The following is a 72,089-nucleotide window of genomic DNA, read 5'->3' on the forward strand; positions in this document are numbered from 1 at the left end:
AACTAATTGCATTTGATAAGGAGGCCTAGAGCCGATGACAATCACACAGCAGTCTGGGTCTAGATTACAGCGAATGTATGCACACGGTTTAAAACACAGCACACTGTGTGAAAATGCATTTACAGCCTTAGAGTTGTGACTGGACTACCAAAAATCTCTCAAACCAGCACACCAGTCGCACCCGTAAGTTATGGACCGCACTAACCTTACTGGTGGCCTGCCTAAGGCCTACCCCCAAAGCTAACACTTGAGCAGGTTACACAAGTTATGAAATACTAAGGGCACAAACAGACAAATTGTCCGTTCGGGGTCCCTCCCGACCAAAAAAAGAAACAAAAGCAAGGCAGTGCGGGCTCCGCCAATTGTCACCGTAGATCTGGCAGAAAGTTCACCGGTTGCGGGGCTCCTAAGTTGAGTCGATCCCAAGCAGCCAGGACTTTGACAACAGGCGGGGCGTTGGCATGGGAATGGCCCGGAGTCCCCCGGTAGAGCTGGGGTCACTCTTGGGATTCCAGGAGGGGGATCGATCACTGTAGCTGACAGAACAAACAGACACAGTATGAGCATTCCCGTTTCATTGATAGGGCGGCCCACTCGCACAGAAACACTACAGGATTCCAGAAATTACAGTTCCTTGAGGAGGAGGAGGAGGAGGAGGAGGAGGAGGAGGAGGAGGAGGTCGTCCGGTCCGCTCCCCTGGCGGCTCGCAGGGAACTTGTCCTCCCAACAAGTTCCAATCGGCCTCTCTTATTTGCTGTCCATTACGGGGCAACCAATCGGTTGGCGTGCGCTGTTCTTGCCCATTAGCAACAGCGGCGTCTCGTTGCCATCAGCCGGGTCTTGCTGGTTAGCGCCTAAACATACGGAAAACAACTACCCACCAGCAAAAACATTGATCCCACTGTCCCAAATAGTCCATGAAGCACACCCTCATATTACCAGTCAACCTGCATAAATCAGCATACTAATATTAACAGTAAACCAATAAAACTACACAGGGCCCACATGACACATACTTTATTATTATTATTTTGGTTTTATTTGCAAATACAAGACCATGGCGGTCTCAATATCTATTCTAATGGGTGTATTGGTTGTGATTTTGTTTTTTGAAATTATTGTTCCATAAAAGAAGATTAATTGTGTATGTCCAAATCGTCTCTTCAGATTTTTTTGTCTACTAAAATTATATAGAAATTAATAGACAACGGGTTTCATTTCAAAAACTAAAAGCCGTAGTAGAACCAGTAGGAATCAGTTTCCACAATGGTGGTTTAATTTCAATGTTTAAACACCCATTTATATATAATTGTTGAAAGATAAAATTCACATGTCCTCATTTTGTAATTTTGTCTCAAGTAAAAAAAAAAACAACATACATCTGTATGTGAACCACTGCATTAGCAGTGTAAGGTCAAATTACATCAAAGTGAACCTCATCAGATCGCTGCTTCCTAAAGTCACATGAGAGCTCACAGTGAACAAAAGCACCATGGAGAACTGTGCTAATAATTTTGTGGAATTTGAATGGTTCAAATCTTGAATTATGTTTGTGTTGTGACTTAATTATTCCAAGTGGTCTGATGGAGTGCTGTTCGACAGGTGATCTGATGCAGAGCGGCGGTGGCATGGGAATCTTTGAAGATTGTCCATGGAGGATGTGGAGGGGTCACCCCCTAGGGCCGGGGAGGTCCGCCTCAAGGTATAGCTGATCAAATTGTGCTGGTTAAGGTGAACAGATGGGGGTGCATAGGCAAGGCAAGTTCATTTGCCGAAGTTAAGTAAGGTGTGGGCGTGGATACTCCATGCTGTTTCTACTGTAGATTTGGGTCATTCACGAACAATCCAATTATTTGAACAGCTCTTTTGTAGGAACCGGGTCTCACTGGGTGGTGACCCGTTTTTTTTTTTTGTTTTTTTTTCAAGTTTTACACTTTATCCTATGCCAGAAAAATACCATTTAAATTTGGGCTAATGCAGTGGTTCAAACTTGTTTTTTGAGGCCCCCCTTTGAAACATAAAAAAAATCCCAGCACCCCCAAAAGGAGCTAGTCTGTCAGCCTGTTTGATGCAGAGATGGGGGAGACTTCCAGTCTCCAGAACAATCCAGAACAGTCCGTTCAAGAGTCACAAAGTGTGTAATTATTCTCTCTTGTTGCAAGATTCTCTAAAAATAAACTACACATAAATACCAATAAAAACAGTACCTTATATTTGTAAACTGAACTTTACTATGACCCTGTTAATTTAAAATAAAAGCACTAAACCTGAGTGAGCTGTTTACGTACACTATTTTGTGTCTGCGTCAAAAAGTAATTGGTAGACTTTGAATTTCACATTTGACTTGTGCTGCAGATCAGTGTTGTACAACATATTCGAAAAAAAACAGCAAAACGCTGATCTCCCATCACTTCCACTGCATTTCCAGGGAACGCCCCTAGTGCCAAGCTAACAAAATCTCGGGGAAGATGCCGTCAGCCTCCAACTGGGACTCAGCAGCCAACTGGGACTCCTTCACCACTGAGAGAGAGATAGGGACTGCTCACCCCCGGACACGGACTCTGATGACGTGGATGCGGCGTACGCAGCATACTGCAAGATCCTTGTAGATGCGGCAAAAAAGTACATCCCTCATGGCTTCATCAAGACGTACATCCCGGGCTGGAACAATGAGTGCAGCCGCCTACTCCTGGACCACCAAAAGGCCACCACCCAAGAAGAGATAGATTTGTCTGCCACAGCCCTTCTCCAGAAGCTCGACGTGGTACGCAGAGTAACTCGCCGACAGAGAGTTGGACAGAAACAGTGGAGTTGGTAGACTTCACACACTCCAGTCGCAAAGCCTGGCAAACCATAAACCAGCTGACAGGGAGGACGTTGATGCGCTCCAGGTGCCCAATAACTGCAAATGCCATTGCAGCCCAGCTCCACGGAAATGGAAGGTTCCGGAATGCAGACAGAAACTTTGCATGCACAACACTGCGAGAAGGGTCTTCCCTCTCCAGGGCAGCCAGCATCGACTCCAACATCTCAGGTGACTTTACGGCACAAGAACTAGCTAGAGTGATCGACAACCTGAAGTCCGGAAAGTCACCAGGGCACGACAACACCCATCCGGAATTCATAAAATACCAAAGGCTGTCATCTTCCAGGTGGCTGTGCTCCTTCTTCTCCTCATGCCTCCGCAGGTGCAAGATCCCAAGGACCTGGCGTCGCGCTACCATCATTGCCCTCCCAAAGCCGAGCAAGCCCGCTGACGACGCAAAGTCATACAGACCAATCTCGCTCATCTGCAGACCATTCAAGATCATGGAATGGCTCATCCATAGCAGGATAACCAGAACCACGAGATAACCCGGTGGTGGATCCACAGCTTCCCAAGGAGCAAGCAGGCTTCTGCAAGGAAAATCAACGGTAGAACAGGTAGCACTACTCGCCCAAGACATTGAGGACAGCTCTCAAGCCAACGAGAAAGCTGGAGTGGTGCTCCTGGACCTAACTGCCGCCTACGACACAGTGTGACATTGTGGTCTCCACCTGAAGCTGCTGCAGATGATCTCTGACAAGCACATGGTGTGCTTCATCATGGAGCTTCTGGCGAAACGTAGCTTCATCCTCAATACCAGCGACGGCGAGCAGAGCAGGTTGCGAAGACTAAAGAACGGTGTGCCGCAGGGGTCAGTCCTTGCACCGATGCTATTTAACATCTACATCCACGACCTTCCAGTGACAAGTCAAAGACGTACAGCTATGCGGACAACCTGGCTATCTTGCTCCGAAACACCTTCATGGACTATGACTGAGGACGTGCTCAACCGAGACCCCCAAGCAGACTGGTCTCACGTCAGCCCTACAACCTGGCAGCGCAGAGGTTACTGCAAGCGGCTCCAGAGGGACAGTCAAGAAGGGCATGGCTCGCCTCGTCCTGGACGGTAGAGTGGAAGACTGCTGAGCCCACGTGACTCCACCGCAACATCTGGGACCCAGGTGGAGGAGCCAAGGGTGAGAACTGCCACGCTGACAATGGACAATACTAAACCAGCTGTGAACAGGTGCAGGTCGCTTCAAGTCCTCCATGAAAAAATGGGGTCTCTCTGACAGTGCTCCCTGCGAATGTGGGGAACCTGAGCAAACAGCGGACCACATTATCAATGGATGCGACTACCACAGTCTACTGTCTGAAGCTGGCCTCTTCAAACTGGACCTGGCCACGATGAAATGGCTATGCGATAGTGAACTGGACATATGATGTCATACGAAAGAAAGAGAAAGAAAATTGGCGGTGCACGACCTTGCACCGTGACGTCACACAGGTCCCCACACACCATGGCACCACCCCCTGGTGACGTAATTTGAATCACATGCTTTCTCGTGCCCCTGCGTGTGGGGCAAGTAATACCTAGCTTAACCTGACCCAACCCCCTACTCCAGTTTCAGAACACAGTAAAATGCACTTACACTGTGTTAATGCTTTGATTTTTCCTGGCGGAAATTTTTTTTTATAAAAATTTGGCTGTCATCAATGTCAATCACAGTCGATGGAGTCAATCACCGATTGACAATTGAATTGTAAATCTGCCCAAGACTAATAGAAACTCACAGCAAATCCATCCAACTTGTCCCAGAGTTTGAGAACCACTGGACGAATGTAATATACTGTAAGTACGTTGAACTATGTAATGTCTTACATTGCACAATTCATTTGATTTTTTTGTCTCAATGAGTACTGCGGCTCATGTTTTTCAGATTTGGCAACAGGTATCTGCCACACTGACTCCGACACCCTGAGCAGTTCTGATCCAGAGGGAGTTTTTCCAGTAATTTTGGGCCACGAGGGTGCTGCCATAAAGAAGAATCTTTAATTGTCACACAGCACACCACACAACAACACATGCACACATGCTTTGGATGGTGTCAGGGAAATGAGGCCTCTGCATTTAACCCATCCTTGGCTTGTCCTTCCTCCGGGGGGGCAGCCAGGAGCAGTGGGCAGCATTCGTCGACGTGCCCGGGTTTCGGCGACAAGTGTCCGTCGCTAGTTCAAGCATTTCCAACACTTGGATTGACAGAAAACTTGTTGGATCAGATGGGTCGTCACTACAAACAATAAGCGACTGGTTAACTCAAAAAAAGTAAGACATACACAAGAAGTAACCAGGACTGTAACACTTTTCTTTGTCGTTATTGGAAGGCTTAAATAAAAAAAAAAAAAATTGAGGTCCTATATAAACGCTTTTCCAACTTAGTGTGATTGGTCGAAAAATGCGTATGCGACGACTATGAAATGCAATAATATAAAATAATGGACAAAATTATATTGTATTATAGCATTTATTAAGTCTTATTACATTATTGCATCGATTAATTAAAGAACAAAATCACATTGGATATTTTGATATTGAATCGTGTTTTTATTAAATGGTGGATCCTCTCAATGGTTCCCTGTGGAGTAGCGGGAGGTAGACACTCGCTTTTGGAGGAATAAACAGATATGGCTTCCTTTTGAAAAAAAATGCGTTATTTTCCAGGGGAGAAATTTGTCGTTTCTGTGCGAAGTGTTGGGAGAAATTCTCCTGTGTGGTCGGTGAGGTTAATTTGCCCGCTACAAAGAAACAAAACTGAGAATATTAAAGATATTTATTCTGTAGAATATAGAGAAAGATACACTCATGCTTCAAAGCAGTGTTCGGATCAGTCTGTCTCTACTTGAAAAGGCCTTTATAGTCTGTGAAAGGTGTCACATTCTGAGACTAGACATGTGATTCGCTGTTGTCTTCAGTAACAGCTGAGAACATGATTTAACAAGGAAAGGCATTGAACACTCGGTGCAGAGAAAGCATACGTTGAGTGTTTACACAAATGATCCTTTTATGAGATAACGACAAACACTTGTGACAGTGGCATACAGGAATGTAAGATCTGCTGAAAAAGTTAGGCGTCACCAAACTAACATATGCCTCAGCATTTGGACATCACATGGTGGTAGAATTATATCATTCAGTAACATTGATCATTATTTTTCTCTCACACTCCCTCCTGTTGTTCCCAGTAGAACAATACAAAAGAAAAATGCAAGAATGCTAAATTTTCATATAATTGAGGCAAAGGGATCAGAAAATTATATGAAAATTGAATGCAATACAATTATTTACAGAGATATCCTATGAATTCTATCTTGTGTTTTCAACTGGGGAAAAAACCAAAAACAAAACAAAACAAGACATAAAGAAACCCCAAACCAACAACAATAGGTACATGTAAATGTATACCAAGAATAAAGCGGAAACAAATGCAATAAAATAAATGATCATTACACAAGAAATAAACAGTATGCCTAAAGATAACTATATGTATATGGTTAATTCTCTAACTATCCCTCCTTTTTGACAAATGATACTTACCATTTTGTCAAAAAAGTAAAACAATGAAAGAACTAGCAGGAGAGATGCAGCTCAGTACATACAGTACCAAGTGGCTCTGCCACCACACTAATTGAGTGCAGGACGCCTTTGTGTGAAGGAAAAGCAAGATTAGTGAGGAATTCTGTGTCCTCATCTGTGGAGGAGACAACCATCATTATTAGACAAAAGCAATCATCATAGTTTAACTTTTCAAGAACTTCAGTGGCAAGATCTGGGCAGGGCTATAATACATTTTAATGATGGAGCTCAATATGATGTATAGCGCTAAATTCAATCAAGGTCTCTGCATTTATCTACTTGCATGCATTTCATCTCAAAATTATTCCAATTGAGCCTATTAAATAATCGAATTAGCAAGTCATACAAATAGCAATAAGATCAATAATTTACAAGGACCTTTGAATGCTGGACATGTTATGGCCTTACTCAATTGTAGAGCAATTCTCTTTGATCAATCCTGTCAATCCAAGTCTTCCCAATCAGACGCAGTCAAATCTACACTGTCAAAACTGCGGAAATAAAACACTGAATAGATGGGTTGGTTAATCCATCAATAAGCGAACGTACACAATCCATTACCTCTCTAGTGTACAAAACAAAACAGTTATTCTCCTTTGTTCAACTACTTGCTAAGTTTTATACTGTATATCAACAGCTACCTTATTCAATGTCAAATCGACATTACATCTAAAGTAAAAATAAAAAATTATAATATTAACAATGCTTTTTGATTATACTTCAACAATTACCAGCCTTACTGAAAAAAATGTAACTGGTAAGGATTTGAAACACACAAACACTATTGTATATAACACCAAAATCACTCATGCAATATCAACAACATCAAACATCAAATTTATACTATTTAGTTATTTATCATATCCTTTAATTTAGGATTACCAATTGAATAATGCCTCATGCAATTATGCCAATCCGTTACTCCTGTAACACTGCAGACTACCCCTCTGTGGGATAGATAAAGGATTATCTTATCTCAACCAGCAGATCTCTTTGACACAGGAACACAAAAAGGGAAAAATAAAGTAAATCTAAAAATAATAACTGAACTTTATAAACCAAAAACAAATGCATTTCTTCTGCTACTATGCATCATGTCTGCACTCCACGATGTCTTAAAAATATATTTTGTAAGCAATTTTTCCCAATTCATATTGATCTATTTCGTTTTACCAATAAAATCTATTAACAAAGCACAAAGCATACTCCTCACCTTTACCAAAGTCGCATTAATGAACAAAAGACACTCTTCAGCAACTTAATTTCTACTACAACTGACCACACCACTAAGATCAACATCACAATCATCTCTCTAAACACTAATCCAACAGTTCAAACTTAATATCTACTCATACTACTTCAGCATAGACTACTGTTGTTAACTGGCACTTAAATTAAAGTTGATTTTAATTTTGTCTGCTAAACACCACTAGTTAACCCATAATCACATAGTGCACCATTTGACTATTACTTAAATCATTCAGTCCTGCAGCCTCCTCTGCTGAACCAATAGCCTACTAAAACGACTTTTACAACTCTCTTTGCTCCAAGTTCCATCGTAAACAAAGAATCAAAAATGCATCATGTGCAAACTTTCCCACTTTCATTGTCTTTCATATCAACTTCCCGAATCTTTTCAGTCTATCACTATCTTTACAGCTCTCTCTCGCCTTATCATTTTTACAGTATCCTTTCTAGCAATCCTACCAGATATTTTACACCAAGGTCTCATGTGTTAAACTAGTTTGACCATGTTATATACAGCAGCTTATCTCGCGTTTATACATTCGCTTGTTTCATCAAGATTTTTAGCAGCCAGGAGACTAAACACACCCCAAGACACTGATAGAATCTCTCCGAACTCATCTCATTCATACGTGTTCCAGAGTGATCTATCGGCCAGGCAGTCACACACCCCAGATACCAATTGGATCACACAGGATTCATGTGAAAGTATACGATACTGCAAATAGTCACACAACTGGCCCTTGAACTCCGTCCTCTCCCTAACTATTTAAGACTTACTGAAACAAGTTAGAAAGTAAGTCGCATAGCTGGATTATCAGTACCTCCAAGATCAAAGTAAAAAAAAAACAATAAACAAAACAATAAATAAAAAGTATATTAATAATTATTATTATTGTATTTATTTTTTATTTTATCCTCTTAAAAAAACAAAAAAGCCATTTATATATCTTTGTCTAAATCACATGAGTGATTTTATTTCCAAACTTGTGTCCCTTACACCGCACGACCAACAGGAATGGCTTTTTTATTTTTTAATGATCAATTGTACTTTAGTTTTAATTAATTTTATTGTATTTTTACAACACCAGAAGTTTCTCACCTACCCTCAACACTTTTGCTAGGAGCAAAAAAGAGAGAGAACCATTCTGACTTTATTCATTAATTAATCTAATGTAATCTTGACAATACAAGAAGTTCCTCACCAATCCTCAACGCTTTTGCTAGCAGCAAAAAAGAGAGAACTATTCTTCTTCTTACCCTCAATGCTTTTGCTAGAAGGGATCAAGAGTAATCTATAATAATTATGGATTCAATAATGTCGACTTATTATTGAATAACAAAAAATAAATAAAAGTAAAGATAAAAAAACAAAAACCAATATGGATTGGCCACTTCCACGGTCACCCAGACCGATCATCAACTGCCCGTTCCTAACCTAAGCTATTGGCAACACGTCTTTCTGAGGGGGGGGATTTCTGAGTTCAACAAAGCTTCATAGACGATCCACTAGATCCGTACAATATTTAGCTTACTCAGAGCTATTTCCTTCACAATAGCTTTTCCTTTAATCTTCCCTGATCGATACAACTGAAAGCTTTTCCAAATAAGTATAATATCTCATTAGTCCTCACCTTAATTTGTTCAGAATCTCGTGTATTTGTTCAGAATCTCGTGTTGGCTCTTCTGCATCTGCCATCATGTTCAGACAACTCCTTCTTGGATGTCTTACGGCCGGGTCTCTGACTGCCATTGTGCACACAACCTCGGCATGAAGAGGTCCAACAGAGCCAAGCAGAGAATCTCATCATCGTCGCCAGATTGTTGGAGAAATTCTCCTGCGTGGTCGGTGAGGTTAATCTGCCCGCTACAAAGAAACAAAACTGAGAATATTAAAGATATTTATTCTGCAGAATAAAGAGAAAACTACAGTCACGCTTCAAAGCAGTGTTCTGATGAGTCTATTTCTACTTTACTTGAAGAGGCCTTTTTAGTCTGAGAGGTTGTGTCCCATTCTGAGACTACACATGTTATTCACTGTTGTCTTCAGCAACAGCTGTGAACATGTTTTAACAAGGAAAGGCATTGAACACTTTCGGTGCAGAGAAAGCATACGTTGAGTGTTTACACAAATGGTCCTTTTACGAGATAACGACTAAAACACTTGTGACAGTGGAATACAGGAATGTAAGATCTGCTGAGAAAGAGTCAGGCGTCACCAAACAAACATATGCCTCAGCATTTAGACATCACATGGTGGTAGAATTATATCATTCATTAGCAATGATCATTATTTTTCTCTCACAGACATCACTGTGGAGTCCCTCAATAATAGTCTTCAACCTGGTATCAACGGGATCAAAAATAACCTTTTTTAAAATGTTTTCTTTTGGCATTAATCTCACATTTTGAGGATGACCACCATGTGTGAACACAGCATTAATGAGTTTTTCTGTTCAACTGTTCAGTTTTCCCCCAATCTGCTCTTCTCTATCTACTTCCGCAGGCTGGCGCAGGACAAAGGCCTGATGCCAGACGGGATATCCCGGTTCTCCTGCAAGGGCAAGAGCGTGTTACACTTCATGGGCTGCAGCACGTTCTCCGAGTACACTGTGGTGGCGGACAGCTCTCTCGCCAAAGTCAACGAAATGGCCCCCTTAGACAAGGTGTGCCTGCTATGCTGTGGCATCTCCACGGGCTATGGAGCTGCTCTCAACACTGCCCAAGTACGTTTTCGATTTCCTTGAGACCTTACACTGATGTTGCGTTAAGCCGATATATTGATTAGAATATGGATTATTTAAAAAAGAAAATGTTGTATTTGTAAATCGTACATTGATGGGCCTTACAAGTGTGTTAACAATTATTCAGAGAGATTTGGAAAAAATATGCATTAAACTGCCTCACTAAAGCCTGGCACACACAAGATTTCCCAAAGCTTAACAGATTTTGAAAATTTGAGAGACCCTACAAATAACAACATATTATAACTTAAACAGTTTTGTGCGTATAGTGTGTGGAGAACAACAATTTGCCAAAACAGCACACCACAGACTAACATTCCATTCAGTAACAAGCAGAGAACTAATGTTGCAAAGACACAAGATTTGACATGGACATGCAGCTATGCGAGATTACCAGTCCAGGAAATCTTGCGCGACTAAACGTGACTTTAGATTTAACAAACATAGCAGGCTATTTCTTGCAATTTTTTTTTTTTTAAGTAAAATCCTAAAATAAAAAACAATGGATGAAGTCATTGAGACGGCGTGAACATGGGCTGTTCAATACTTTGTGCTTCGCAGCATTCATGTTTGCTGCCATAGCTGCTGTTGTGTTTATGACTTGTGCCGTTTCAGTCAGCTTGGTTCCCAATTGTCTATCTGTCTTTCCCATGTGACAATCCACAAACAGCATCCATGGCCACCCTTGGGGTTCTGCCTGCACTTAAGGATATCGGATCGTAAATATTGAACATGTTTAACGTCTCCGTAAAGAAAAAAATAAATAAATAAATAAAATAAATGTGTTATCAGTTTCCCACCACATAAATGCTTTATTAACCACCCAACCAAATTTGAATGATTAAAAAAAAAAAATTGCCAAGTATCTCAAATTAGGTTTAGACGGCCACGGCCAATTGTGTTAATGGGGCAGCAGGCCCCCGATGCCCACAAAGGCCCCGCGCAAAGGCGAGGCTCGCCAAACCACAACCACCAGATGCCCCACAGGCTCCGAGCACCCACTCACATAGGTAAGTGTGCATAGCGCAGACACCCCAACGTCAGCCCCCCCCAAGCAACTCCTGCAGACAACCAAATATGTGGCCCTTCCAGCACTGCTGGCACCTGGGGCACCCGCCTTAGAGAAGCCACGCAGTGGGAACAAGGCCAACAGCCGCCTCCCGCACTGCAATCCACAAGAGCGAGCAGCCTCCAAGGAGACCTGTGGAGGCCCCCAATTTTAATGCAGTTAAAATTGCAGGGTGCGAGTCCTCCAGGCATGTCGAACCCAAGTCACTCAAGCCCCTCCTGCCTCACAGACCCTAGTCTGCTGCCCCACCCCACCATGGGCTGGACGGATGGCAGAACGGATTTCCGAGCAGATCGGGGGTAGAAATGAAAAAAAATTGGGACTCACGATTGTTGTAAGCGGGGCATCAGGCCCAAAATCTGCTTGCTAATCTTGTAGTGTGTACCTTGTTTGAAGAACAGATAATTCCAGAGAGAAAAATAACAGCCTTTCAAGAAAACAACTCACTCTTGATGCCTTCTGCTATAAAAGAGGCCATTTTCATTGTCTCGCATAATTTCTTTCGCTAGGTGGAGGTGGGTTCGACCTGCGTTGTTTTTGGCCTCGGAGCTTTGGGTCTCGCGGTGATCATGGGCTGCAAGGCGGCCGGAGCGGGGAGGATAATCGGCATCGACCTCAACCCAGACAAGTTTGGCATCTCTAAAGAGTTTGGAGCCACCGATGTTATAGGGGTGGGGTATGAGCATTATCATTGGTGTGGCTGCGGCTGGCCAAGAGATCTCTACTCGGCCATTCCAGCTGGTCACTTGTCACACCTGGAAAGGAACTGCCTTTGGAGGTAACTAACCAAGTCACAGTAGTTTTGTTTTCCGCCAAACCCTTTGCGTCACACACGATTCCTATTGACTTTGAATAACTGTGACTGGCCATTTGTAGGTTTAATCTGCAAACTGCAACTACAATAGGTTGGTTGGTTAAAAATGGCCATAGCCCCAATGCCGGTGCTGCCACTGCCACAGTAAACCAACAGAAACCACTAATTCTATACAGCACGGTCTAGTCAATTTAATTCGAATTGGATCAGTTTCGGATGAAATTGACCGTTCTTGATGCATAACTTTACTGCCATATCGCATTGTGGGTGCTCACATTAGAAAATCAAACTTTTGCAATTTGAATGTATTGAACTACATTCACTTGGCCAACGATTTAGGAAGGTACGTGAATTTATTTGAAAATGTGTCTCTGATATTTAAAGCTATAATTGTGGTACTAGTCTTTAATAGTTTATATTTTAGATTTGCAATAGATTGTCTGGATAGCAGCTGTTTGGTAAAATGCGACCACCATCAACTTTCAAAGCAGTGTAAAGTAAAATGGTGCCTTTTTTGCCCAGGATTTAAGAGTGTGGAGTGTCCCCATACTTGTGGAAGATTACCTGAACAACAAGCTGAAGGTCGACAAATTTGTGAGCAACACTCTGCCCTTTAGGAAGATCAGTTTTAATCTGATGCATGCTGGGAAATGGTAAGCACCTCTCTGGCCTAAGGTGTAATTTCTAATTATGTCGTCTCTTAAAAGTCCCAAGAACCGTTCGAATGTCACTGCTGCCATCTGCTTGAGGCCTGATTTTGTGGTATGCGGTTAAAGAAACTAGTTTGTACTCATGAAAAACCTTTGGAGTGGTTCACCTTTAATAATTTGACTTAATTTTTATCTTTCAGCATTCGCGGTCCTAAAGTACTAGATGCAGACTCCCACAGAAGTGAATGATTTTTGGATAGGGCTTCTCCTTTCAATAGAATAAATCTTTGCACTGGCCTATTTAAGTTATCATATTTATTTTCCATGTGTAACACGACATGGTTTCTCAAACCGGGGCCGTTATTGTTGATTTTTCCACAACATGTTTCACAAGCAAGAGAATGTACAGTTTTTGCTAACACCACAAAATTGCCCTGGTAAGGGGGTGCAGCATTTAACATTTTAGTCCTTGGGGAAAGACTATTTTGTGCATTTCTCAAAAATAACCAAATTCCTACCAAATGCTAAAAATTTCAAGTACTGCAGCACTTGGGCAAAAAGTGAACAATTGAAGGTGGAAGCAGGGACAGAAATTGGCTAAGTTTTGCGCATTAGCCAATATCTTGTTTTGCCTCATCCATCTATTAATATATTATATTACCAGTACTTTTTTTGGAAATGGGAGGGGCCAAATCTTGAAGCTAAGATGCCAGCCAGGCAGTGTGTCACATCCACAGTCAACCGTGCTGCAACTCTTCTGGGTGGATTTATTAGAATGGAAAACTAAAAAAAGAAATCACATTTCATGCACAAAATAAACCATCAGAGTGATACAGATTATGGTCTTAAAAAACCTATCACACAGCTAGGTGAAATCCTAAAAAAAAAACTTTTTTAAAGTGTACACTGTGTTTGAATGAATGGAGGCAGGAAAACTGTTACATGCTTGGAAAGATCCAGCAAAGCTTTATTTTCAAATTCACACATTAAGGCTCACTCTGCTACACCAGGGCTATCAGAGACTCGAGGCACCGAAAAAGGTGTTACTCAAAGTAGATTTTAAAAATTAAGCACTTGAAAAGACCACACACACAGTTACGTTGTTTTTCTGTGATAGTTTTGTTATTGGAGAGGAGCGCCCAAAGCTTAACGCATACAGGTAAGTTACTGGGAGTAGTTTTCTGGATTTTTAAAAGAAGTCCCGATTTCCCCACAATGACTTCAAATCACTGCTGGTGCTCCTTCTGTTGAGCTGGCAGACACTGAGGAAATTAGAGGTCCAAGAAGTGGGGGGCTTGTTGACATGTCCGACACTTTGAACAAACAATCAGACCCCAAAGCCAATGTTGGAGGAAAAACTCATAAGACAGCTAATCCACAGTTTATAGCACGACACATTCAAGTACTTCCATTACATTCGAGGTACCAATGTATTATTTAATGGGACCTCTTGTGTATGTGTCGTGTGTGTGTGTGTGTGTGTGTGTGTGTGTGTGTGTGTGTGTGTTTGGATCTGGAACCTGGAGTGGTCATGAAAGATCAACGCAGAGTGTCCAGCAATCAGGTCCTTCTCCCATTTGGGGCCCACCATCTGCCAATCTAAATCTGGCTCATGAAGTGGGCGCGGCCGTTGTCCTCCATGCGCCGGCTCAGGATCTCGCAGCCTGTCTCGGTCACCAGCAGGGTGTGTTCGAACTGGGCAGAGCGCTTCCCATCCCTGGTCACGGCAGTCCATCCGTCAGGCCATGTCTCATCTTGCCAGCCACCTGTGGGACGACGGGGGATGGGAGTGGGGGGTGCAGAACCAGGAACCATTTCAGAAAATTTTCCCACAGGAGGAACTTGTTTCTAAAAATGGATACTTACAGTACTGGTCCACACTCCCCAAAAAATCCCTGCAAGCGAGGTGGCACTTTTAGGGGTAACGGGAACTAGTGGGGTGGGGTTTGTAGTACTAAACATCGGTGATCTGGTCAATCACAAGCTACACAAGAATCCATTTGATAACACTAGTAACCGCATGTTTGTAGTGATTGCCCTCCCTCGCTAATTTTATTTGAATAAAAAAAGGAAAGCCAGAACTCAAAGTACAGCGATAGATGGACTCATGATGTTCTAAACTAAACTGCTGTGTGGGGGGGTCAGAAGGAATTTTAAGGCAGAGTTGTGTCAACCCAATTTGCATCATCTCCAACAGTGCGTGGGAAAGCAACCACGGGTTCTTTCAGGGACCGCCAAGACTCCAGTCTCGGAAGGTTCCAAGCCTAAATGGTTCCTGATTTTGTGTGTACACTTGGAAGAAAAAACGGCTTAAGACAACCGTCATAAGCGAGTGCAAAGATCAGTTACAAAAAGGGCAGCATTGCTCACCTTCACAGATCATAGGTTCGATGGTGAATACGTGGCCAGGCTTCATGACTCCTACAGCTTTGTTTTCTGAAAAAACATTTGAAAAAATGTGTGATGACAAAAAGAAGAAGAAGGGAAAAAAAAAAAGGGTATTTTACACATTTGCCAAAATCTCCATCTTCCAATGGAGGAGTGCATGTTGGCTCAAACTGTTAAAATAGGACTGGCATAAAATATTTTCAGTCATACCATTTGCTGTTTTAGCCCATTTGTAATTAATGAGCTGCCATTAATGAAATAAATTATTTTGCATTATTCGAAGTAATCTTTGAAATAGTTCAAATAGTTTGCGATTCTTAGATCACTACACAAACAGAAAGTAGAAATTCTAGGTCTAAAACGTTAAAAATAAAACTACATCAATGTATTGCGCTGAAACAGAACCTGCATTGAGACAAGATTATTTCTGAGAGTTATTCAAATCTTAAATAGAATATTTTTTTCTTAGATTTTATCATTCTCCAGCAGGGATTTTGCCATGTTGGTGCACCACAACAAAACCTTACCAGAAGGAACTGACTGACTTATATAATGTATGTACTTTTAATGGCAATTCACAACTCAATCAACAACAAACAGTGCATGCCCCCCCCCCTAAAAAAAAATTAATTTAAATACCTTTATCATTAAATTTATCATTTTGAGGTATTCAACATCCCCCTCGTCATGTTTTTTCCCAAAAGCTCCCAAAATACAAGGATTGTCTGGCTCAGAAGGGGCTATTCTCACAGTTTGCCATTTGCTAAAATTCATCATATTAAATTGAGCATCCTTTGTATGGGAATGTGGGGTGATTTCCTTACTGGCGTAGTGTGGCACATTGGGAGCCGTGTGGAACAGTCTGTGTATGCCGTGGCCACAGTAACTCCGCACCACAGAGAAGCCGTTGGCCTGTGCGTGCTTCTGGATGATGTTGCCGAGTTCTCTGTAGCGAATTCCAGGCTTCACTGGAACAGAAGGAAGCAGTCGGTAGAATATATTTAAAAGGGGGAAGAATAAAGCGGATTTTATAACAGATAAGACTCATTCATATCTGATTCTGTTGATTGGATAAGTAATATTTAATTATCCAGATTCTAATGTAACTTGGAAAGCCAACTGGAAAACCTTTTTCAAACCTGCCATCTTTGGTTTAACTTTGAGTTTATAGACACGGATCCAATAGATCCCTTATAATAAGTGAGCAATAAGTAGATGGGAGTGAAAGTAAAAATGTATCAACGCCAGTCAAACACCCCCCCCCCAATATAATGCACCACTTTCATATGAGAACCAAAGAACGTCTTCTGAGAATGTACAGTTAGGTCGCAAAAAGAAAAAAAGAAAATTCTCTTACCAGAGTCTATGGATTGCATAAGGCATTCATAGGTGGTCTGGACGAGTTTCTTGGCCCCTTCATCCACCTCTCCAATGAAGAAGGTCTCGTTGAGGTCGCCATGGAAACCATTATGGTAGACGGTGATGTCAACTGCATAACACAGTGAGTATGACATTTGGTAAAGTGACTTCAAATTAATGTCATTAATCATCATTCATTTGTCATTTAACAACATGTAGAGATTTCATTTGAAAGAAAATAAATGCACTGCCACAGATTTAAACTGAAGCTAAATTTATTCAGACTAGGAAGGAATCCCATATTCCCAAAATCCTAGGTAAATTGTGACTCCAAAGATAGAGAGAATGAAAATTTATTTCAAATGCCTTTTAAATGAATTGTAACAAGTAACATGTAAAAAATGTTATGTCATTTTAGGGCTGTCACATAAAATGTATTAACATTACCTTTTATGTTGCAGCGCTTAAAATGACAACATTTTTACAGTTGCACTACAAGACTTAGAAGAATTAAGAAAAATACAGTTCGAGTGCAAGTACTAAAATGGGTCTTAATGTTTGGGACAAGGAACTAAGAACAGCAAAATTATCTGACATCTTACACAGACAGACAGTTAATTTAAATTTGCCGTACATGGCAAAGCCCCGATGTAACATGCCAATTAAAACATCTGTAACAGACAATGCTGCGGGGATCAGTTGTTTGCGAGCTCCCTATCAGAGTAAATCCTGGCGTGGGAGATCGTGGAAGGAGGAAGTGCAAAAAGTGTCAGCAGAAATTCAGAGGTTCAACTCAATTTAACCCAAATAAAATTAATTATAATGAACTCAAAACAAAATTTACTCAATTTTACAAAGAGCCTAATTTACTGATTGGACAATGGTGCACAAATTAGGTCAACAGCATCTACTACTTCAACCAACCTGTAGGCCTGTCCTAAAAAAGATGAAAGGCCAGCACAAAAGGGTGTTGCAGCCTTGACCCAGCATTTATTTTTCCTCTGTAATAAATGTATTCAATGAAATTAATACAATTTAATTTATTGATGCAATTGGCTTAAGATGGTCTTCTACACGTACCATGTTCAAACTGGCTTAAAGTTGTACTTTATGTACACCTATCAGCCACAACATTGAAACCACCAATCGTAACTTAATAATATTTTGTAACTCCCCCTCGTGCCGCCAAAACAGCTCTGAACCATCGAGGCATGGGCTCCACAAGATCTCTGAAGGTGTCCTGTGGTATCTGGCACCAAGACGTTAGCAGCAGATCCTTTAAGTCCTGTAATTTGTGAGGTCTGGCTCGCATGGATCAGGTCTTATTGTTCCAGCACATCCCACTGATGCTCGATCGGATCGGACCTTAAGCCTGGCTACGATGTATAAGAAAACATGATTCATCAGACCAGGCCACCCTTTTTCCATTTCTCCATGGTCCAGTTCTGACATGTGCCTATTGTAGGCGCTTCCGGCGGTGGACAGGTGTCGGCATGGGCACTCTGACCAGTCTGCGGCTAAGCAGTCCCATACGCAGGAAGTTGCGATGCACTGTGTGTTCTGACATCTTTCTATTATAGACAGCATTAACTTTTTCAGCAATTTGTGCTACAGTAGCTCTTCTGTGGGACCAGACGGGCTAGACTTGGGCGCCAATGTGCATCAGTAAGCCCATGACCCTGTCGCTGGTTCACCGGTTGTCCTTCCTTGGACCACTTTTGGTAGGTACTAACCACTGCACACCGGGAACACCCCACAAGACCTGCCATTTTGGAGATGCTGACCCAGTTGTCCAGCCACCACAATTTGACCCTTGTCAAAGACGCTCAGATAATCACGCTTTGCCCATTTTTTGTGCTTCCAACTGTTCAACTTCAAGAACTGAATGTTCACTTGCTGCCTAATATATCCCACCCCTTGACAAGTGCCATTGTAGCGAGATGAGCAATGTTAGTGACTTTACCTGTCAGTGGTTTTAAGGTTGTGGCAGACCAGTGTATAATACAATGATTTTTATTTAAGAAAATATAACACTATTTATTTAGTTAGTAAATAAATAATAAATATTGCACTTTGAAAAGTGGAAGAAATAACCCAAAAAAGTAATACAAACTGAACAGTGTTTTATGAACCATTACACCTCTAGTACTGTATATATAAAAGACCATTTCATTTCAGCCTACCATTGAGGATATCCCCTTCCTGTAATGGCCTTCTGTCTGGAATCCCATGGCAGATGACTTCGTTGACTGATGTACAGCAGGATTTGGGAAAGTTGTAGTAGTTAAGCGGGGAGGGATAGCAGTTCCTTGCTGTGCAAGCCTAGAAGGATGACAAATAAAGTACAAAAGTAGTATTTGAGTAAAACTTATTTAAAGAGCACTTTTCTAACCAATGGCTTCAAGTAGGGCTACTGTTGTTTTGAGGTTAGTACAGGTACCGACTCTTACTTAATAATAATAATAATAATAATAAATATTGCTGCTGGCAGCTATGAGTGGGTGTCAAGCCCAAGCGTGATCCAGAAGCCTGGACCTCCAGCGAGGCAGCAGGGTGGCAGCAGCGATGCATTGCTTAAGAAGTTGGACCAGAGAGCAACAGGTGCAAATGTTGCTAATGTTTAGGAATGTGACCGTTAGTATATAAGAAAGCTATTGATGAATCAGCTTTTGCGCACTCTGACCGCTGGCCATCACATGACTTGACCCTTGTGACCCAATCTGAATGTATTCAATGTAAAATAGTGCGCAGAGTCAAAAAAAAAAACAAAAACATGTTTGGTTCACATTTGGTTCACAAGGCAATTATACACCTGTATTGGCCGTATGAAGAGGAATTTCAAAACTCCAAAGAGGTGATTTTTAAAGAGGGAAGTGCAAGGAATTGAACAAATTTGGTTTGGCCTCAAACGGCACAAATGGCCTCAGAGGAGATGCCGAAAGATTGTTTTTCAGAAAATTCTAAATGGCAAAAAATCTGATTGGCGGGTGTCAATGGTGTCGGTGGCAAAGTTGTAGACCATGAGGGGACACCAAGTTTGTTGGTCCGCAAATTTAGATTTCGACGACTGAAACTATGAATGTGCCGAACTGCGTAAAAAGCGACTGGTTGAAACATGAACTACAAAAAGTGGCGGAATAATAATAACAGGTAGAATAACTATATGGTGTCTGCACCTTTTGTGCTTGCCCTAAATATAGCTGCCGGCAGCAATAGACTGCGTCCAGGGTACTCAGCCCTTCATTAAATTGTGAGTGCAGAAGTTCATTCGTTCTGGCCTGGTGAGGTCTGAGCTGCTGCGCATAGGGTTGCCACCTTCAATGTGGAAAAATAAGGTACACCATGCCACGGCCCCGAGCCTGGGGGACAGAAATCAATTGAGAAACCCAACTGGGAAACAGCAAATGACCTGGTAGCTAAGCAATACATTAATTTGTGAAAATAAATTCCTTTTTTTACTGTCAAACTGATGAGAACAACTCCCCTGTATGTGGGCACTGAAATAAAGATCAACCTGTTCCAGAGTGAGGGAGATGTGAATTAAATTTTTTTTTTTTTTTTATGTATCTAGGTTATGTGAACTCACACGCATGAATGTAATTTTAACCTTCACTCCAGCACCTTTCAGAAAGCATAGGGTAGCCTAGCCTTTGGAAGATAAATTTCCACCAAGTAGGTTATTGACTAAATCTCACTCTCACACTCACGCTCTCATGCCTTAACTGTTTTGGGGATTTTGGAACGTGGACTTTGGCTTGGCTGGCACTTGGCTGGCGCTGGTTGCTCCTGCTGTTGTTGCTGCTGCTGCTGCAGTTGTTGTTGTTTCTTTTGCTGGTAACAGCTTTTTTCTGTTGTCTCTGTTGCTGCTGCTGTTGTAGTTGCATTTGTTGTTGTTTTTGTGTTTTCTCTATGTGGTGAGACTTGTGTGTGTGTGTGCTCTGTATGCTGTGAGATCGTTTTTTTTTTCGTTTTTTTTTTCATGCTGACTTCTTGTGATTGCACGGACATTTGCTGCATCTGTTGTTTCTGTCTGATGCCGCGGTTGCCGCTGCTGCTGTTTCTGTTGTTGCTGCTGGTGTTTCTGTTGCTGCTGGTGTTGTTTCTGTTGTGAGATTACAGTGATAGGATCATACAAAGGGTGTTTTTTTTTTTTTTCCAGAGAGAGAGTCAAAAGGATCTCCCTCCCGAGGTTTGAATGAAAACTTGATCTGTAATCAACAGATGTTAATTAAAGCCCTGCGACTGGATTGAGATCAGATGGTGCACATTGTTGACTCAATACAGATGAGGAGATTTCCCGTTCCGGTGAGAGCTATCACTTCCAGTGACGTCTTTGTGTGTACGTTACTTTGGTGAATCGTCTTGCAACTCTAATTTTTGGATTAGGAATTTCGGTTTGTTCGCACTGTGATATCCTTACTATTTCCTGCATTTGACCCTCGCCTAAACTGTTTTTCGGATTTGGGAAGGTTGACTTTGCCGTGGCTAGTGCTAGTTGTTACTGCTGGTGTTTCTGTAGTTGTTTCTACTGCGGTTTCTGTTGTTTCATTTGCTGCTGCTGTTATTTTTGCTGCTGTTTCTACTGTAGTTGTTGCTGCTTTTTCTGTTGGTGTTCCTCTGCTGCTGATTCAGTTGTTGCTGCTATTGTTGTTGCTACTGGTGTCGCTGGTGTTGTTTTTGTAGCTGCTGCTACTGTTGTTTCTGCTACTGTTATTTCTGTGGCTGCTGCTGCTGATTTCTGTTGCTTCAGCAAATGTTCCTAACGATGAATTTCCCTGAACTCTTACGTCGCTTCTCAAATCTGAGTCACAAGACTCAGATTGCCTCACTGTGTGTCTGTGTAAAGCGACCTTGGGTCCCTTGAAAGGCACTATATTAATTAAAGCCATTATGATTATTAGACTAGTCTAAAAGTCTGAAAAATATTGCGTATATTACAAGAGCCAATTGAAACCATTCATCACATTCTTCAATAACTAAATCTTATTTCAAATGCCGCTGCCCAGACATAGTTCACCATCTTTCAGGTATATTGCACGCCCTAGAGCTCCATCTCCCCAGGTGAACCAGGTGGAGACGGGCCGGTGGTGCGCACAAATCCCAGGGGGCCAGGATAGTAAATGACCCCGGGAAGCGACGAGGTCCGGGTGGAGGAGCACTGTAAAGCCAGCGGCCGTCTGGGATCCCGGCCAGGGACGGGGAAGGCACAGCAAGTAACAGAGTCTGCTGCCTCGGAAGATGCGCCGAACGAGGGGTCCCTAACGAGGGGATGCTGACACCAGGAGAATGATCTTCGGTATGTCACATTTCAGTGCAAATGATGTCAGTATTTAATTTAAGTTTACATAAATAAAATAATAATAGGGCTTAATAAGTTTAACCAATGTTATGTTTAACCGGTGTAATTAACAGGCTGCTCAAACCATTTTCTGATGTCCCAAAAACATATATTTAAATAATTAATTAATAGCATAAACATGTGTCGATTAGTCTGCTAATGGCTTAAGCTGACGACGAATAGTACACTAGGAAAATCTTTAGTCGTTTACGGTTTACATGACCCTGACAAAGAAAAGCAGAACAGCTTTATTCACTTTCTTACAGAAACCGGGAAAATTAATCAACTATACAATGTACTTAAATGTGACTTATTTCTGTTTATATAGGGCTGTTATATTAGGGATAATAGTGATTGTTTAGCATTTTGCACTTACACAAAGCACATCAAATTCAGTCGTTATACATTATTTACAACTGACCAGTCCCATAGTGACCTACAATCTAATCACATAACTAGTTCATATTTTGCTCACACTGGGCCTCATTCACAATCACATACATACCAACCAGATTCTTACCCACATGCGTATGCCCATAACTCTTAATCCTACTCAATAACTTCCTCATCTCCACATATAAGAAGGTTAACTACAGCTACCGTGTTCCCCAATACGATATATACCTACGTCGGTCAGCCACAACATTAAAACCACCTGCCTAATATTGTGTAGGTCCCATTCATGCTACTAAAACGGCTCTGAACCGTCAAGGTATGGACTCCACAAGACCTCTGAGGATGTGATGTGGTATCTGGCACCAAGACTTTAGCAGTAGATCTAGGCCTGTCACTACTACTACTACTGTTGGACGATATAGTGTCTCAGAGATAATTGCGATAAACAATATTGTCATTTTAAGAACATTTTTTGCAACTGATATAATAATATAATACCATAATAATACAAGTACACCCTTTCAAATAGCAATTCATTTTTAATTCTTAAGAATATTCAGACATTGTAATGTGTAAAAAATATTAAAATCCAAAATAAATAAAACATAAATAAGATAAAACCACACATCCAAAACAATAAATAAAATACACCCTCGGGCTCGAGTAACACATTATCTTCACCTGGTTTGCTGTGCATGCAGTAGGGCTGCCTGCCCACAGACACGGAGCAGACAAGAGGACAGAAGCAGCGTGACCAGAAATGAAAACAAAATTGGGGATTTAGAAAGACATTTGTCTCAAATTTGTTTAAACCTTAATACATATTTGTATATTGTAGTATTTATTGATCTTTGCATTATACAGTATGTATTTGTGAATTTATTAACTTTGAAACATTCCAGCTGCATTATGTAATTTAGCTGGCACTTTTGTTCAAAGCTATTTCCAAATATATTTTTTCTATAAGTTTAAATATAAGTAGATTAGTTATGGATATAAAAAACAGATTGATGTTACGAGCAGCAGAATGCAGCAAGTCGTTTTAATTGTAAATTCCAACGTGACTTGAACGCAGCATCCGTTGGAATAACAGTGGCAGAGAGTCCACAATGGATTCCAGTGTAGATAAAACTCGTCAGGGACTATGATCAGCCAGCTGAAAGAAGCCACTGCCATCAGGGAACACCGTTTCCATTAAGGGGGTGTACTTGGTTAGCAACAATAGTAAGGTAGGTGGTACGTGTCAACGTAACATCCAGGACCCAGGGTTTCCCAGCAGATTATTGCCCTGCCTCCACCGACTCGCATTCTTCCCATAGTGCATCCGGGTGTCATCTCTTCCCCAGGTAAATGACGCACAAACACCCAGCCATCCACATGATGTAGCTGATTGGGATATGGATATGTGCCGTGTACACGTGCGCCGTGGTGTGCCAGAATTGCTGCTTCCTATTGAATCCACTGTTGTAGCTCCACCGTCAGCAGCGTGGAGCCGTGCGGCATTTCTCTATTTTTGCGAGAGAGGTGTATTTTTATTTTTATTTTTTCCATCTGTCCACAGCTATGCAGCATTTTCCAAAGAATCACAAGATAAAACTACGTAGAAATGTTTTTGTGAAGAGTGCCATCAATCAAGGTGTCCAGTTGGAAAATAACGCCTGCGATGGGCGTGTCCCTATTTATTACCAACTTCTCGTCACCATGTCATTCACAAACGATCCGATTCTTTTGAACGGCTCTTATGGAGAAATGAAGGGAACTAAGTCTCCCAGGGTGATGAGCCATACTTTTCTGGTCATGTTTAACAGTTTTATGTTGTGTTTGTTTAAGTTGCCATCTCCTACGACCAGCAAATGTTTCCTCCTCTTTATAAGAGAGAGATAATAGCCTATACTCCTCTGTCGCCAGGAGGTGCCCTGGTTGAAAATTAACGCACCCACTGTCACGTCAGATTCACAAAGCGAAGGCACACATGCACTGGTCTGACTGAGGTTTTATTTCAAAAGGTTATTTTACTATTATTATTTATGTGTGAAAAATACTGTTTATAACTGTTCTACACAAAAACAACTAACTATAGTACTGGTTTTATTTTATGTTTTTTATTGTGAAAATTTAAAAAAATATTATATATAAATAAATATTGACAAATTAATATTTGAATTATCCATTATCCCGGCCACCTCCCCTCCAATCAGAACAATTTATGGAAATTATAACAACCCACTAATAAACTTGAACCCCCATCTCCCCCGCCCCCCGCAGTCATACATAGAGCGTTACACTAGCCATTTGTTGCAGACTACTATAAAAACATATTTTTACACCGTTTAACTTTAAAAAAGATATATACATTTTTTCTTGAATATAAAAGATACTGAAACGGTACAGTTACCGTGGCCCGGAAACCATGAGCCCAAACACACAAATATATAATAATAATAATATATAAATAAGGGCTTCTCTTGCCGGTGGAAACCAGGTGATCAGCCAGTAAAAAGATCCTGGCGATCCCTAAAGATGCACTCTCCCTCTTAGACTACATGACTTTCAACATCCTAACGTTGCTGGGTGTTCACACTGACATGATCCCTTTTCTTACATTTTTTTTGTCTTGCGGACAAAGCAGTGTTCAAACTACACAAGCAGTGTTCAAGCAGTGTTCAAACACATGCGAGAATTGGGAATTTTTCCATGTGACTTTGCCAAAAGTAAAACAATCAAAAAAGAATGGAGCTTTATAATGAAGAAGGGTTTGCTGTTGTAGTTGTGTTTCTGCTCATTTCCTTTGTAAAAAAACAAAAGAAAAAGAAAGGAAAGGGGAAAAAAAAAAAAGACTATTTGGAGGTAAATTTTTATAAATGACTATTAAGATAAGCTCAACGAAAATAACTGTTTGTTTATTTTAATATACGTCACATGCATTACATTTAATGCTTCTATATTATTCCTACCCCACTTTGGTTTCCCCTCGCCCGTGTCTTGCACTCTCATTGGCTGTAGCTCTTTGCTGCTCTCATTGGTCATTGGACTCCCGACAGGCCCAGATATCTAGCCAGCTAGAAATCTTGCCGGTGTCTGATTCATCAGTAAGCTCTGGGATCACGTCTTAAACAGTACACACAAAGTGAGCGTGGCTTGTGTGTGCCGATGTGACTGATCCGGGGCTTTGGTTGACCATCTCCATAAAACTGTCTGCGAGTGCAAAAATCTGCCTAGAATCACGCAGTCTGAACTCGGCATTAGGCGCGCATGAAGCGAAATATGCCATTGTCAGACCTGCTTGGAGATCATTAATTGGTCCAATATCTGGCATTTTGAGATAATCGGCATCGGCTGATTCCTGTGCTCACTAGGCCAATAAACAAATGTCTGCATGTCTAGTGTTACCTCCATGTCACCTTTGCGAACGGCAAGCTAATAACTATATTGTGTGTCAAAAATATTGATTTTTCTATACATAAATTGTGAATATTTGAAACTATTTCAATATAAATTTTTCCAACAACCGATAAACCGATAGAAGCTGCACTTCTGGTTCTCTTCTCTACGACAGCAACTTCACACACACACACACACACACACACACACACACACACACACACACACACACACACACACACACACACACACACACACACACACACACACACACACACACACACACACACACACACACACACACTCCATAGCGCCGCCTCTTCCGTGTGGAAGTTGCCAACAATATGCTTCCATTCAAACGGATGTAACACACTGTGCATATCCCTCAGAGGCATTTCATCAACTATTTTTTTAACTTTTGGGACTACATCAAGCAGGTCAGACGACACCGACACACCCACACCGCTCCACAGACTCATCACGCTCCACCACCTGCCCAGTAATTTTAGAACGTTGCCGGCTATGCACATCTATTCACTTATTTTAATTTAAAATAAGTGATCTGCAATAAAGGTAAGGCAGGTAAGGATGATCAAAGGATGATAACCAATAGCCCCAAAAAACTGTTTAACACTTGAAGGCTATGCCACTGTTCACATTTTTTGTAATGTTTATAAAGACTTGTTTTGCAATGAGGAGTATAGAAGTTATGTTGACTATAGTTTTTTGTACTATCATGGTATCAAAATGCTTGAACTTCTGGCACCTTGCCATCCTTAGCAGTCATGATTGATGAATGAATAGTTAACCTTAATCAGACACCTTGCATTCTTACAGAATTTAAGCACAGAAGCATTCTTACCAGATGGACGGTATGGTCAATCTCTTCAGTAGTTACACCTGTTTTCACCATCATTGCTGCAATATCCAGGACTTCTCGCGCCAGCTAAAAATGTAAAAGAAATATAGCAAAAAAGGTTGAATTTGACTATGCTTTATATAAATTCAGATACAAATTCTTTCAGACATCGTAATCCCATGTAATGTATCTTAATGTTATAATTATTCAGAGCACAACAATGACCACGGTATTTATTGATTTTAAGATACATACACATCACACCTACATGCTTCGTATAAACAAACATTTATATGTGCACATAAATTCTATAAAAATATTATAACTAAATGTGTATATACCCAGAAATGCATATGCCAAGCCTTAAAGAACATGGTATTTCTCCTTATGCCGAGTTTGGACTACGGGATTCTAGCCTGATTTTCCATTCCCCGACAGGTTTTTGGAGATCGCTGAGCAAGTCGTGGGAAAATCATAGCATGCTCCCGAGAGAGACGAGCTGCTCAAAACGTGATCAGGCTGCTTGCCGAGTGAGATAAAGCATGTTCAATATCTGGTTCTGTCGGGATCGAGTTGGGGGTGCCGCAACAAGCTACAGCCAAGGCATCTCTAGGTTTTTAATATATTTCTTATTTAAATTATGCTTTTATTCATTTTTTACAGTGATCGATAATCTAATAAAATAAATAATCCTGTCCTGTGCATGGTATAGGATAATTTCCAGTGTCAATTCTCACATGTGTTTTAATGACAAAACATAGTATGGACACCCGACAAATTAGTTGGGGATTCCTCCTGGTGAAAGGTCTTGTAATGTGTCACCCCCAGTTGCAGGTCAGTCATGTAGTGTGCAAACCACAAGACTTCATGATTCCCAATCACAAGACAGAAAGTTGTGACTTTCAAAGTCATGCAGAAGAGGAATCTTTAATTATCACGCAACACACCACACTACAACACATGCGCACACACATGCGCACACACATGCACATGCTTTGGCTGGTGGCCGGTGAAATGAGGCCTCTGCATTTAACCCATCCTGGCTTGTCCTTCCTCCGGGGGGAGCAGCCAGGAGCAGTCGGCAGAATTCGTTGACGCGCCCGGGGACCTGGTGACGAGTGTCCATCGCTGGTCAGACCATGATGTGTGCATGTTTTTGGCGGGGGTCGTCCTTACTGACGTTAGGTTGAGGAAACCCCATGTGAGCACAGGGAGAACATGCAAACCCCACACAGAAAGGCTCCTATTTGGGTGATAACCCGCTAGCGACAGCACCGAGAGCACCCCAGGCAGGAATCGAACCAAGGACCTTCTTGCTGTGAGGCAGCAGTGCAAGGGACAAACAAGTCCAGCACAAAAGGAGATTTTGGTTACCTTGCACACGACTCTCATGCCTTCGATGTCTTCCGGACATAGAATCTTTATCTGTGATGTCCCCTTCAGAGACTGCTCAGACTCAGATATCCCTGTTGAAAGACAACAACCATTAATTTATAGGAGCACTGTTTCAATGCAGATTTGCACATTCAGCAGCTAATTTAACCTCTGTACCTCATATCAAGTAACTTTTAACAATCACAGCTGGATTAACATTTGATTTTTCCCCATCAAAGGGGTTGTGTCACTATCTACAAATCATATTACATTACAAGGCTTTGTGGAAAACTTTCTACAAAAGTTGCCACAATTTTCACTTTAGAATATCAAAGCATGTCCAATTTGCCTCTTGTGGGATTACCACGATGATGATTTTGTATAACTTTCACTTGCAAATAAAAAAATATTAAAGGTCACCTTGAGCCAAGTACAGCACGGACGGTACAGTACTCGTGATGAATGACGGAGTCAGTACAGCCTTAACTGATGTAAAAATGTTACAAGTCTTATTTGTCAAAGGCTTGTGGTGGTTAGTGTGTAATCGATGCACAGCAGTGGGGAGTAATGATATACAAGTTTGAATAGCCCAAGAATGCAAATAACACTGGAGATGGCCTTTGAGTAACATTAAACATAGCCAGAAACCTCTGGAGCATGATGAATTATTTCACAGTGGAAGATTCGGGACATTAGGTATGTGTGTAGAGTGGTAGCATTAGTGTCCAGTAGTTTACCCATAACCTGCTGTGCGAGTAGTTTACCCATAACCTGCTGTGGGCTTCACAAAAAAAGGCCCCAAAATAAACCAATAATGGATGAAGCAGTTAAAAATAGAAAAAAAATAAAAATAAATAATAATAATAATAAAAAAATAATAATAATAAAAAAAAAAAAAAAAAATATATATATATATATATATATATATATATATATATATTAGTAAGTCATTGACAACAAATGAGAGACTTGATTTGATCCACAACATTTTAGACCGTTTCATTTTAAGCAAAACAAGTTGCAATAAATTGCATTTGGGATTTATTTTTTGTGTTGCCAAGGACACAAGCAAAATTTGCTCAGATGAATCTCAATGAGCCCTCAATTTTTCTTCGGTGCGTTCACATTTTCTGTATTTTGGGAGCTTCCACCTGTATCAAGTGGAAGATCAGATCACCCAGGACGCATTTTAATGTCATGTCTGAAGGATCCCCTCAAATTTGTTGAAAAGCATCCTTTCCCAAATGAAATGTTTGCTCTCAAATCAGATAAAGCTAGATATTAATCAGACATTGTTTATTGATTTAAACTATTTCCTTAAAAAATTGCCTCATGTACATTACATTACATTTACATTTAGTCATTTAGCAGACGCTTTTATCCAAAGCGACTTACAATTGTTCAAACACCGACGGACGCAGCCATCAGGAGCAATTAGGGGTTAAGTGTCTTGCTCAAGGACACTACAGCATGCTAGCAGGAGGAGCCTGGGATCCAACCAGCAACCTTTAGATCACTAGACCACCAGCTCTACCGCCTGAGCTACCACCCCCCCCTGTATCCCCCATGTATCATCTGTATGAGATTTATACAAAGTTCCTCATTTGAGTGCAAACCTGCTATAAAGAATAAATCTAACAATGAAGCTAAAGCTTCTGTTGCCTTATCAAATCAACGTATAGGGCTGAATAATTTTGACAAGATAATTAATAGTAATATAATAATATTTATTTAACAAGTTATAACTCAGCTGAACTCCTTAAGTGTTGCGGAATACAGGCTACCGTCCAGGAGAGGGTGTTGTGTTTTGACTGGAAGTTCATCATAACATTTTTCCCTTTTTTTTTTTTTTTTTCTCTTCTTAAAAACCCTGAGGAATTTTCTCTACTTTGCCTCGTGATATTCAACCAGCCATAGTAACTCAAGATTGCTTGCCTACCTCCATGTCAACTTGGCAATCTTATAATTGTATTGTGTGTCTGCGAGTACTGTAATATGCCTTTGGCTTTAGGTACTCAGACATCAGTGACATTACATTGTGTCATGCAAGTTCAGCTTTAGGTATTTTGCAGTAAACTATTTTGGAAGTCTTTTCACAACTGTCGCTTTCCACAGCCAACTCCACACGTTTTTCAAAATATACCCTAGCCTTTCAAGCAACTCTTACATCCTCCACTCAAGGAGCAATATGCAGTGTATCCAGGGAATCCAGGAATTCATAACTAAATTCAACTGACAACTATGCATGCACGTGCCCATCGCACAAGCACTGAAAACAGATATGGCCGTTGTTTTTATTATTTGTTGGAAAAATAATCCTTCCACTCTTTGGTTGGCTATTTGAAATCCTAGCAGGAGCCCTGGTTGAATGTAGACACTGAAAAGTAAAAGCTTGTGGGTGGTGTGCAATTTCATTTTAGGGGCTTGGGGTTGTGTTGCCCCTAGTTGTAGCTGACAATTGTTGCGAATATAGATGCATTTAAAAATAAATTGTATGATAAATATTTTTTTGATTTACGTTAATTCTCAATAAATGATAACTCCACAACCACTTCTGCAGCATTTTGTTATGCTTTAGGGAACTAGCTGTTCCACAGGGAATATAGCAAAGCATTTGCACATAAGCCATCTTACACTGCTGACTTGTAAGGGAACAACAATGTAATTGCTAAGAGGGCACTGATGTGGTGGTCCTGACTGAGTAGTTAGCCCCAATTACATCAACTTTAAATGTTAAATACATGTAGGTTGAAAATATTATGTGGCCTGTCATTAGCAAAAGGCTGGGATGCATAAATGAATTCGAGTGAGGTACAACTTCTCTATTAATAATACCATTAATAATATCAACAGGATTGTTTCTGGATGAGCATGAGCAGTTGCCTAGTAACTTGAGACTTTAGGCTGGTTTTGTGATCTGAGACAGAAATAGCCCTCCCTCACTGTCCATAGTCTTTGGTGTGGGTATGCTTGATTTATGCTTGACTTACAAACTGTAACTGAAAGTAAATATGCAGGCATGGGAACTAAGGAAAACACGTCAATATTTTGTCAATATTTAGTTATATTTTAGTCATCGTGTTAAACAACAATCAACTCTGAAATGCATTACAAAAAACGGTCATTTTCCGTTTTGATAATAAAAAACAGAAAACAAAGAAAACCTACTGATTATATATATATATATATATATATATATATATACACACACATACATACACGTATGAACACACTAACTGATATGTGGCGTGTATAGTGTAGTGTGAGTGTAGCGAGCACGGTTTTTCTCTTCTACACAGTAGACCCAGGTTCAATTTACAGTGTGGGATCTCCTGTTTTTTTAATATGTTTCAAACTCTTAAATGTGAAAGTGATTTTTTTTTTTACAGTAAATACAAGGACAGAAGAATAAAATGGACAAAGACAACAAAATTTATATTCATCTTTATGACTTTGTTTGTCTCTATCCATTTTATTCTTCTTGTACATTCTTCTGCATTACCGCCATCTCCTTGACTGGAGTGAAGCAGTTTGTTGTATAGCCCATGCTGAAAACACAGACAACGGGCTGAAGGAACATTTTAATTCCTAGAAAAGGTTCCTGGGACTAAAAGTTCCAGGTACAGGTACTCCTCACTTAACGACAGAGTTGCGTTCCTAGAACCAGGTCGTTAAGCGAATTGGTCGATAAGCGAGGAGCCGTGTTATTTCACGGTAAAGAGGCGTGGTGATTGTGAATGCTAGTGCAGTGAATACGGACAGACTGCTGGAACAAGACAGACTGAGACAATACCGGCTGGCCGGAGAGCTGGTCGTATGTGCGAACGGTCGTTAAATAGGTAGGTTGTTAAGTGACTAGTACCTGTACTTTGGGTGGAAACATGGCTTATGAATCTGAGTGAAGTTGTCCAGAGTGACAAAAATGTTACAAAATAGTGACATGGGCCAAAGGAAGGGATTGGTGTTTTCTTCTATGGATACTTTAATAATAGAATAACCACAAAATACACATTATCGTGGAAAAGACCTGGAACTCATTTGCACAAGCAGGAAAGAAAGGAGTACCACAATGTGATTTGATCTCTTTAAGATTTCTGATCACTAAGCTTCTGAAAGAGATTCCCGACCAACTGTGCTCAAAAAGTGTACTCTTGGAAAGGAACGGCAATTACCCCTTGGGTGATCGGCATAGTCTGGTCTCTGGATGTCGCTTGGCACATGCCTCACAGGAGTCTACCTCAAGTGAAAAATAGGAGAAAACAATAGGGTCAGGTGGAGCTCATATATATATATATCACAACATTCAAATGACAACAGGTGAGTCAAGCCACTGTTTATAAAATTGTGACGAGGGCTGCAAGCAATAACTATTTCGGTAATCGATTCATCTATAAATTATTACTTTGATAAAGCTGTGACGATAACCGCATTACCACGTGACATCACGGCGATATTGAGCTCATTACCATCATCACCAATATAATTATTATTCAATTTTACTGGCGAAAGTAACAGGAGGATATGAAATACAAAAACTATAATCATTGCTAAGTTTTCGTCACTGACTGTCTTCCATGTTATGTTCAAGGGCTTCTGGAGAAACAAAGCTTTTCAGTTACTCGCTCGTCACTTAAGTTGAGCGTGCCACACACGAGGGGGAGTCCATTGAACAAATGGGGGATTTCTTGTGCGTGTGTTTGGTAGTATAAATTATTTCTATAGCTGTGACTGATTCAGAATTTTGTCAGTCTAATCAGATTCGGCTGTTCAATGCGAATATGAACGGGGCACGGCTCTCCGCAATCGAGGCGCATGGAGAGCCATGTTCTTCGTAGTTTGTGTCTTATCTAATTCTTTACGGAACTTGAATCTTGGGGGGGGGGGGGGGGGGGGCTTGGGGGCACGGCAGGCCTCTGGTCACACTTGGCCTGTGTCTCACCCACATGTATATGTGGGTGAGACACCTGTGTGTACCCCCATTGTTAACGACATTGGCAAATTCCAAATTGCATCTTTCCATTTAAAAGTAGCTCTCCACTGGATGAGGTCTGAGCAATGCTCATTATTAAGTCTACAAGTATAAGAACTGAAAAGGTCTGAAATATACTTATAATAAAAATAAAAAACCCAACATGGGTCGCCGCAAAGTCGATGCCAAAGGGGGCAAGCAGAGGCCACAAAATGGTTACCAATTGACACGATCTGGTTGCCGAGGGCAACCGTTACTGTTGAGCCCTGTACAGCATCTTCAGGGAAACCCATAACTTGAGCATTTGGTTGAATATCTCACTGCTGGTTTTGGGAAATACAACGATCAGCGACAACATTAAAACCACTCACAGGTGAAGTGAACAACATTATCATCTTGTTCCAATGGCACCTGTCAAGGGGTGGGATATATTGGGCAGCAAGTGAATAGTCAGTCAGACTTTTACAAGGCCAAATTGTGATGGCTAGATGCCTGGGTCAGAGCATCTCCAAAACGGCAAAAACGGGCAAAAATCAACGACAATGGGCACGTGAGCGTCAGAACTGGGCCATGGAGGAATGGAAGAAGGTGGCCTGGTCTAATAAATCACGTTTTCTTTTACATCATGTTGATGGCCATGTGCATTTACCTGGGGAACAGGTGGCAATATGGAAAGAAGGCAAGCTGGCAGAGGCAATGTGATGGTCTGGGCAATGTTCTGCTGGGAAACCTTCTCATCTGGCATTGATGTGGATGTTACTTTAACTTTTTAAGCAGTAGGTATCCAACCTACTAGGGATGCTAATTGAGAATTTTTTTTCTAACCGATAGCCGACCCTCGTTAACCGATCATTAACCACTATCTGACAATATTAAAATATTAGGGCACAGTCCTCTCCAAAATGAATTACTTTAAATTAATTGAAATTTTTTTTTTTTGGACTTTACAAATTATAAATAAGAGAAATCAAATCAATTTCCATATTTGGAGACATTCCTCCAACTAAAAACAGTGTGTTTTTAGTTGTTTACACTGTTTTAGTTGTTTTATTCGTTCCTATATGACCCCCGCATTGGATATTCGCATCGAACACCTAAATCGTATTTGAATGACAAAATTCTAAGTGGGCTACAGCCCTATAAATAATTAATAATAAAGCGACACCAACAAAAGAAATCCCCCAGATGTTTAATGGACTGTCACTATTTTTCTTTCGCAACGCAAAATATATATTTTTTTATTCATATATATTTTTTAACTGTTTAAGTGATAGAATTAATTTGTCTTATTGTCGGTTAACGGTAAATTATTAACATCCCTACCACCTACCTAAACATTGTTGCAGACCAAGTACACCCCTTCGTGGCAATGGTATTCCCTGATGGCAGTCTCCTTCAGCAGGATAATGCTCCTTTCCACACTGCAAAAATTGTTCAGGAATGGTTTGACACAGCACATCCCACATCTGTGTGATCCATAGGGGCCCTACCTCGCAACTTTCATGACTTAAAGGAACTGCTGCTAACGTCTCAGTGCCAGATACCACAGGAAACCTTTAGAGGTCTTGTGGAGTCGACGCCTCCACGGATCAGAGCTGATTTAGAGGCACGAGGGGGACCTACACAATATTAGGCAGGTGGTTTTAATGTTGTGGCTGATCGGTGTATCCTGCATTTAACCTCGCTGTGAGAAAAACCATGAAGCTGTAAGTACATCCGAACACTCTCCGCTTGTCGGATCAGACGGAAAGAAAAGAGAGCGATCTTACAAATTTGTTGCATCAAAGAACTTCTAAGTTCAAAAGTGATAGGCATGAACAGTATCAGTCATTGCATACAAGGTGAAATAAGACATTTCTTTGAGCCAATAGGTGCTTACGAGTGGGTAGTAAGGGTGTAGCTTTCCTGTATAGCGGTAGCCAGGCCAGGGGTCTGTGTTAATGTCCTTTTCTGCGCAGTTCTTGGGTTCACTCTCACTCTTCTCCTCTGATAGAAAATAAAGCATAGTACAGTTCCGTTACAGGGTGACCACCAATTTATGTGATAGAGTGCTTGGCTCAAAAAAAAAAAAAAAAAGTGTCCATCTACTCTCTTTGCCAAAGCCATCAAATACACACACATTTTTTTCACCCACGCCCCGACGGTTAGCAATTGAAAAACTCTTTATTTGTAAAGAAAAACACGCCTCAACGAATAACTTTGAGTCCAGTCACAATCTAATCAAATCATTATAAATAATATTTTTTTGTCGTGGAATAAATAAAGAAAATATTTCATACAATTTCAAAGATAACAGAAATGCCATAAGAGCAGGCTCTTTTCACACACACACACACACACACACACACACACACACACACACACACACACACACGAGAGAGGACTCCCCGAGGGGCACAAGGACCTGGGGGAGCTCCCAGAGAACCTGTTACTGGTGACACGGCTGAGACGTCATCCAGTGGGGTTTCCGTGTAGTGTTCTTTCACTAATTTCACCTTTCCAGCCCACTAAAATTTGTTTCTAACCAAATTTGAGGCGAGAAATAATCAACCCAGTTGCTGAATCTTCACTGACATTAGATTAAGATATCATTTAAAACTTTGTTCCCACTTTCGTAAAGCACGAGCTTGCTTATTCTGAGATTTCTGTTTCATTCAATTCTTCTTTCGGCTGCTCCCGTTAGGGGTTGCCACAGTGGATCATCTGCCTCCAATACCTTCTGTTCTGCGCATCTTCCTCCCTACACCAACCACCTGCATGTCCTCCCTCACCAGATCCATCAACCTTCTTTGGCCTTCCTCTTTTCCTCTTGCCTGGCAGCTCCATCCTCAGCATCCTTCTCCCAATGTAACTCATCTCTCCTACACACGTGTCTAAACCATCTCAATCGCACCTCTCTCACATTTTCAGCAAACTGTCCAACCTGAGCTGTCCCTCTCATGTACTCATTCTTAATCCTGTCCATCCTTGTCACTCCCAATGAAAATCTCAACATCCCCAACTCTGCCACCTCCAGTTCAGCCACCTGCCTTTTTGTCAGTGCCACCGCCTCTAAACCGTACAACATAGCTGGTCTCACTACCGTCCTGTAATTCCCCTTCACTCTTGCTGGAAACCTTCTGTCACAGATCACTCCGGACACTCTTCTCCACTGAATCCTGGGCCCACTCTTCCTGGGACCACTCTTATGTACTTCTCTGCCACCGCCGACTTCCTCATGCAATACACACATCCTTCCTCTCTCGGTACCCCTATGATATGCTTTCTCTAAATCCACATGATGCAGTGCAACTCCCTCTTGCCATCCCTGTAATTTTCCATCAGCATTCTAAAAGTAAACATTGCATCTGTGGTACTCTTTCCTGGCATGAAACCAGACTGCTGCTCGTTGATCCCCACCTCTCCCACTACCCTTTCCCATAGCTTCATACTGTGGCTGATCAACTTTATTCCCCTGTAGTTAATACAGCTCTGTACGTCCCCCTTAGTTTTGAAGATGGGTACCGGTACGCTTTTTCTCCACTCCTCCGCCATCCTCTCCCTTTCCAGAAAGGTGTTAAACAGTCTCCTTAAGAACACCACTGCCATCTCACCTAAACATTTCCATGCTTCCCCAAGTATGTCATCTGGGCCAACTGCCATTCCACTGTTCATCTTCTTTATTGCTGTTCTCACCTCATCCTTGCTTATTTGCTGCACTTCTTGATCCACTATCCCAAAATCATCCACTCTTCTCTCCCTCTCATTTTCTTCATTTACCAACTCCTCAGAGTACTCCTTCCACCTCCTCAACACACTCTCCTCACTAGTCCGCACATTCACATCATTATCCTTCATCACCCTAACCTGCTGTACATCCTTCCCAGCTTGGTCCCATTGTCTTGCCAATCGGTACAAGTCCTTTTCTCCTTCCTTACTGTCCAAGGTGGCGCCCCTAGCGGTCGCCTGCGCCGGCGCTCCGGTTACTTTCTTACTCTTTAGTATTTTTTTCCTTTTTTTAATCACAATGTTCGCCAGGAAAACATCAACAATTAACTCATACGGCCACGATGCACTCATGGATATAAAAATTTCCCTAAACGAACAACTTTGGGACTTTTTATCCGTGGGAGCAGAGTGGCCGGCGGAAATCCTACGCGGGAACACTCGCAACAACAACTACAACAACAAAAATGGAGTCGCTGTTCCACGAGCCGGCCCACGGAGGAAGCACCGAGGTAAACGAGGCGGCATTCGGGTCAGAATGAGGACGCAACCTTACCGTCCACCTCTGCCAAGCATCCTTCTTGTTAACCTCCAGTCCCTGGAGAACAAGATGGATGAACTTCGAGCGAGGATTCAATTCCAGCGTGACACGAGGAACTGTTGCGTCCTCTGCCTGACGGAAACATGGCTGACCCCACTGGTGCCGGATGAAGCCATACGTCCAGCCGAGGCCTTCTCCGTGTTCCGTGGCGACAGAACGGGAGAGTCGGGGAAATCCAAAGGTGGAGGCGTCTGCCTAATGGTAAACAACCGCTGGTGTAACGCCAACAACACCAAATTCCTCTCCCACTCCTGCTCGCCGAACCTGGAACAGCTGACCATACTATGCCGTCCATTTTATCTCCCCCGGGAATTCAGCACGGTCATCATTACAGCCGTTTATATCCCACCGCAAGCGGACACCGACGCAGCTCTGTCGGTTCTGTACGATGTGTTGTGCGGATTTCAGAACAGACATCCCGACGCGGCTGTGGTGGTGACTGGGGACTTTAACAGGGCCAACCTTAAAAAAGTTCTGCCGAATTTCCACCAACACATCACGTGTGCCACCAGGGGAGACAGAACTCTATACCATTGTTACACTCCTTACAAGAACGGATACAAGCCCGTGTCGCTTCCTGCTTTCGGGAAATCAGATCACGCCGCGATCTCGCTGCTTCCTGTTTACAGGCCTCTGATCGCGCGGGATCTGGTGATGACGAGGGAAGTAAAGCGGTGGACGGACCAATCAGAGGCTGCGCTTCAGGACGCTCTGACTGACGTAGACTGGGACATGTTCCAAGCAAGTTCAAGTGACGTCAGCGAGTTTACGGAGGTTGTAGTGAGTTTTGTGGCTACGCTCGCGGATGAAATCGTTCCCACGGTGAAAGTTCGGATATTTCAAAACCAGAAACCATGGGTTGATAAATCCATCCGCTGCGCTCTGAATGCGCGCACGGCCGCTTACAACGACGGACTTGTATCTGGTAACATGGACAACTACAAAGCGGCGTCGTACAATCTGCGGAGGGCGGTGAGGGACGCCAAATGGACGTACAGAGACACCGTGGAGCTGCAGATGGAGCAACAGGACACCAGACGCTTGTGGGAGGGGCTGCGAACAATAACTAACTACAAGAGCAGCTCCTCCCCAGCCACGAGTGTGGACGCCTCCCTGGCCAACCAACTGAACTCCTTTTATGCGCGGTTCGAGTCTGGCAGCAACACCGCTAGCTCGCCGGCTAATTGGAGATACACCGCTGGGGACGAGCGCGCACTCTCAGTGTCCGTGCACGAGGTCAGGAGGGCTTTGATGCGGGTGAACACCAGGAAAGCTGCGGGCCCAGATGGCATATCTGGGCGAGTACTGAAGACCTGTGCTAACCAGCTAGCTCCGGTGTTCACCACAATATTCAACATCTCCCTGGCTGAATCAGTGGTCCCATCCTGTTTCAAGAGGTCCACCGTCGTTCCTGTCCCGAAGATCGCCTCTCCAACCTGCCTGAACGACTACCGTCCGGTGGCCCTCACCTCGGTGGTCATGAAGTGTTTCGAGAGGCTGATTAAGGATTACATCTGCGCCTCCCTCCCCCGCACCTTGGACCCGTTGCAGTTCGCGTACCGGCAGAACAGATCCACGGATGACGCGGTCTCCCAGGAACTGCACACCACGCTCACGCACCTGGATGGCCAGAAGGGGGCCTATGTGAGAATGCTGTTCATTGATTATAGTTGAGCTTTCAACACCATAGTTCCCACCAGACTGGCTGTCAAGTTGTTGGAGCTAGGATTGAATGCTCCGCTGTGCACCTGGATCCTGGACTTCCTCACAGGCCGCCCCCAGGTGGTCAAGGTGGGGAAGTACATGTCAAGCTCCCTCACCCTGAATACAGGATCCCCCCAGGGCTGCGTCCTCAGCCCCCTACTGTACTCCCTGTACACACATGACTGTGTGGCCAGGTCCAGCTCCAACACCATCATCAAGTTTGCTGACGACACCGTGGTCGTGGGCCTGATCACCGACTGCGATGAGAAGGCCTACCGCGAGGAGGTGGCTGACCTGTCACTCTGGTGCCAGGACAACAGCCTACACCTGAACGTCAGCAAAACCAAGGAGCTGATTGTGGACTTTAGGCGTGGATCACAATCGAGGACGCACGCGCCCTTGTGGATTAATGGGACTTCTGTCGATAGGGTGAGCAGCTTCAGATATCTGGGAGTCCACATCACAGAGGACTTAACATGGACTGTTCACACAGACACTCTGGTGAAAAAGGCGAGGCAGCGTCTCTACCACCTCAGGCAGCTGAGGAAATTCCGGGTCTCGGTGAGGATCCTCAAGTCCTTCTACTCTGGAGCAGTGGAGAGCATCCTGACAGGCAACATCACTGCCTGGTTTGGGAACTGTACTGCTCAGGACAGGCGGGCCCTGCAGAGGGTGGTGCGTTCAGCTGAACGTACCACTGGAACTACCCTCCCCCCCTTGCAGGAGTTATACACCAGGAGGTGTAGTAGCAGAGCCCGTAGGATCATGAAGGATCCTCATCACCCCAACAACGGACTGTTTCAGCTGCTGCGGTCAGGCAAGCGCCTCCGCAGTCACGCAGCGAGAACAGAGAGACTGAGACGGAGTTTCTTCCCTCAAGCCATCAGAACTGTCAACGCTGACCTCACCAGGGGCCCTAACTGAGCTATGCACTAGGCTCCACTACCTACTGTACTGTATGTAGCATACTGTACCGCATACTGTATCACTGTTCAGGGTTGTTCGTGATGCCGTATTGCTGCGCCGTACTGTTGTATACTGTGCTGTATTATCCCAAACACTACCTCACACTATTCACATTCACATGCCACTTTAATTCACATGCCACTTTAAATGCACATATCTGTATATACATAGGCATATTCCTTCTAGCTATTCCATTTTATTTCAATTTATTTTTTATTGTATTTTATTCTATTTATTTTTTATCGTATTCTATAAGTATTCCACTTACTGTATTACGTTTTAGGAGTCAGTTAGTCGGTCTATTAGAAAGTAATTTTCTACTTTTTATTTTATTTTATTTTTGTACTTTTTCCTAGGACTTATTGTGTGTTATCACCGGGTGCGTTGCATTACATTTCACTGCATATATGTATGGAAGTATGTATATGTATGTGACAAATAAAAATCTTGAATCTTGAATCTTGAACCTCTCATACAACTCGTCGTATGCCTTTTCCTTTGCCACTTCTCTCTTCTCTTGCGCCGCATCAGCTTGTATTCCTGTTTACTTTCTTCATCTTTCTGACCATCCCATTTCTTCTTCGCCAACCTCTACTGCTCTATGCTCTCCTGTACTTCCTCATTCCACCACCAAGAGTCCTTGTCTTCCTTCCTCTTCCTGCATGATACACTGAGTACCTTCTTGGCCGTCTGCCTCACTTCTGCAGTTGTTTCCCAGCCATCTAGCAACCGTTCATTCCCACCTATTGCCTGCCTTACCTCTTCCGTAAATTGCCATCCGATGCTGCCTGGCAACACACTTCCCTGCCACCACTTTCCAGTCAATAATCTCTTTCAGATTGCACCTCCTGCATAAGATGTAGTCCACCTGTGTGCACCTTCCTCCACTCTTGTATGTCACCCTGTGTTCCTCCCTCTTCTTGAAATACATATTCACAACAGCCAATTCCATCCTTATGGCAAAATCCACCACCATCTGTCCTTCCACATTCCTCTCCTTGACACCATACCTACCCATCACCTTCTTGTCACCTGTCTCTGATCCCTTCGCCAACATGCCCATTGAGATCTGCTCCAACAACCACTCTCCCTGCCTTGGGGACACCACCACTCCTCTCCACCACTACATCCAACTCACTAAAGAATTCTTCTTTCTCTTCTCACACCCAACTTGGGGAGCATATGCACTGACCACATTCATTATCACCCCATTAATTTCCAGATTCATGCTCATCATTCTGTCCGACACTCATCACCTCCAAAACACTTGCCATATTCTTCCTTCAAGACTATCCGTACCCCATTTTTCCCGCCATCCAATCCATGGTAGAACAGTTTGTACCCGGCTCAGATACTCCTGGCCTTACTTTTCTTCCACCTGGTCTCTTGTACACATAGTACATCTACCTTCCTTCTCTCCATCATGTCAGCCAGCTCTCTCTTTACCCTTCATAGCGCCAAAGTTCAAAGTTCCTACTTTCAACTCTACTCTCCTACCTTTCTTGCGCTCCTGCTGTCTCCGGACACGCCTTCCCCCTCTTTTCTTTCTTCGGCCCACGGTAGCACAATTTCCACCTGTTGGCTTACTTGTGGCACCAGTGGCGGTCGTTAACCCGGTTCTTGACCGATCCGGTATGGAAGTCAGATTTGTTGTCCGCATGTTTGATTTGGCATGGTTTTTACGCCAGATGCCCTTCCTGATGCAACCCTCTCTATTCACCTGGGCTTGGGACCGGAGCTGATGATACACTGGCTTGTGCACCCGAGTGGCTGGATTTTTACATCTCAATATAATAAAAAAACAAGTACAGATCCTGCCTGTCAGACTCTCACCTCTCATCTCAAATGCACATCGTGTTGTCTAATTTCAGAACAGAGACCTTTGAGCAAAGCCAGCTGTTGACTTGTGGATGCAAACAGTTAATCGCAGACTGAACCAGGGAAAAGGGAGCAGGCCTAGTACATCTGCACCTTTTTCTGTTTTTGAAATAGAGAAAGACAGTCAGGAGGGGAGTGATGATAACATCCTGTAGGATAACAGAACTTTAGTGCTTTTAAATAGCAGTAACTTGTCAGTGCTTAAAAAGCTGTCATTTCATTTGGTTTTCAGTGTTTGAAAAGCAGTCATTTCATTTACTTTTCAGAGCTGAACGAGCAGTCATTTATTTAGAAAGCTACATACTATGGGGCATTAAAGGACAGACATTTTGTTGTACTGCTTTTATTAAATTTCAATTTGAATTGAACAACCCCAGGTTCTCCCCTGAGAAGATGACCAAAAAGGTTATGTGCACCCCTGCATATATACAGCGCTCGCGGGCTCACACACACACACACACACACACACACACACACACACTTTATGTTACAGCCTTATTCCAGAATGGTTTAAATTCCTTTTTTCCCCCTCATCAATATACACACAATACCACATAATGACAAAGCGAAAAATAAATTATTGCAAATATATTAGAAATAAAAAACCTAAATATTGCATTTACATACAGTGGGGCAAAAAAGTATTTAGTCAGCCACCAATTGTGCAAGTTCTCCCACATAAAAAGATGAGAGAGGCCTGTTATTTTCATCATAGATATACCTCAACTATGAGAGACAAAATGAGAAAAAAAATCCAGAAAATCACACTGTCTGATTTTTAAAGAATTTATTTGCAAATTATGGTGGAAAATAAGTATTTGGTCAATAACAAAAGTTAATCTCAATACTTTGTTATATACCCTTTGTTAGCAATGACCGAGGTCAAACGTTTTCTGTAAGTCTTCACAAGGTTTTCACACACTGTTGCTGGTATTTTGGCCCATTCCTCCATGCAGATCTCCTCTAGAGCAGTGATGTTTTGGGGCTGTCGCTGGGCAACACGGACTTTCAACTCCCTCCAAAGATTTTCTATGGGGTTGAGATCTGGAGACTGGCTAGGCCACTCCAGGACCTTGAAATGCTTCTTACGAAGCCACTCCTTCGTTGCCCGGGCGGTGTGTTTGGGATCATTGTCATGCTGAAAGACCCAGCCACATTTCATCTTCAATGCCTTTGCTGATGGAAGGAGGTTTTCACTCAAAATCTCATGATACATGGCCCCATTCATTCTTTCCTTTACACGGATCAGTCGTCCTGGTCCCTTTGCAGAAAAACAGCCCCAAAGCATGATGTTTCCACCCCCATGGTTCACAGTAGGTATGGTGTTCTTTGGATGCAACTCAGCTTTCTTTCTCCTCCAAACACGACAAGTTGAGTTTTTACTTAAGCAGGGGGACACGTCTGGCACTGCAGGGTTGGAGTCCCTGGCGGCGTAGTGTGTTACTGATGGTAGCCTTTGTTACTTTGGTCCCAGCTCTCTGCAGGTCATTCACCAGGTCCCCCCGTGTGGTTCTGGGATGTTTGCTCACCGTTCTTGTGATAATTTTGACCCCACGGGGTGAGATCTTGCGTGGAGCCCCAGATCGAGGGAGATTATCACTGGTCTTGTACGTCTTCCATTTTCTAATAATTGCTCCCACAGTTGATTTCTTCACAACAACCTGCTTACCTATTGCAGATTCAGTCTTCCCAGCCTGGTGCAGGTCTACAATTTTGTTTCTGGTGTCCTTTGACAGCTCTTTGGTCTTGGCCATAGTGGAGTTTGGAGTGTGATTGTTTGAGGTTGTGGACAGGTGTCTTTTATACTGATAACGGGTTCAAACAGGTGCCATTAATACAGGTAACGAATGGAGGACAGAGGAGCCTCTTAAAGAAAAAGTTACAGGTCTGTGAAAGCCAGAAATCTTGCTTATTTGTAGGTGACCAAATACTTATTTTACCGAGGAATTTACCAATTAATTCATTAAAAATCCTACAATGTGATTTCCTGGATTCTTTCCCCCCCATTCTGTCCCTCATCGTCGAAGTGTACCTATGATGAAAATTACAGGCCTCTCATCTTTTTAAGTGGGAGAACTTGCACAATTGGTGGCTGACTAAATACTTTTTTGCCCCACTGTATGTATTCACACCCTTTACTCAGTACTTTGTTGAAGCACCTTTGACAGCGATGACAGCCTCCAGTCATCTCTGGAATGATGCTACAAGCTTGGCACACCTGTATTTGGGGAGTTTCTTCCATTCTTCTCTGCTGATCCTCTAAAGCTCTGCCAGGTTAGATGGGGAGCGTCGCTGCACAGCTATTTTCAGGTATTTCAAGAGATGTTCAATCGGGTTCAAGTCTGGGCTCTGGCTGGGCTACTCAAGGACATTCACAGACTTGTCCCGAAGACACCTACTTTGTCTTGGCTGTGTGCTTAGGGTCGTTGTCCTGTTGGAAGGTAAACCTTCGCCCCAGTCTGAGGTCCTGAGCGCTCTGTACTTTGCTCCGTTCATCTTTCCCTTGATTCTGACTAGTCTCCCAGTTCCTGCCACTGAAAAACATCCCCACAGCATGATGCTGCCACCACCATGCTTCACTGTAGGGATGGTATTAGCCAGGTGATGAGATGCCTGGTTTCCTCCAGATGTGACGCTTGGCATTCAGGCCAAAGAGTTTAATCTTGGTTTCACTCTTCTTGAAGGGCGGCCCTTAGGTCATTGAGGTTCTGGGGTACAGAGATACGAGCCTCTACACGGCGACTCAGCTGATCCCATAGGTTTTCTGTGGGATTCAGGTTTGGAGAAAGTGCAGGCCACTCCATTTTAGGTACCCTAGTCTCAAGCAGCCGTTCCCTAATGATGCGACCTCGATGAGCTGGAGCATTGTCGTCCATGAAGAAGTGTTGTTCATGCAGGGGCACAATGACTGGATTAATGATGTTATTCAGGGAGTATGGACTTGTGACTGTACCATTCACAAAGTGTAGGGCAGTTCTGTATTGACTAGACACACCTGCCCACACTGTAACACCACCACCACCACCACCAAAGGCTCGTCTGGTGACAACAGTGGCTGTTGCATAGAGCTCTCCTTGACATCTCCAACATCGTTGGCGGCCATCATTTCCGCTCAACGTGAATCGACTTTCATTAGAGAACAGCACTGAGGCCCACTGGTCCCTCATCCACCCTAAATGCTCCCTAGCCCGTGCAAGAAAATGATGCCTGTGCCTGGTGGGTGGTCAGGTACCCTTGCAGGTCGTCTAGCACGCAGACCACGCTGATGGAAACGGTTTTGAATGGTCTGACGTGACACTTGGGGGCCTCTCACCTCCCTTTAATGTGCCTGGAGTTGAGTGGCATTCATCATCCGGTTCCGCAGGGCACTGTTCACAATGAAGCGCTCATCAGTGTGGGATGTGGCCAAAGGACGTCCTCTTCTATGCCTTTCTGTGACTCTTTCTGTCTCTCTGTATCTCTGTTGCAACCTGCTGATGACACTCTGTGACACTCTAAGCTCAGTGGCCACTTCCCTATGAGAACATCCAGTTTGAAGCCTCGCAATGGCGAGGTACTGTTGATCAGTTGTTAGGTGTCGTCTTGGTCGCATGATGTCCAAATGAGAACAGCATGAGAGGACTGTTTAAATACCAATTCTAATTGAACCAGGAAATGTATTGGTCGATTCATGGATCAAACACCTGTTGTGAATTTTGCCGTTCAGCTCCTTGTTAGAGAACAGCAAGTTGTGCAAAAAGTACTGAAACATTGAACAGTTGGACATGTGCATTCAAAAGTTTAGAGAAGGTCAAATTATGTTCACCTGTAAAGGTTATAGTGCATTTTAGGTTCATCCTGAAATTTCACCCGAAAGCCGAAAATCCCTAACTTTTGTGAGTAGTGTATGTACATGTGATATTTCAGTTTCTTATTTTTAATAAATTTGCAAAAATTAAAAAAAAACAAAAAAACTTTTTTGCTTTGTTATTATGGGTTATTGTGTGTCGATTGATGAGAAAAAAATGAATTAATCCATTTGAATAAGGCTGTAACATAAAATGTAGGGAAAGTGAAGGGGTATGAACACTTTCCGGATGCACTGTGTATGTTGGCTACAGTCCCGTGGACCTTAAACTTCTTAATAGTATTTGCAACCGTAGTCACAGGAACATCATGATACTTGGAGATGATCTTGTAGCCTTTGCCTTTAACATGCTTGTCTATAATTTTCTTTCTGATCTCCTCAGACAACTCTCTCCTTTGCTTTCTCTGGTCCATGTTCAGTGTGGTGCACACAATGATAAACAGCAGTGACTACTTTTCTCATTTAAATATAGGCTGAATGACTGATTATAAGATTGTAAGACATGTGTGATACCAAAAAAGAAAACAGATAGTTTGAAATATCACTATAATTCAATTATTTGTAATCTTTTCTAAGGGCTACCAACAAATCTGTCCAGGCAATTTTAGAATATAATTGATCTCTTTAGCAATAATTTATCTCTTTCACAGTTTCTTTGCTTTACGCTACGACATACCAAAGGCATGCAGGTATACATGAGAAAATTGCTTTTAATTTCATCACTATTCAGGAGAAATGAAGCATTGTTTCAATGAGCTGTAGGCGTACCAACAAATTTGCACACACACACACACGCACACGCACACACACACACACACACCTTACAGAGCAGAAATTAATTTATTTTCAGCACAAAAAAAAAATAAAAAAAATTATATATATATATATATATATATATATATATATATATATATATATATAGACAGTCATTCGCAAAAATAATATTAAAAAAAAAAAAAAAGAAAAAAAAAATCGGTATCTTGTCTAAATATGGCAATCAGAATCGGCCATGAAAAATTATGAGATCAATGAGACAAGTCATGTTTTTTCGTGAGTACACGCATTCAATAGATTAAAAGCACATTGGATGCTGAACTGGACAGAGATACATACTTGCTTTTTTGTGCAGCAACTTGTGAGTAACCCAACTTCCTTTAAAGCATTCCTAGAGAGAGAGAGAGAGAGAGAGAGAGAGAGAGAGAGAGAGAGAGCGAGAGAGAATTTCAAATGACAAAGTGCATGGCATCAAACTTGGACACAAAGGAACGGAGGCCTTAATTTGTAGGTGAAACCAAGAAATACAGAATATTTCTAATATTATTGATCACATTATATGATACACTGTTTCTGCTGGTAAAGTTTGATGAGTATGTTTTGATGGCAAAATCCTTGCCATCAAAACATAATTTTTGAAGGTCACACCCACTCCCACCTACAAACAACTAGTTAGTTTGAGCTCCTGGTTAACAAAGGACCCAAGTAACAAAGTATGGACACAATAAGAGGATGAGTACTATAAAATAGATGAGTGCTACCATATTATCTTAGTAGATCTAAGGAAATGGAAAGTGACACCGAAACATTCTCTTCCAAAGATGAGAAAATGAAGGTCAAATAATTTATACTTTGTGTGGATAACGTGAAAGGGCCGCTTCTGCCACTATGCAAAATGCCAGATGCCACAATGTTGTGGTGACAAAAACAGCAAAAGAAAATGTTTTGGGTCTCCCCCAACCACAACAAGACATCAATCCATAGGAAACCCTGTTAATCAGTGCATTTACTTGCACTTGAATAAGCCCATCATAATCTGCTTTTGCAACAGTCATGGAAACACCTTACCTCAATCATCTTTATCAAGTTTTTCCTCAAAACAGCCACGAGCACAGCCCAATTAACAGACCTTGATTTCTCCTTAATCATTCAATTTATTGTGGCATGTAAACACCTTAACCCGGATATGATATGTGTATTCAAACTGCACGTGCGCCACAAACTGTGCATGTGCCGCATATATTTGACTCAGGAAGAGTTTCAGTAGATAAACAACGGACAACCGCCAGTGAACACACGCACTTTGGGTGAAAAGTGAGACTCTGGCAGTGGACTGAGGTCTTTCCTGGAAGATACCTCGATACCAGTCAAATGAATAGGTCATGCTGGAAATAGCATTTAAGTTATTTAGTTGCTCCTTTTGCAAATCAATTTCTCCTACTGCATTTGTAACAGTATACATTTGTCATGGCAACACATTTTATCAGTCCCACAATTATTTGATATGCTATTCATTGCTATTTGCCACATTCATCGCAGGACATTTTGTCCAATGATTGAAATGCTGTGGTCACCTGGCCCCCAGGCTGATTTATGCTTCTCCATCAACACTTCGAGCATGCACGCATTACATTAAAATCTGCATTACACTAAAATTGCATTACACAAAAATGCATTACACTAAAATTATCACAGCGGCACAATGCCGCTGTGATAATTTTAGTTATTTCTACAAGGCATATGGCACCATACAATGCCGCTGTGATAATTTTAGTTATTTCTACAAGGCATATGGCACCATGAAATGATTGACACATGGATACTTAGAACCTTTCAATTTCCTCCCTTGACATATATGTCAAGGGAGGAAATTGAAAGGTTTTAAGTTCTTAATGCCTGACGCCCAATCAATTTAATTGACAAAACTTTACAGATTTATCAAATTATTCAGGGGGCATGTATAGATTGATATAATGGGTTCTCTATCATAATCGTTATCCATCCATACGGTTTTCATATATTCGTAAAGCTCTCCGTTGATTAAAAGGGGCAACAGTACTATTGATCATTACCGATCCATCCCAAGACAAGACGGTCACTGGTAGATTGTGCCATTTTAGAGACAGATAACACCGGTATTCTATGACAAGCTAGCAATCTGACACGGCAGTCTAGCTCTGACGGCTAATTCGTTGAGTAGACATCGCATTCACGGAAAAGTAACCTTTGACAAAGTCTCAGCCGTGTATGTTGCGCGAGTTTACTCAACGAAGCACGAAAATACACATGCTCGACGGCAGACACGCTACCTATCTGGCTAGCTAGCTAACTAACTAGCCGCTTCGCGATGAAACCCGCGGCCTGCGGGAGAGATCCCAGAAACACATTCCCCTTACAACAACTTCGGGAGCTTGCAGTACCTGCGAACAAAAGTACGAGCCTTGAATTCCGAGCTTGATACAGGTCGGACACTGGAGTTTAGCTTCATTGCCGCAGCCCTCCGTTTCACACTCCTTCGCCTCGATGTTCGCCATGCCTTCGTCTAGTGGGTGGAGTCGCGAAAGAAGCTAAGGCAGTTGTGTTCTGCGCATGTCCAAAGTGCAGCTGTCACACTGGGGTGCGTTTGATTGAGTTGATGCAACGGGCGAGCGATGCGGGACTTACGGCGAACGAGTCAGGCCTTGAATGCAACTCACAAGAATCACTTTTCATTCCGTGAAATGTATTCATCTAGGCGGGAGAATACAAACAGTAGGTCCTCGAAAATAGTTTCCATAATAATCTCAAAAATATTTACCAGGCAGACAACTGTCAATGTCTAAATATTCATTTTGGTGGTATGTAACGTATAAAACAGAATGGAATATGACTTATGCCCCTTGCACTTTTGTGCCTTGGACTCTAATCTAGTCCTCGGTCATTTTCAGCTTTTCAAAAATTCACTCGGGCATGCTGGAGTGACACCCGAGTCATTTCATAGTTTTGCCACGAACGAATCGTACACGAGTCTTGCATCGCTATTTGAGACATCATTTTAAAATGGCGGCCGCCGAACCGGTGAGCACTTCCAAAATAGAAATAGTAAAGTAATAAATACCGATACATTTGTCATACTTTAATAAAACGAACAAGACTATGGCACCCTAAAATAGTTAATTTTATGTAAATACCGTAAAATATCGATTGTATTGTTGGCAGTTTTTTTTCATCTTTTATCGCTCACGACCACAAAAACCGAGGGCAATAACGTTCATGTATTTAGCCTGACATTCGCTAGCCACGTATTGATCCAATATAAAGTTAGCTAGTTAGAGGGGACGGTAGCTCAGGAGGTAGAGCTGGTGGTCTAGTGATCTAAAGGTTGCTGGTTGGATCCCAGGCTCCTCCTGCTAGCATGCTGTAGTGTCCTTGAGCAAGACACTTAACCCCTAATTGCTCCTGATGGCTGCGTCCGTCGGTGTTTGAACAATTGTAAGTCGCTTTGGATAAAAGCGTCTGCTAAATGTAATGTAATGTAAGCGGCTACCAGTGTTGATTCTAAATACCGTAACGTTCGATGTTAAATTTATTTTCTTTACAGTGATAATTTACTAGAGCTGTAGCTTGTAGGCTTATTTGCGTAAGAACTCTTATTTCACTAGGCTGACGTTGGCCAATACAGTAAACAAAAACAGATTGTAGATATTGAGCAATTGCAGTTATTACCCAATTATTACTGCGTTACAATTATTTTACTTGACTGATCATTTTGTAAAATCTTTATATTCCACATCTTTAAACCAATTTCATGAAGCAATGATGCAATAAATAGTTGATTTCAGTTGGATTGAGGGTAAGTAATAGTTTAGTCTGCTATGATAGTATTGGAATGAAATAAACAAAAAGGGAATTTTCAACCAAAATGTCACGGTCGTGACAGCCATTATTAGTTGATATCCAAAAGTAAAAGAATTCACCCCCATTTACGGTGTTATCCCTAAAACGTTGGACTACCTGGTTAACATTGGTTTAACAGACTGACTTTAATTTGGCCGAACATCATCCCAACGTGATGAAGATGGAGTTGAAGAAAGTGGACAAGAGCTTGTGAGCCCAGAGGTCTATGTTAAATATCCCCTACAGAACAGGTTAGGCAGGCCTCAGGGTACCTCTTAAAGTTGAGAGAGATATATATATATATATATATATATATATATATATATATATATATATATATATATATATATATATATATATATCATGCTGGGATGATACACTTACATCAGGGGTCAGGAACCTATGGCTCACGAGCCGATTATGGCTCTTTCGATGACGCTATATGACTCGCAGACAATTTTGAGCTCAAATTTGTCTTCACAATTAACAAGTAATAAATAATTATTCTGTGTCATTTTAAAGTGAAACTGGTAAGAGAAATTACAATTTTGAAAATAAAATTCAAAATACAAATGTGGCGGACAAAGGGGCGTAGTCAAGCACCAGCTGCGTACGACAGAAAGACTCCGCCCTTCCCGGGTCTCTGCTCAGGCGCAACTCGTGGGAGTCTCTGCCCACGGGTAAGGGTTTAGGGAGGGAGACGGAGTCTTTCTGGCCATGGTACGCGAAAAGAGAGATGTGTGCTTAGCAAGTGACCCCACTCAAAATTTTTATCTCCAGCAGCTAACTGGCTTTATGTCCAATCTCCTGTAGTCATTCAAAGCGCGTTTTAGAGAATTTCGTGAGTGCTCTATTATTTTTTAATTTATCGCTCATCCACACGAGTGTGCAGTGGACAAAGCAGACCTGACATGCATCCCCGGGGTCTGCATCAGAGACTTTGAGCTGGAAGTTGCTGACCTGAAGGCTTCAGACATGTGAAGGCAAGTTCAAGTCACTGAATGGAGAGTTGGAAAGACATGCACGACAGCGAGCAGAGCTGGCAAGTGAACACAAGTGGACAGAAATGAAAAAAACTTCAATATGTATGTGACAAATAATCTCTTGAACTTGAACTTGAACCTGAAGACCAGCTGATTCTTAAAACTTGGAACGAGCTTCCCATCACATACCACACAATGCAGCGTGTGAGTATTGCCATATTGACCATGTTTGGCTCTACATATGCATGTGAGCAGTCTTTCTCGCATCTGAGAAACATTAAGACCAACCTACGCTCACGTTTAACTGATGGAAGCCTCAACGCCTGCATGAAGCTTAACCTCACTACGTATGAACCAGACTATAAGGCCATCAGCAAAACCATGCAGCACCAGAAGTCGCATTAATGGTTAAAAGTATTTCATTTATTATTGATTAGCTATATAACAACAATATTATTTAGAAGAATAAAGAGAAATGTATTATATATAGCGCTTTTTTAAGTACTCAGAGATGTGTTTTTCATAAAAAATGTATGCCTTGCTTAAAAGATGCACGAACTAAGTTGCATTAAATTTTATTAAATATTATATGGCTCACAAGGAACATTTTGAAATATTTGGCTTTTATGGCTCTCCCAGCCAAAAAGGTTCTGTACCCCTGACTTACATGATGCATATAGTTGGGTTGCAATACAGTCACAAGAGGAGATGTTGTGTGAGGCAGCAATGCACTGCGCACTGCGCCACCGTGCAACTACTACCGTGCAACTACGAGTTGACACCATGGTGTCAACTCGTAGTTCCATGTGTATTACTCTAAAATGTCAATGTTCACCAAGAAGTGTTCCCTGTGTATTGCCTGCCTTAGGCTTTACATTTAAAGGTGCCACTTTTTTGAACCTGTGACAAAATATCATATGAGGCCCTCTACTGTCAGTACATGCACAATATTTATGGCTGGCTCAGTTAAGAAAAAAAGTATTTGTTTAAACATCTTCTTTAATACCAGACATGTGGAAAGGAAATATGCCATAGAAGTATTTTCCATGTGTGTTCAAAACCAGTAGCATGGGCCATTAGCCACATGCCATCTTCAAGAAAATCAGCACTATTAGAATGTTTGTTTTTCTTGTCATTCATGCCATCTCCAGCCAATTTAACTCCTTGCGTTCTCCCTCAACTTCCAAACCAAAAATTGGAGTGTCATTAGTAAGTGAATGTCACCTACTAGCAACATCATGGAAACAACTGGTTAACAAAACATTTTCTCTAACACGTATCTCCTTCCTAACGCCAATAATCCCAACCGAAAGTCTTTCATGCCAGACTCAGATGCTCAGACTTCAAAAATACACACACAGAAGAACACGGTCAGAATGAGGCTCATTGATTTTATTTTCACTCCTTTACAGATGGTCTCTTTGGTTCTTTAAGAATGACAAGAGTAAGACCTGGCAGTCCAATCTGCAGCTCTTCCAAATTTGACACGGTTGAAGATTTCTGGGCGTAAGAATTGGCAATATTTCCTGTAAACTCACATTGTTGAATATCTTGGGGAATGTTCTGTGTGTTCATTTAAAATTATCTTAAGATAAACCTCGAAACCTATTTTGGCCCTTTGCGTTAATGTAATGCTTCCTTTTCATTTTCAGTCTCTACAACCATATCCAACTATCAAGTAACCTTATTTCAGGCTGCGATTACTCTCTTTTCAAGGTAAGGATTTTTCTGTGTTTGTGTAGCTCATGGCTATTTCCACTTTATTTATTTATTTTTTAAATTGTTGGATCAATTCAGGAACAATTATCGAAAAAAGAAAAATGAGCATGTGAGCCTTGGTCAGTAGAAATCTGTGACAGCACAGAACACAACGTGCTCAGCACATTTGATATTGAAACTAGTGACATCCAACGTCAACATTAATAACATAATTATTATATATGTAACTTATTTAGAATAAGAATCTGTTCATTTTGCCAAGTACATTTTCATATACAAGGTCACGGTAAAGATTGGTACCTTGCTGAACGGACAATTAGGATAAAAAGCTTTAAATCTGAAAAATATTAGTCGAGAATAGACAAATACAGTGGGGCAAAAAAGTATTTAGTCAGCCACCAATTGTGCAAGTTCTCCCACTTAAAAAGATGAGAGAGGCCTGTTATTTTCATCATAGGTTCACCTCAACTATGAGAGACAAAATTAGAAAAAAAAATCCAGAAAATCACATTGTCTGATTTTTAAAGAATTTATTTGCAAATTATGGTGGAAAATAAGTATTTGGTCAATAACAAAAGTTAATCTCAATACTTTGTTATATACCCTTTGTTAGCAATGACAGGTCAAACGTTTTCTGTAAGTCTTCACAAGGTTTTCACACAGTGTTGCTGGTATTTTGGCCCATTCCTCCATGCAGATCTCCTCTAGAGCAGTGATGTTTTGGGGCTGTCGCTGGGCAACACGGACTTGCAACTCCCTCCAAAGATTTTCTAAGGGGTTGAGATCTGGAGACTGGCTAGGCCACTCCAGGACCTTGAAATGCTTTTTACGAAGCCACTCCTTCGTTGCCCGGGCGGTGGGTTCGGGATCATTGTCATGCTGAAAGACCCAGCCACGTTTCATCTTCAATGCCCTTGCTGATGGAAGGAGGTTTTCACTCAAAATCTCACGATACATGGCCCCATTCATTCTTTCCTTTACACGGATCAGTCGTCCTGGTCCCTTTGCAGAAAAACAGCCCCAAAGCATGATGTTTCCACCCCCATGCTTCACAGTAGGTATGGTGTTCTTTGGATGCAACTCAGCTTTCTTTCTCCTCCAAACACAACAAGTTGAGTTTTTACCAAAAAGTTCTATTTTGATTTCATCAGACCATATGACATTCTCCCAATCCTCTTCTGGATCATCCAAATGCTCTCTAGCAAACTTGAGACGGGCCTGGACATGTACTGGCTTAAGCAGGGGGACACGTCTGGCACTGCAGGATTGGAGTCCCTGACGGCGTAGTGTGTTGCTGATGGTAGCCTTTGTTACTTTGGTCCCAGCTCTCTGCAGGTCATTCACTAGGTCCCCCCGTGTGGTTCTGGGATGTTTGCTCACCGTTCTTGTGATCATTTTGACCCCACGGGATGAGGTCTTGCGTGGAGCCCCAGATCGAGGGAGATTATCACTGGTCTTGTATGTCTTCCATTTTCTAATAATTGCTCCCACAGTTGATTTCTTCACAACAAGCTGCTTACCTATTGCAGATTCAGTCTTCCCAGCCTGGTGCAGATCTATGATTTTGTTTCTGGTGTCCTTTGACAGCTCTTTGGTCTTGGCCATAGTGGAGTTTGGAGTGTGACTGTTTGAAATCTTGCTTGTTTGTAGGTGACCAAATACTTATTTTACAGAGGAATTTACCAATTAATTCATTAAAAATCCTACAATGTGATTTCCTGGATTCTTTCCCCCCATTCTGTCTCTCATAGTCAAAGTGTACCTATGATGAAAATTACAGGCCTCTCATCTTTTTAAGTGGGAGAACTTGCACAATTGGTGGCTGACTAAATACTTTTTTGCCCCACTGTAGCCACATTTACATAGGAAATTGCCAAACAAAAAACAACCATGGCCAAATATACAAAAAGCGATTTGATGCACATTAGTGAAGAGGAAATTGCTGGTCGATAAACGAAGACCAGTGTTATTTCACGGTAAGGGGGCGTGGCGATTGCGAATGCTACTGTAGTGAGTACTGACAGACTGCTGGAACGAGACTGAGACTAAGAGTGTTATCAATACTTAGTCGGACGCTGTGAAAGTGTCTGCTTTGTGTGCACATCAGCAGAGTCGCAGTTGTCTGGAGTCCCATTTCACTTATCACTAGAGGAGAGAAAGAACGCCATAGAAGACCTTAGATCAGATCTAGATTGGGACCTGTCTCCCTCCATGCGTAATTAGCGCCCATGCTTGACGGGGACACCCCCCCCCCCACCCCCATTGTTGTAAAATGTCTGGTCTTACCGGTAACACCGGTGTTGGTATGAGTTAATTAACCGGTGGGGAAAATTCCTCACCGTGTCATCCCTAGCCTAGGTCCAACAAAACTGACATCTGGTCGAACTGTCAGATCCAAATTTGATGCAGGAATTTGAACGCTTGGATGCACCGCAGAGGTTCAGAGCATTTTGTGTGCAGAATCGAGTGAAGCATTTCCGGTTTGTTGTTGCTTTACATCTTTTTGCAGCATAGAAAATGTTCACCTCAGTTGTCTTACATTTTGGTCAGTGCTTAATTTGTAAATCAGGAGGTGCCAGAACCCAGAGAGGTTGCTGATACAGAACTTATGCACAGAACACATAAAGGTGTGTGAGGGCTTAAACTGCCATGCGTTTTGTGGCACGGGACGCACTGGGCTTTTTTTTTTTTCTTTCCTTAAATTAGGAAACATAAATAAAAACGAATAGGGCTGCCCTCTGAAAGTCGACAAGTCGATTATTCAGGTGGAAACCAGTCAGTCGACTGAGATTCTCTAAATTGATCGGTCATTTTTTTTTGTCAGTCAGTGTCCATTACAATTACAGAATAAAACAGATAAAAGCTTACGAAATGCACAGTGATAACGTTTCAATGGCGAATTATAAATAAGGGGAATCATAAATATATTTTACATGTATGAATTGTCTACATCCGGACCCGGACACGGCTCTCCTTGTGCCTCGATGGTGGAGAGCAGAGCCCCGTTCCTCCAAATAAAACAACTAAAAACAGTGTGGGGATGGGGCATTTTTATTTTATGGGGCAGATTATTTTCTGTGCATCGTGCACGGATAGGGGGTAATCGGGCAGACAGTCCCAGAGAAAGTGTCTGCTGGCCTTTTGGAGGGAAAAAAAAAAAAAGGTTAATCTTCTTTTCAAAAAATGGAAAAAATATAGTCAGACTATATTTATAAGAAAGGAATTTATTTTTTAAGCTTGTGCATTTTAAAATGCAAGTGCGTTTTATCGGTTTCAGGGTTTTATTAACTATTTTATTAATTGTAAATCTTCTCATTTTGCTGTTGTGTAGGACAGTAATGTGAGCTTCCCAATTCCTAAAAGGTGATTTGATATTTTTAATTTTTTTTAAGCCTGACCCATTAGAATTCATTTAAGCACAGTGAGAGGCTGCATCAGAGTCATAAAGGCTTCTTAAATAGGAAAGCAAGCTTATACTATGAACAGTTATTAATGATGAGAACCAATATTTTAAAAGGCCTCAGTTGGATCGCTTAAGTAAGTTTTGAACCCCTTATAAGCCAGTCCCGAGATCCCGAGAGTCTTGTGTTTTGGCTGAAGACTGGCAGGCTGGTCAGCTCACTGTCTTCCTTAGGAGACCCTTATAGCGTAACCAAGCTACTCATAGCTGTTGATGACCCAAAAATGCTACCTGCTTAATGATTGCAATAAGATGGTAAGAACCAATTCCTGGGTACACATGCTTTTTTGCCTTTAAGGTTCCTCTCTCATCATCTTATATTGAGGAGATTTTACGGAAGAGCAGAGGTGTTGATCAGAAATCTTGGCTCCAATTCCCCAGTAATTGCAGTGCATATATTAAATGCCAATGTTGTGAGATCCTGTCACATGTGTTAAATATTTTCTGCTACTCCAGGATGGCATCGAACCCATGTGGGAGGACGAAAGGAATAAGAAAGGAGGTCGCTGGCTTATCACACTCAACAAGCAACAGAGGCGATTAGAATTGGACCGCTTCTGGCTGGAAACGGTTTGTTATAGCTGTGTTTTTTTCATTTGGTCCCTATAATTGAAGACTTATTATCACAAAGGGTCACTTTATTTATTCATTTTTTCAATATAATATTTGCTAACTTAATTTTGAAATTGAACAGGTTCTGACAGCAATCAGATCCATGGCTAATTTGAACATCACATTCCATTTCCGTTTTTATAAAGAACTACTTTCGATTTCATGTTTCATGCTTTGGTTTTTTCCTTTAATCATTTAATTAATATTTAGTGCAAAACATAACATTAAATGCCCAATAAGTAAAGAGCCGTGAAGATTATAGCCAAGAAGGGATGCCAGACACAGTACAGCCAAGGTTCAGCTCTCCTCCACTCAACTGTAGCTTGGACCTTTTTAGAAAACATTGTTGAAAGTCTAGAGGCTAGCTGGCTGGAGGTATAACAATACACTCAGCTTACGTTTCGTATATACAATACATGGTAATACATTTATAAAATTTCTCCGTTATAGTTTTATGTGGTGGTAATAATACAGTTTATTTTAGGTAAAGAATCTGGTTTTCCAAACAAAATATTAATGCTCTGTGTTTTATATTTTACGCAACAACTATTTGTAGAAAGTCGAGCTGAAAATGCATTTAGCAGAGTTAATTTAACATTTATCTGCGCAGAAAAAGCAGAGCTTTTTATCTACTTCAATCTCACTACTGTTCATTTTTCTGCTGCTATCATATAGCTCGATGGCTGCTATGTGCTGCTTTGGCGCTACATATTCGGGTCCTGTGTGAACGTCGCCAATCAAGCGAAATTGGATTGATGATTCTGCCCTCTGGTGTTTAAAGTATGTAATAAATAATTTGTATATTTTGTTGATATCACAAGCCGCTCCATGATGAATGTCATCATCCTTTTGTACCATACATTCCATGCCATGTTATATTATACTCACTATAGCTGGCACTAAGGCACTTTTTGGGGTCCAGCTAATGTACAAAGTACCTTCATGTTGTAACGCAAAGTGTATTGCCTCTGTAATGCACCGCAACAGACAGCGAGTTGGGCAAATGACAATTACTGAGGCAATAATTATGTATTAAGTAATACGTTAATGATTAAATAATTAAGCAACTCTCTTGCAAGCAAATCTCAAAAATATGTCCACATCCGACCACCAGTAACAGTTCTCAGAGAATGTTTATTTTAATGACCAAAGGGGAACCACACAGCGAACAAGCCTGGACAGTGGTGATAAATGTAGTTTTCCAATCTATTGTTTCCTATTGGTTTATCAATATGGTGATGCATTATCAAAGTTTTCAAGAAAATACAATGAAATGGGTTATGAAAAACACCTTGCCTGCCATATTAAAATGCCTAAAAAAAATACCTACCAAATTAAAATGTGGGTAACCATCATTTATACCTCCCAGTACAACCTCACTGAATGCTTTATTGAGAAATGCTCTGCTGAATCTTCCCACAGTGCTTTAATGCAGTCCATTGGGGCAAATGTTTAAGCTCTAAAAAAAACATGTTGAAACCCTTTTTTCAACATGGGTACCATTTCATTCTTTGCATTGCATTTTACATTTTTCCACTGCGATTACATTTAAATGTAGCATGAATTATTTTCCGTACTGCAGGCATTGTAGCCTACATCTGTGTTTAATCAAAGTTTTTTTCCTTGTAATTTCATACTCTATGATTCTATGGTCCTAATATGCAATCATTAAATACACACAATATGTCACATACATACTTGCACCCAAAGATGTCATATTCTTTTAACTTCACAGCTCCTGTGTCTTGTTAGAGAGGCCTTTGACGACCACAGCGACGACGTGTGCGGAGCTGTGGTAAACATCCGCACAAAAGGGGATAAAATAGCTGTCTGGACATCCGACTATGACAATCGTGAAGCCGTAACACATATAGGGTGAGGCCCTCATTAAAGTCTTTAGAAGAATTTCCTGTTAGCGCTGCATAATGTGAAAACTTGTATTTGTACAATAATATTTAGGTGATTTTCTTCCAAACTACATCCAATCAGAGTTATCCAATCAGGCAGGTTCTTTTGAACATGTGACTGAAACCAAATTGAATTATTGCAATAACTAAATTGCAGAGTAGAGATTTGACAAAAATAAATTGCGGTAGGGAAAATAACTTTGAAGGACAAGAGTTGATACTGAAAAGTCATGATCAGAATCCTTTTTTTCCGCCGGGTTCATTTTCATATACTAGGTTAGGGTTAGGGTTAGGGTTAGGGTTAACCACTTAACCACACTTAACTCACTTATACGTTTGAGACTCCCATGAATCTTGTACTGTCAGTGGCCAAATGTTTTGCTGGACTGTGGTCAAGTGAGTTGGAGTTAGCGAAAGTTAAATCTTATTTTTTATTTTTTTTGCATGACTTTTACTGTACTATTGATATCATTTGTTCTAAAGCAATAAATAGACAGACAGATAGAAAACATTTGTTTGGCTGGATGAAATGAAACTGGATTCCTTACAAGCATCATGATACATAGCTTTCCAGACATTTGACCTTTCATGAAAAAATAACTTAAATAGGTTTTAAATTGGGGTCAACCCACCTCCAAAATCCCAATTCAGCCCTTGCACTTACGGTATGCTCAACCGTTACCATAGTTAACATTTATAATGGCCACAATTCTCCAACACAACCGTTTTAAGCTGTCAGCAATACTGTCGTTGCAATACAGTATGTCAGACGTTTTTCACATTGTTTTGTTATTTCAAAAAAAATGTATTGAATGACATCACTTTTTTTGTCCACAAACAGAAGAGTTTACAAGGAGCTCTTGGGGATCCCCATGAAGATGACCATCGGATATCAGTCTCATGCCAAAACTGCCACCAAGTGCGGCTCCACCACTAAGAACAAGTTTGTGGTGTGAGAAGAGTCTGCCTGCGCCTTTTTGTCATCGTCAGTAGTGTTACTTCTTCCCCCCCAAAGACTGTCCACGGTGCCATTGGGAGAATTTTCCCAATCATGCCAAATATTAATACAACCATACTCCAGGATTTCGATCTACTACAGCCTGATAAACAGAGGACTTTATACAACACTACACATGCAAATTGTTATTTAGACCTATGTTTTACAATTACTGCCTTAAACCTGTGCATGTAATGTAGGTTTTGTGATCACATGATAAAAAAAAAACATTCATATGCTTGTTAATATAATTAAAACTTCTCTTTTTAAATTGGGTATATGCTTGTTCTTTATAATACGGGAGTCTTGTTTTACCTATTGTAATTTGTACATTCCTTGTTTGACTTGATTTGAAGCTGTCTTGTGGTGTGTAGTCTGTTCATGACTGAATTTATAAGCTCTCTCTCCCCGCAATGTAATAAAATCTGGCAGGAAATACTGTAATCAAAGTTTTTGTATACTGAGCTCATTTCCTCAGCTCATTTTAATTTAAATAGCGGCTATGTTATAATATCTACTTGTCAGGTTTATGGGCCTAACTAGCCTTACTAACTAGCCTAACTAGCCTAGCTTTACACCTCCAGGGTTTTTGTCATTTACTGCTTTTCTATGCCACTCCCAGCTGCAATATATGGATTCCACAGTCAACCACATTAGGTTGACTCTGGACTCCTGAGTCACTCTGGCAAAAGAGTTGTTCGTTTGCAACTCAGTAACTGCAATGATTCAAAGGCTAAACAAAGACTTGAATGTCGAATTAACACAGCAGAGACCCTTGAGTATCACTGGAGTGACAGCAGCCCTCCCTCCGCCAGTGGAGGAACCTGTCAATCTTTACGCTGGGATTACACTGGCGGCGGTGTCATCGAGGGTGGTACAGTATTTGTGGTGGAGTTTTATCTTCAAGAAAATAACCAGTAGTTCAGGTAGAATTGAATCAAGCAAATTGTTTTCACACTCAAAACACTCTTTTTCTTCCTGTCAGATAGCCGTAGCCCAGCGTTCTACTCTACACATTTCCACCTTTCAGGCGCATTTTTCCCACTCTAGCTGGAGTAGAGAGTAAGGATTGTCTTTAATCCTGATAGGTCCAAGATGGCCATCAAAGCATTGGGTGGTGGAGTTCATCAAGCTGTTTGGCAGTGGGCCTTTCTCCATAGGTTATTGAAACTATTCAGTGTGCAAGAGACCCTTTGAAATGTTCACTGTACATGTTTTTTGAATAGTAGTGTGATTTTAAACAGACCATTTTCAATGCTCTGGTGGGAATACTATGCTTCTGCAAGATGTGTTGGGTACAGGGAAAGCCTTTTACCACAATAATTGTTTACCTCGCCGCAATTTATTCATGTCATATTGGCTTCCGTTATAAGATGAATGAGCAGCATCCTTCAATATGCCTCTGCGGTAGTGGGGTGTGGTTTTGGCACCATCTGCAGGTGGTGGTGGGGGGGGGGGGGCGCAGCACAGGCTTCACCAGCAGGGGAAGCAGCTGTCAGAGATTGCAATAATTAGCGTCTTTAAAAGCTACTGTATGTTTAATCTCTCTCTCTCTCTCTTTCTGACAATGAGGCGGGGTGCCGTGGTGGAGTTTTTCACAGTCTTTTCCTTTAATTGAGCAGTTTGAAGAGACTGTTGATTTGTTTTGTTTAGAACCAACCGATTAAAGACTTCACATTGCCCTCCTATCTCCAGGTCCATCCTTTCACCAAAAAACACCAATGACAGACTTGTTACAGCCTCTTTATGAAAAGCGCATGCCATGAGATCCCAGTTTCCAGACCTTTGGTACTGTTATGTGATTTATCGGTTATACCAGATGTCCTCTCTCAGCACCCACTTAAACAGTTGGAGGGCATGGCATTGAAGTTTGTGTCATTTAAGGCTGCCCTGCTCCTGGCCTTAATCATGGCTAAGTGAGTGGGTAATCGACAGGTGTTGTCTGTTTGGGCCTGTGATACTCCGTATAAGTGTCAGTATACTATCTTGCCAGAAGCTGTCCCACTGGATCATGGAGACTATAGCTTTGACTTATATACCTAGGTAGGTAGTTAGATAAAGAATGTTGAGTTACTTAACATATTACCTCTGGTTCTTTGATAACAGAAGCCCCTTTCCAACTTACTTACGCCTTAGGAGACACTTTTATCCAAAGCGACTTACAATTATTCAAACACCGATGGACGCAGCCATCAGGGGCAATTAGGGGTTAAGTGTCTTGCTCAAGGACACTACAGCATGCTAGCTGGAGGAGCGAACCAGCAACCTTTAGATTACTAGACGACCAGCTCTACCTCCTGAGCTACCATCCCCATGGTAAGGGGGTGGAACCAGGTGACCTGGTTTATTTGAGGGTCTTCAGGAGATGGTGGAACGAGCCAAGGAGGAATGGTCCCTACAAGGTGGTCAGGGCGACTCCAACAGCTATTCAGATAGGAGGACGCACCACATGGTATTATCTTAATTACTGTACTAGGGTGCCACGACAGAGATTCAGACCACAACATGAGGAGGAATCAGGCTCGGGTTCCGGAGAAACCGAGACCAGTCCAGGCCAAGAAGATCCCCGGGAGGAACCAGCCCAATCCCCAGGCTCTGATCATACTCAGGCTGCTGTTAATCAGCTACAGACCCTGGCAGATTCTATGGCCCAAGGGACAACTGTGGAGGAGGCTTGAATGAGGACCTCACCACCATCAACATGGACGACCTGGCCTGACAACCAAAAGGCGCAAAAGGAGGGTGACTATAAGAAGTCCTGCGAACTGTTGCAGTACGTGAAAAAGAAGAAAGAAACAGTCTTTAATCGTCACACGACACTCCACAACACATGCTTGCACACACACGCTTGATGGTGGCCGGTGAAATGGCTCCTCTGCTTTTGACCCATCCTGGCTTGTCCTTCCTCCGGGGGCACAGCCAGGAGCAGTGGGCAGCATACGTGGACGCGCCCGGGGACCAGGTGATAAGTGTCCATCGCTGGTCAGACGATGATGGGTGCATGTTTTTGGTGGGGGTCCTTACTGACGTGAGGTGGAGGAAACCCCATGTGAACACGGGGAGAACATGCAAACTCCACACAGAAAGGCTCCTGTTTTGGAAGATAACCCGCCGGAGCACGGTGCCAACAGCGCCCCAGGCGGGAATCGAACCCAGGACCTTCTTGCTGTGAGGCAGCAGTGCAATGCACTGCGCCACCGTGCCACCATGGAGAGGAAACTGTGTTTGGCCGAAAGATCAAAGAACTAATTCAGAGGCAATAACTGATCTTGGGTGTAACATGACCATAATCTCAGTCTATGAAGACTAATTTGTTCTTTGATCTTTTGCCCAAACACACAGTTTCCTCTCTGTTCCTTTTTCATGTAGTGCAACAGTACGCAGGACTTCATGAGGTGGCTGTGCTGGGATCTGTAACAGTCTCATGACTGTTACAGATACAGTACATAATAGGTTAGGATTAATACATTATGTCCAGTGTAGAGGCAATCATTTGGAAAATCTGTTAGCAATGGACGTACAATCTGAATCGGTTTAGATTTTTTTCCTGGCTCTCAGAGACCAGAGATTCCGGCTTGCTTTTTACCCCCGGACGAACTTGGATCAGCTGCCCACAGTGCTGAGTTACTCCAGATACCTTTCTCAAAGGGAGGATACTCAAAAATGTTTATTTACGAGCCCATGTTGCTGATTGCCCAAATTAGAATCCCTGGTCTAGATTTCCAAGGTGACACCTGGGTTCTAGACGGGTAGAACTCAAAATGAGATCAGATCCGGCCTTGATGACCTCAGAATCAGAACCCTCGATTGGAAGCCAACATAGAGCATCACCACTGAGAACCAGCCTAATCCAAATCAGCAGCACCTGAGTTTCTTGACGGGAATTTATCAGATCAACATACACTTGATCATCACAATGTCATACCTGAATTTCATCCTTACTATTCGGCAAATATTCCTCCGAATAAACCATTATGTATTTTTGCTTTACCTCGAAGTTAATTCTTTATTCCTTTCACTTTTTAAATTATTCTAGTGTTCTGTTTTTCTCTCTCTTCACCCTCTCTCCTTCTCCGCTTCTGACCTCTGGATCTGACCTCTTGTTCCCAATCAAGCTCCTCAGGGAATTCTCATTTCAGGCCCACTCGTCACACAACTCCTTAATACTTTACAGGCTTTCACGGCAGTATTCCCTAGGGTATCGCGCTCACCCACACACACACTGACACAATTCAATTTTCAGCCTACAGACAAACTGTTGACACACACACTATTTAAACAGAATCCCTAGTATTAATACAATATATCATAAACAGTTACTTTTAAGGGTCTTATTTTGGAGATATTCTATTGTTTTCACACAATAATGTCCCTTGGAAGCAGAATCACAAGCATCGAGACTCAAATCCGAGTCTTTTCAATGCACACATTCCTGTCACAAGGGCTCATACAATTTTAGCAGGGACTGAGGGATCAGCCTGTCAGTCTTCTTTTTGTCCCTCAAAATTATAAAATTTAATGTCCTTTGAAATTTATCATCATTGACCCAAGTTCTTACCTATTTTAATCACAATATTTCTAACCACTAAACATGAACTATACTTCAAACAGTTATTATAAACAGCAATATCACACATCATATTCCCTCAAGCAGTTTTATCAAACACAATTTCACAAACAAGCAGCTGCCACACACACCCCAACTCATACACACTTACACACACACACACAGTCACCCACACATACACAAAGCATCACCAACACACACACAGAGTGACCCACACACACACCAAGTCACAGGGAAACCCCCTCCTTCTGGATTCCTCTGCTCTCTGCTCGAGGCCTCTTCTCTCTTTTTTCTCTCTCACTCTCTTCACCAGCCAGCAAGCTTTTTAGCAAGCTTTTTTTTGCTAAGCGGTATCCACAGCATTCGGTTCTACTCAGGCAGACCCTCTAGAAGTGCCTTTCTTGAGGCAGTATTGCAGAACCTATTAGTCTATCCAAGCAGACCCTTAAGAGACTTCTCTCCTTAAGGCGGTATCATAGACTTCAGTTTTTGTCTGATCAAGCAGTCCCTCTCTATTTGAGGCGGTATCTCAGAATGAAAACTCACTTCTGACCAAGCATATTTATCACAAGACTTATTTCTTTAAAGTGGTATCAGAAGTACAACTTAAATCACAGAGCATTTCAAAAATATCAACAATAAACCACAGGGCTTCTGAAAATATCAGCGATAAACTACAGAGCTTTTCAAAAAATATGAGCATGAACCATAAAGCTTCTGAAATTACCTGCAATAAACCACAAGGCTTCTAAAAATATCAGCAAGAAACTACAGAGCTTTTATAATACAAACACTTTCAAAGGTGTTATTAGCAATTTTAGTAAATTACAAAGCTGTTAAAAATATTATCAGTAATTTATCCTACTACAAAGTTTTCAAAAATTTTATCAGCAATTTAGCAAACTACTAGGCTTTCAAAAGGTTTAATCGGCAATTTCAGTCATCCACTGGACAGAGTTATTGCAGCGGTTCTTGATTATTTAATAATTAATTAAGAGTTGCATCACAGGTGGAGTGCTTGAACTCAACTTGCAGACAAACTCTGTCCTAGATGCAATAGCATACAAATATTCTGTGTTGTATGCCCAGTATGCTGACAGCACAGTTTAAAAAAATAAAAACAAATAAAAAATCCTTGAGCAAGACACTTAAACCCCTAACTTCTCCCCGGGCGCCTCAATATGGCAGCCCACTGATCCTAGATCCGTCAGTTACAAGGATGGGTAAAATCGAGTGAAATGCATTCCGTTGCCTCAGTAATTGTACTCTTTGTATTGACAATCGCGATTGTGGTGCCGCCCTTGTGGCTGCCTATGCGAGCGCCTTGTGTCGATTACGCACATTTTCATATTTTTAGTATTTTTAGAGCTTATTGTGCATAATCACCGGGTGTCATGACATTTCACTGCATATATGTATGACAGTATGTATATGTATGTGACAAATAACCTCTTGAATCTTGAATCTTAAAATTAAATAAATAAATAAAACATGCACTTGTCTAAATTATACTTGTCCTGAGACAAAATGTAAATATAGTTGTAGAAAAGGTTGTTCATAGATATGATCTAAAATACAAAACAGCCAAACATATAAATAGCCACCATATAGGTTGTCACTTTCATTGTGCCACGGGGTTTGTATGAACCTCTGACTCGCGCCTGCAAGCCAATCTACCAGGACAAACACATCTGGTGCCTACACCAGTAGCAGTGGGCCGAATCCTGTGCCCGCCTTCTCTGGGGGAGCCATGGGGAAAGAGTTTCTTAGGGAGTCATGAACTGAGTGCTCGCTGAAGCAGCGAGGTCCTGAAAGGGGTGCTGTAACCTGCAACCTGTACCTGGGTGTATTTTTGCAACACAAAGTGTGACTGAAACGTGAACGATAAGGTTAAAATTAGTCCAGTAAAATAAATTATTTTCGAACACTGGACCACATTTTGCAGACAGTGGTGTAAAAGTGCAATTGCGCTCAGAAACTGTAGGGGCGCCAATTCCCAAACATTACAGAGTGCTGTTTACACTGTAATTCGCTACTATAGATATCAGAATAACTTGTAACTATCGTTTTTAATGGGGGAGGGGGGGTGCATGTGAAGAATGCTATTATGCAACAATTGTGTTTTACACTTCACTATACTGTAATCTACTTCTTTCGGCTGCTCCTGTTAGGGGCCGCCACAGCGGATCATCTGCCTCCAATACCTTTTGTTCTACACATCATCCTCCCTTACACCAACCGCCTGCATCTCCTCCCTCACCACATCCATAAACCTTCTCTTTGGCCTTCCTCTTTTCCTCTTGCCTGGCAGCTCCATCCTCAGCATCCTTCTCCCAATGTAACTCTCATCTCTCCTACACACGTCCAAACCATCTCAATCTCGCCTCTCTCACTTTTTCACCAAACTGTCCAACCTGAGCTGTCCCTCTAATGTACTCATTCTTAATCCTGTCCATCGTTGTTACTCCCAATGAAAATCTCAACATCCTCAACTCTGCCACCTCCAGTTCAGCCACCTGCCTTTTTGTCAGTGCCACTGCCTCTAAACCGTACAACATAGCTGGTCTCTCATGCTGGTTCCCTTCTGTCACAGATCACCAGGCCACATTCCACCCCGCTTGTACTCTCTTCTTCACCTCTCTCCTGCACTCGCCGCTGCTTTTGGCTCTACTTTCACTCTCTTCCACTTCTTGGCCTCCAGAGTCATCCTACAGACCACCATCCGATGCTGCCTAGCAACACACTCCCCTACCACCACTTTGCAGTCACTAATCACTTTCAGATTGCACCTCCTGCATAAGATGTAGTCCACCTGTGTGCACCTTCCTCCACTCTTGTATGTCACCCTGTGTTCCTCCTTCTTCTTGAAATATGTATTCATGACAGCCAATTCCATCCTTTTTTGCGAAATCCACCACCATCTGTTCTTCCACATTCCTGTCCTTGACACCATACCTACCCATCACCTTCTCGTCACCTATGTCTCTGATCTCTTCGCCAACTTGCCCATTGAGATCTGCTCCAACGACCATTCTCTCTCCCTTGGGGACGCTCTCCATCACTACATCCAATTCACTAAAGAATTCTTCTTTCTCTTCCATCTCACACCAAACTTGGGGAGCATATGCACTGACCACATTTATTATCACCCCATCAATATCCAGCTTCATGCTCATCACTCTATCCGACACTCTCATCACCTCCCAAACACTCTTGACATATTCTTTCTTCAAGACAATCCCTCCCCCATGTCTCCTGTCATCCACTCCATGGTAGAACAGTTTGTACCCAGCTCCAATACACCTGGCCTAACTCCCCTTCCACATGGTCTCGTGTACACATAGTACATCTACCTTCCTTCTCTCCATCATGTCAGCCAGCTCTCTCTCTTTACCCTTCATAGTGCCAGTTCAAAGTTCAAAGTTCCTACTCTCAAATCTACTCTCCTACCCTTCTTCCACTCCTTCTGTCTCCAGACAAGCCTTCCCCCTCTCCTTCTTCTTCGCCCGACAGTAGCACAATTTCCACTGGCACCCTTTCGGCTAACGGCATCAGTGGTGGTCGTTGTTAACCCGGGCCTCGACCAATCCTGTATGGAAATCCGATTTGTTGTCCGCATGTTTGATTTGGCATGGTTTTTATGCCGGATGCCCTTCCTGACACAACCCACTCTATTCACCCAGGCTTGGGACACTGATGATCCACTGGCTTGTGCACCCCCAGTGGCTAGATTTCTTCACTATACTGTAAAATACTTCAATAATTTTGATTACAGGTGGATATAGCTTCAGAAGGGGAAAACCTTGGTGTTGCTCCCTACACTGAAGGAACAACCCTAAAAGACTTTGCTTTGGAGCTCAAAAGATTTCTGGACTACTGCCCTGAGCTAAAAGACAAAATAAACAGTCAGAAAAAAAGAGATCCCAAGACGGTGGTTACTAGCTGACTAGCGTAGGGATTAATGATCTTTTCAATGACAAAGGGACCAAGATAACATGGTGACAGTTTTCTGGAATATTCAGGGGAATATTCGTCTTCAGGGGAATATTTCTGGAATTTAGCCAAACTGTCTGACCTGTTGTGTAGTTGATAGCTGGTACTCGGTGGCGATCTGCTAGTCTCTTATTATTTTCTGCCGAGCCGAGAAGGGCTGCCCGTGTCTCTTTCCACACTTTCCGACAGTGGTGAAGGTGGTGTTAGACTGATGGAATGGCTAACTCCCTCTCCTGGGATGGGAACAATGGAGGCTGATAACCTAGAGATGCTTCAAAGGGATCCAGGCCAAGTGGGCACTCCAAGAGGAAAACCAGAGGAGAAAATGGCTGTGGGCTCCAAGGCTGTGCATAAAGCCTTCCAGACTTGGGAGGTAAACTAGGGATCTCTATCTGTAACTGTATCCACCGGTATACCATGAAGCTGGAAAACATGGTTAGTCAGAAGGTCAGCAGTCCCACAAGCAGATGGAAGTTTAGGAAAGGGCGATGAAATGGACAGCTTTGAAGAAACAGTCAACAATGGTGAGTATGGTGGTGTTACCTTCGGGCGCATGATGGCGGAAGACCAGTGAAAAAGTCCAAGGTGATGTGGGACCATGAGCGACTGAGCACAGGTAAGGGGCAAAACAGACCAGCGAGTGGACGTTGAGAGGTCTTGCCACGAGCACAAACAAAACAAGCAGCCACATACTCTCTGGTGTCAGTCTCCATGGTGGGCCATCAAAAGTGCCTCTTGAGCTGGGACTATGTTCGGTTGGGTCTGGGATGGCAGGAAAACCGGGATGTGTGGATCCAATGCAGTACCTGGGAATGGATGGAATCTGGGACAAAGAGACAGTTAGCTGGGCAATTACCTGAGTCAGGTTGATGTTGTTGGGCTTTATGAACCCCCACTTCACTGCTGCCACAACACGAGAAGGAGGAAAGATGGTCTCCTCACTAGAACTTTTCTCTTCACAGACATACTGCCGAAAAAGATCAGGTTTAACATTTCTGGAACCAGGGTGGTAAGTAGGTATGAAATTTAATCTACTGAAGAACAGCGTCCAATGGGCCTGTCTGGAGTTCAGACCTCAGTTCAGACTGGATGTAAGTTAAGTTCTTATGGTCTGTCCAAACCACAAATGGATGTTCCGTTCCTTCCAGCCAATGCCTCCACCCCTCAAGAGCCAATATTACTTCCAGCAACTCTGTTTCCAACATCGTAATTATTTTCAGCAGGGGACAGACGATGGGAGAAGAAGGCACAAGGGTGAAACTTCTGGTCTGGGCCAAATTTTCCTCAGCCCCAGAATCAATAAGGGCTAACAGAGGCAGAGAAAGCAGTTTAACACAGAGAGTGGCTGGGATTTGGAGTCTAAGCTTGGATGGAGAGGAAGTAATCTGGCACCCCTGCTTCCACTGATGAGAGTCCAGAGGACTGACTGGTTCCCAGGGGGGCTCCATTATCTCCGTAAGCTGGTGACACTTGAAAATCTTAAAAGTGTTCCCAGCCCACATCCAACCAGAAGTAATATAGGAGCCAAACAGTGCAACAGTGCAACAGTGCAACAGTGCAGAGGACGTTTGCTTTAACAATCATATGCATTCTCATACATACAGTGCAGTAGTGGTAAAATAAAATAAGAGGTGGTTTAATAATAACCTTATATCTATGGAACTTTCGTGTAACGTTAGTAACGGTATCTAGTAAGCGCTGTCTGTAAGGCAGTGTGTTTTGAATGTAGCCAAACGACTCACGCCAGTGCTGATAAAATTAACAATAACAGGAGCACATTAATATTAACTCACCTTATGAGAAGGCTGATGTTGTATGGCAGACACCAAATGCTCGATGTCTGTCTTAAGGGGACGACAGTCTCAGGCGAAGATTTGACTCAACTCTTTTGCGCTCAGGCCTGCGAGTGTTTCTTTGCGGTGGCGGACGAAGGGGTTTTTGATCCAGCTGCACTGCACATCTGGGATGGGGAAGTATTCGCACAGCTTGGTCCTCAAACCATGCAGGTGCTCTTTGATATGATTGATCACTGTGACGGGAAGCCGCATTTCTTCCTTTGTCAAAATATCTGACAGATTCCCAAATGACTCAAAGTTTGACAGGTCAACTCACCTGGCCCACATATCCACTTTTCTTATCGTCGGTTCTATTACATTTTGGATGTTGAACATGGTCACTGCTTTTCCTTGGAGACTGAGGCAGAGTCCATTTAAATTGCTGAAAATGTCGGCCAGGAATCGCATTTTAGCCAGCCACTCAAAATGAAAAATCACCGTGTCGAGAAAACACACCCTCACATTATCACGCAATTCAAAAATCGCATCAGTACCTTCCCCCTTGAGAGCCACCGGACGTCAGTGTGTAACAGAAGCTGCTTATGGACACTGCCCATCTCGTTACATAAAACTTAAAATAAAGGTGATTATAGTGGGCGGCTTTTGATGAAGTTGACTGCTCTTACTGCCTCATCTAGAACAGTCTTTAGATCTGCAGGTATCTTCTTTATAGCCAGCATTTCTCTGTGTATACTGCAGTGGACAGATGCTACGAGTTGAGCCACAGCTTTCACCCGGGTGATGACTCCTCTGGCCCCATCAGTCCTCATTCTCACACATTTGGACCAATCAATCCTGTTGGAAACTATTAACGCCTCCTCAGCAGTTGAATGCGTCGGTAAAGATTTGCCAAACAGGAACTCTTCTTTTATCTCTCCATTGTTTTTGTTTTTTTGTTTTTTTTTATCATGTGCTGTCAGCATACTGAGCATACAACACAGAGTATTTGTATGCCATAGCATCTTGGACAGAGTTAGTCTGCAAGTGGAGTTCAAGTTCTCAACCTGCAATGCAACCCTTGCAATTAATTTTGAAATCATCAAGAACTGCTGCAATAACTCTCCTGTGGATGACCTATAGGATGACAAGAGCACAGTATTTGGTTACACAGAACCACCACCAATCCCCCTCTTTAGGGAACTTTTTATCATGTTTGGGTCTATAAACAACTGATCACTACTCCAAGAGGGGGAGATTCATCACGGGATGTTCCACCCTGCCGATGCCAGCAGGCTGCCAGATATATGGGCCCTCCACTAACCCCGGCACCCGCCACAGAGAAGCCACGCAGCGGGAGCAAAAGCAGACAGCCGCCCCCCACACCCCAACCTACACCCACAGCAGCCCCCCAAGGAGCCCTGGAAGGCACCCGGCGGTGCTCTCCGCAGCCCCCCCAGGTCGCAGCACACCTTAAGCCACCAGGTGCAAGACGCCAGGACTCCCGCCCAGCCGGTGGGGGGCCCACACGGCTGCCCCCGGCCAACCACACCATTGTGGATGATGTACCAATGGCTTCTTTATTTTCAGTGTGCCTGATGTTAGCCAACTCACCATTTTGATTTATCACTTCAAGTTCAAAAATGTACAGGTGCAGGTCGATTGTAGCCAAGCTTGGGCGTAGTACGCACTACAATGACTT

General features: G+C 42.2%; 2 protein-coding genes across 2 annotated transcripts; one reads left to right on the forward strand and one right to left on the reverse strand.

Annotated features, from left to right (window-relative positions):
* Window positions 1–13,900: 13,900 nt before the first annotated feature.
* metap1 (methionyl aminopeptidase 1) lies at window positions 13,901–49,053 on the reverse strand. Its single transcript, XM_080012150.1, has 11 exons — window positions 48,922–49,053; window positions 46,841–46,892; window positions 34,906–35,012; window positions 32,230–32,290; window positions 28,058–28,149; window positions 26,687–26,770; window positions 18,893–19,031; window positions 16,708–16,839; window positions 16,175–16,318; window positions 15,333–15,398; window positions 13,901–14,728 (listed from the first exon to the last, which is right to left on the reverse strand). The coding sequence occupies exons 1-11, from the start codon at window positions 49,033–49,035 to the stop codon at window positions 14,562–14,564; spliced, it is 1,158 nt and encodes a 385-aa protein (XP_079868276.1). The 5' UTR covers window positions 49,036–49,053; the 3' UTR covers window positions 13,901–14,561.
* Window positions 49,054–50,548: 1,495 nt separating this feature from the next.
* Window positions 50,549–60,476, forward strand: eif4eb (eukaryotic translation initiation factor 4eb; the record flags this gene model as incomplete). Its single annotated transcript, XM_080012152.1, is given in 7 exon segments — window positions 50,549–50,628; window positions 52,773–52,832; window positions 52,834–52,866; window positions 53,013–53,076; window positions 56,996–57,109; window positions 58,887–59,026; window positions 59,900–60,476. Coding segments are annotated over 7 exon segments (606 nt in total), but the record flags the coding sequence as incomplete, so codon positions are not given.
* Window positions 60,477–72,089: the final 11,613 nt, after the last annotated feature.

Source organism: Zeus faber (genome assembly GCF_960531495.2).
Source record: "Zeus faber genome assembly, chromosome: 13".
NCBI lineage: Eukaryota > Metazoa > Chordata > Actinopteri > Zeiformes > Zeidae > Zeus > Zeus faber.

Excerpts from the sequence above, each read along its gene's own strand:
- metap1 (XM_080012150.1), bottom strand. The coding sequence starts at position 49,035 with ATGGCGAACATCGAGGCGAAGGAGTGTGAAACGGAGGGCTGCGGCAAT. Across the intron at positions 35,013-46,840 it reads GTTGCTGCACAAAAAAGCAA|AGGAGAAGAGTGAGAGTGAA; the intron begins GTATGTATCTCT and ends ATTTTCTATCAG. Across the intron at positions 19,032-26,686 it reads TTGACCATACCGTCCATCTG|GCTTGCACAGCAAGGAACTG; the intron begins GTAAGAATGCTT and ends TCATCCTTCTAG.